Source organism: Helianthus annuus, chromosome 6, assembly GCF_002127325.2.
Source record: "Helianthus annuus cultivar XRQ/B chromosome 6, HanXRQr2.0-SUNRISE, whole genome shotgun sequence".
In the NCBI taxonomy this organism is placed as follows: domain Eukaryota; kingdom Viridiplantae; phylum Streptophyta; class Magnoliopsida; order Asterales; family Asteraceae; genus Helianthus; species Helianthus annuus.
The window spans coordinates 2,089,265-2,143,816 of NC_035438.2; the positions used below are offsets into that span (position 1 = coordinate 2,089,265).

The following is a 54,552-nucleotide window of genomic DNA, read 5'->3' on the forward strand; positions in this document are numbered from 1 at the left end:
ATGTAAGAGATATCTCTGAGATCTAGTATATCAAAGTTTGTGTTAACAATGCTTTGACTTATGTAACATCTACTTGTCAAAAGAATATCATCTATATAGACAAGTTTATCTTAGTTGCTCCCACTCATCTTGAGTGTAACAACTCTCACAAAAATCAATATATAAGGAAACCCTAATTGAGACACCCAAGTAATTCTGCATTAATCCTAAAATTTTCAGAACAATCGGAATCAGGATCAGGGCCCCTAAAACTCAGGGGGGGGTTAAACCCTACTTAATATTTATCTTCAATTTACGTTGTAAACTGTTGAATGTCGAATTTAAATGAATCACCAAGGCAATGCCACTGACTAGGCTAGTCTACAAGCTGAAACGCACCCTTTACGGACCGTAAAGCTTAGTCCTTACGGACCGTAAGCCAACCGGCTCCCTTACGAACCGCAAGGGTCCAGTCATACGGTCCGTATGCGAATCGAATTTTGGGCTATAAATAGCCGACCTTGGCAGTCGACTGATGATAATAAAACGTCGACCAAACTCTCTGTGTACGTCGTTATTAGGCCAAATTACTACAAATTAAACATACACTACACACGAGGTGCTGCTACGATGTCGGGTATTAACTCAATCATTGTTCAATTCTTTTCTTTCCGTCAGCTTTTATTTTTGTAAATAATAGCTCGGGATTTTACTCTCTAAATCCCTAAACTCTGCTCGTTATTAAGGTAATAACTCTAATCACTGGTCATTAAAGTTGAATTGAGTTAATATAATAATACGAGTTCTTGTGTCTAGAAATTAGAATTCATAATCAGTAAGCTGTTAAACTAGTATATCAAACTTAGCAGTTAAGTTAACTGAGTAAATTAATTCATTTGTTAATTAAGTTTAGTATGATTAATTAATCAGTTAATCAATATTAATTAAGCTAAGCAAGATTAATTAAGCTAAGTAAGTTATTTAGTTAAATAGTTAAGGAAACTTAATAGTTAAGGAAACTTAATGGTTAAGTAAAACTTAATAGTTAAGCAAACTTAATAGTTAAGATAAAATTAAATAAATAAAAGTAAAACTTAATAACTAAGAAATCTTCCTAGCTAAGTAATAAATCTACCTATAAATAGGAAGCTTAGGATTCATTTTTCTTTGCTCATTTCTTTTCTTCTTCTCTCGATACGTTGGTGTTCTAACCAATAATCACTTGATCGCTATTACGATTCAGTTTCCGGGATCAATATATCCAAATAATGTCTAAGTGCCGCCCACATTGGGTTATACTTTGTCGTTTGCCGTTAATTCGATAAATGAGTTGAAGTATTATACTTTGTCGTTTGTCGATAATTCGATAAATGAGTTGAAGTATTATACTTTGTCGTTTGTCGATAATTCGATAAATGAGTTGAATTATTATACTTTGTCATTTGTCGATAATTCGATAAATGAGTTGAAGTATTGCACTTTGTCGTTCATTGTGAGAATTTGATCTCGTGAGCTATCGTAAAAGCTGTATTGATCATTAACCCGGTTTTTGTGAAATTCGTTAAGGTTCGAATCTCATGACTAGCGTTAAGGTTTGATTTGGGTTCTACACCGATACGTATTCCATTCTGTTAAACTATGTATTTAACTACCAAGAATACTCCCAACTACACCCTCACAATCAAACAAACTATTAAATCATCAGAAGATCCAGAATAATAAAGTGCATGCCTAATTATCGGAAGAAGTAGAATCAGGAAGTTTGTTAACTCAATCCTGCATGCTGATTTGTGAGTCATTCCTCTTTTATTGTCACACCCCGATTTCCACGTGTCTCACCGGTGGGCCCGGTGGGGGATTACCGTGACGATGTTGGCAACAATATAGTCAAACCACACAATTATATAATGCACAGCGGAAGCTTAATTTAAATATATAATTTCAACCTCTGATTGTAATATCAAAATGTATTACAAAAGTTGAATATCCACAGTGGATCGTAAATACAAATAAAGTATTGTTCCATTAGATACTGCAATCAAGCTTGCGAGGCTTATCCCGACGCTAGGGAGCTAATACCAGCCAATTACGTTTAGGTACCTGCACTTAATCTTTTTGGGGAAAATACGTCAGTTTACACTGGTAAATACATTCAACTGACACATTTGAAAATGTTTATTAAAATTGATTTGAATGCACAAGGCACAAACTCTTTCATAACTTGGGAAAATTCATAATGATCTTGTGAACGTTTTACATGTTCTTTTATGCGTTCAGTAGCCCGGGTCGTGCCGGGTTAAAGATTTATAGACACACCACGTTTGCGTAAAACCGTAGTACAGAAACCAACGGCTACGTCTTTTAGTTTTAGTGTCGACACTTTATACCGGGTGTACGCCTACACCGGGATGTCGATGGTCGTGGCCATTTCGTAAAATGATGCCGAGGATATCCGGGACAACGGTCATTAAACCCCCCCAAAGGCTTATAAGCAACAAAACTGTTTAAATGAGCCAATCATATTTAATCAATTAACCACCTAAGCGATGGAATTATATAATGCTCAATCAAGCGGTATTAATATACCGTAACCCAAGCCCATATAGGGGAAATAAGTTAAAGTATTTACCTTTGCAAGTATTAATCCTTAATTTAGATCAAGTCACCGATAGCTTTTACTGGGGCTCCTAATCTGGAACGAAGGTTTTAATTAACCTCTTAGAATCCTAACGGTCCTTGTATTAGCCGTAGCTTAAACCGGTTGATTCCGATATATAGATATGGTTAATTCGCACGGAAAGGCGAAAACCGAGAATGGAGTATGATTTGGACCCAACAAGTTCAGTGACTTGTTTTATATGGGTTTATAGTTCATACTCTGGATTTTGGGGTTCAAATAATATAATTTGACCCGTATCGGCTATTGCACGAAAACTAGTTCCGTGAGCCGTACCGTGTGCGCAAATAGGCGAAACGGTTAACCATAAGTGTCGTACGCTTATTTCCTAAGTCAATATGCCTTAAAAGTATTTTGGTATCAGTAGGATACCTTCCGTAATGCCCGTAACGAGTTTAAGTCAATATTATGCCCCGTAGGGGCTTTTCGGTCATTTTAAAGACTTTATAAGGGATTTTCGAGTTCTACAGGAAATCTGAGTTTCCCGAACAGCTTATAAAGCTTAAAATACTTTATTTATTATTTAAAACCAGTGGCAATTGGAATCGGGTCAAAAGACCTTGTAGAACTCTCGTTTTGGCCAAAAAGGGCATATTCGGTATTTACCGAACCGTAGCCATAACCGCAGGTTATGAGCAAGGTAAAAATTATTAAAAATCTTTAAAATTCCCAAAATATTATTTTACCACAGTGGGTAAAAGTTTTGGTGACGAAAACTTGGGTTAGATGGGCGTTATGCTAATTGCGCCGTTAATTACAAAACTTTCTTAAAAGTGCGCCTTTTAGCATAACTCTCATTCTAGACCTCGGATTGACGTGAAACTTTAGGGACATGCTTATATTTTAACAAGCAAGGTTTTGGTCCGTTCACGTGTCCGAAATACTTGTTTTAATTTTAAAAGGCCGTTACGGTCAACTTTTAGGCGAATGACGGAAATGCGCTAAAGACTTGGATAACTCATGAACCGACCACAGAGGCGTATACCAACATGTGACCTGGTCCTAAGAGAGTCCTAAGGTATATTCATACCTCACTAAAACGGGTCAGAACTGAAGTCAAAGCAAAAGTCAAACTTTTGCGACATTCGGCTCCGAACCGGTTCTATATAGTAAATGATCGATTCAAACGAGCGCAAACAGGTTTATATACTTATTATCATGGTTTATGATTGTCAAAACAGGTTCCATAACATATACATTACAGATTATGCTTAAATCGCTAAAATAGCTTTCTGTTGACTTTTTAACCGCACGTTTGACTCGATAATTGACATAGTTAGAGTGGTGATCAGGGGGAACCATTTTAGAGGTTTAATACCCACATAAATACCAACTCATAACCATTTTTGATTCGTCATAAGACTGAACCATTTGCAAGATATTGCAATGACAACCGTTAGTTACGACGGTTGCGTTTATGAGCTATAACTATGGAAATGCAAGACCAAATTGATTGTGAACGACTTACAGAAGTGTGTTCTTGTTTATGGAGCAGAAGAGAATGCTTGGGAGCACTTAGAATGATCAGTAGTTGTGTGTTTTGATGTTGTGAATGATATGAGCCAATGTAGCTTATTTATAGTGCTTAAGAGCCTTCAAGATCATTACACAACAAGCTACAATTGATCATGGATCATGGGCAGGTGTCCCTAAGTGGTATGGGTCGTGTAGGGGGCACCCATGCTCAATTAAATGGTTGTTTGATCGTTCAAAAGCTCCAAAAGCCAAGTAGTTACAACCATTCTGCATCTGGGCACTTTACGCGGCCCGCATGGGAGTTCCCATGCATTTTAATGCGGGTCGCCTAAAGGTTAAGAAATCAGGCGAATTAGTGAGGAGGCTCGCGGCCCGCCTCAACTAATCCTTAACCTTCACGCGGGTCGCCTAAGGTTAAGATTTCAGGATTTTTAAATCTTTTTGTAATGATTGCAGAATCCGACCATTAATAACGAGATCTTTCGTAATGATTTACCTGACCTTTCGGGTTTGAAGGGGTAACTTTGCGGTTTGGCCCTCGGTTATTGACCGATAGGGGCCTCATGTTAATTACCCGCATTATTAAGTCCCCGGTTTATTTATTAATTATATTGGAAAGCCTTAACTTTCACTGTTGACGCTTTTAACCCTTCTTCTACGAATTCGATCGTAACTTTCTCGTTTCATATCGAAACTTCGCGAAATTCATATATATTATTTTAGTGAGGGTATAATACCGTTACAAAGTCTTTGGAACGTTAAAGGGTCACTCAGAGGTATTATTAAACATGTTGACACAGTTAACCCCTGTAGTTTGTAATCTCTCACTTTCTTCCGCGTTTTGTTTTTGTACGATCTATAATTTTATTCGTTTGAAGGTTTAAGCATTATTTAGGGATACTATACAGTATATTTACCCTTGTTGACATTTATAACCCTCGAATTTATATACTTTCAAGGTTTGTCAAAATTAGTCCTTTATTTATTATAGATGCCACGTGTAAACAAGTGACACGTGTTAACACATCATTGGACACAAAATTTCGAGGTGTTACATTTATAAACTCTTTTCTCACAGATTGTGAGTCATTCTCTTTTTATCAACTGTTTTACAATACTCCAAATTATTTTCCAAAAGTTATAATTACAGTGATTAAGTTTATGTAATCACCAAATTACAGCCGGTATGTGGGGTATTGTGCACAGTATTATTATTATTGTTTCCTTCACATTAGGTGGGAGAGCCTAAATGTGACATACGTCACTCATTGGGACAGCCAATGGTGATATGACCACAGTCACAGAGCTGGTCTGTGACAAATACCTATTCTTGAATGTTGGTTGATAATAAACATATGTAAAAACCCTTAATACTGTAAATTATAACAAAGGTGTCGTTTTCAGTAAAATGAATGAACTCACTCAGTATTTCCCGCTGACAAAACCTTTTTAAAACGCGTTTCAGGTAATTACAGTAGATTGGAGTAAGGATTGGATCCGGCACTAAAAGACTTCAAGAAGTGGCTTATTTTATTAAATCAAATTAAGAAATATTGTTTTTATTAAAAGCTACCTTTGTAAAACATGGAATTTATTCCATCTATTTAAATAAAATCCGGTGTTTCTAAACTCTGATATTTTCCTAACTCACGGTCCTGATGAAATTTCCGCTGCAGTGTTTTTCAAATTAATCACCGGTACCACTGGACTGCTCACGGCACCAATTCCGGCCAGATGGGGTCGGGGGTTGTGACATTGAGGTAGGTACATTATTCCACTTAGTTGTTGATGAAAATAATTACGTTAAGATTTCATCACATTATGATGTTTGCATTAACCCATACATGGATTTTATTGACTTATAGACAAACTGTTCTTTAACCTTAAGTTTAGAACTTTCAGGTTGTTTTATGAACATGTAAATATGTCAGCCAGTTGTAAGGAAAAACTGTTTTGATGTTCATCTAATATAGCTCAAAACTATTATAAGCTACTAGAACAGTGATGATCTAAAAGAAATCTTTTGTTAGATATGTAAACGATTCTTTAATAATTTATCTCTTCCTGAGTACAGCCTTTGATAATCAATCATGCTTCTTTGTGTCTTAACGTTTATATCAGGATTTGGTTTAGTTATGAACACTCTTATGTAATTCAATCAAATCCCAAACGTTATGCGAACACATAAAATCAGTTTTACTAGAAAACTGTTTTATTCCATTCAGAAGATTGATTGACACTAATGGCTTAATTAGAAGAGATAGGATCAGTAAACTTTTCCAAAATCCATTTCAACTCCAAATTAGGGAGGTTATGTAATCATCAAAGTTAGTAGGTTTTTAAACCTAGATGACCTCCTGAGTTGATTATTGGGTTTGTTAGAAGTTTCAGTTTTATGGATTAGCTCTTGATTAGGTTTCTATCATTTTCAGGATTCTAAGTTTGTAAGAGTTGGTGCAGTATGATGTACAAGAGGTGTAATCGGAGTTAAATTTGGAGTGAAATTTAATGACACTCTTCCCCCCGCCTCTTGTATTCCTTGCAAGTCATTATAAGGACTTTGACTGCTCCCACTGACCTTAGAAAACTTTAGGAACTCAGCATGCTTAGGGTCAATATTTAATGACCAACAAATTCTAATAGAGAAACACAAATTAATGACGTTAATCGTTGTAGTTTCTCTTGTTGAGGATTATGTTAGTTTAGATGAGAAATCTAAGTGTGCCCACAATTAAGCAACAATGAAACTTTTGTAAAGGTAGCTTTAGATTTTAAGGAGACAAGTTTTGATAGAACAGTGTCAAGATGGAGCAGTGTCTTGTACAAGAGGTGTGTAAATTGAAGTAATATAAAGTTTTCACTCCCCACCTCTTGCAACTATTGCAAGTTATTATTAAAACACTTAATGCTCCCACTGATCTTTAATATCTCTAGAATGCTACAAGAGAAGTTTCAATGAGCTACGTGACGTGGGAACCTATCACATATACGTTAGACTTTATTTGATTCCTTTAATGTCCAGATATCATGAGAAACTTTAGGGACATATTTAATAGAAATCTTATTAAGTACATATATGAATAGATTTCTTTTAAAAAACTGTGGGCCATATACGACAAATTTAGATACAAGTAGATAGTCTTTAAATGATAAATGAATTATGTCTGAATGTTCCATTTGGAATAAGTTCCACGAATGTCAATAAATGACTTATGATGGACCCATACTTATTCCTTGACCCAAGTGATATTTAGGGCTATAACGTCATGATTTAAAAACACTTAGAATGAGATTAGATAAGAAATCATCCTCATTAACCATGTCCTGATTTCTCATGAATTTTGGTTATAATGGATGAAATTTGTAAGTCTCATTTTCCTTCTGTCAAATTTTTCATTTGCATGATGACAAAAGTTGTGAAAGTGTAAGGTATCATCTAGTTTTATCTTAATAATGTTTCAATCCAGGTATTTAGAACAAATAAGATGAGAGTTTAAGATAAGTGTGACTTTATGTTGACTATGCAAACCTCACAACCTTCATAACATTGTTTAATTATGATACTATATTTTGATTAATACTCAGAATATATGTACGGTATCGAAAAACGTTGTTAGAAGATTGCTTATTATTGTTCTTATAGCCTCAACATCTAATCATGTCACTAACTCTCATGTTAGTTATTTGTTAACTTCTGGTAAGGAAACGTTTAAAACTAGAGTGAAGTAATCATGTGTTAATAGGAATATTATAATTAGTAGACTTAAATATATTTAATAAGTGACTATCTAATTAATTCATCCAACTGTTCTTTAGAATAATGGATAGTCTCGTTGCTTATGTTTAGTCTAATGACATAATTATGCAGTGAGATTTTCCTTTGAAGAAACTTGGAGTTGGGATTTTGTACTTGTATTTTGTCAATGGATCTTAGAACAATCATCTTTTAAAGTTTAAGTGGTTGTAGGGTGAGTAACAATTTATTTTCCAGCTTCAAACATTTATTTCTCTGTACATATGTTGCTTATCAACACACTCATTATACTTTAGTATTGTTGAGTATTATAGTTGATTTATAAGGCATCAAATTGTACAAGTGAAAAACTTAATATGGAATGTACTGGAAAATGTACTTATTTCCATGCGTAAGCCCTTAACTTTATGGGTCATGGTATTGTACATTATTATGTATTCACATATACCACTTAACTTTATAGTTTAGAATTTTAAAAGAAGGCATGCATCTTAGGAGTTCTAGTGATTATTCCATATATAAGAGATTAGCCTTAGGAAAATCTTAATCTGAAATAACTTTAGTGATAGCATTATGTTAGAGAGTTCTTGATTATCATAAGAGACATCATGTTCGATTTGTCCTGATCATCATGCTCTAATTTTCTTCTTTATAATCTTTATCAGAAGAGAGCAATAGGATTATCGTGTCTTAAGAAATAATCAAGGATTTAATTTAAGAGCTAATTCCAATAGAAACTTTAAATAAAGCAAACATTTTGGGTTTAGGAATTAGAGTGGATGAGATATATGTAGAAGTAAATTATAGTGAGTAAAATTATGGGTACTTAAAATAAGGCAGACGAAATGATCATAAAATTAAGTAAGGATCATTAATATAAGGATCATTATGTGAAGAGATTGTGATATGCCTATTACTAACATCAAAATAATAGACTTAGTAAAGTCCTACTTAAACAAAGACAAATCAGCTTTGGCCAGAAGTGTAATCATTTAAGTATGTGTGCAAAGTAATCATGACAAATCAGCTTTGGCCAGAAATGAGACAATCACTTTAGTTATGCACTTGTCAAGCATGCTAAACATAAATGAATTAAATCAGCTTTGGCCAGAATTAAGACATTTCACGTTTGTAATGCATACTTAACATAGGTTTTATAATACTTGAACAATAAATAGATGCATCAAATCAGCTTTGGCCAGAAGTGATACATCAGAAGCTCATTCAAGTTAAGCCATTTTGGTTTTGTAAAAGATTATTTGATCCTTACACTACTAGAAAAAACACCTTTCTTGACATGCATTGCGTGTCATAAAAGGGTCTTTATGACACACAAATGCGAGTCGTTGATTGAGGAGTCATAAAAATAACATGACATGCATTTGTGTGTCATGTTTTTATGACACACATTTAATGACACGCATTCATGACACTCATTTTATGACACACATTCATGACACTCATTTTATGACAGTTTTTAATGACACACGTTCATGACAAACATTTATGACACATACGTATGACATTCATTTATGTGTGTCATGCTTTTAATTGTATATTTTTTTATAAAATTACTAATCTGCCCTGGATACATGTATAATAACAAAAAACAATAAATCTTTTTCATAAAACAAATACACGCAAACATATATATATATATATATATATATATATATATATATATATATATATATATATATATATATATATATATATACCAAAACTATCTATTACATAATCATTTGTCAAGTATACTACAAATATTTTTACGTTAACAAAAAAATAAGAATTGTTTGTCAATACATCATCAACACCTAAAATACTATTTGTCACTTAAAAACAGAGGTAACCGCATAAGTCGACCAATCTTCGCGAATGTCATCCATATCCACAGCTGAGAATTCCTCTACTCCTTTCCCAACCTAAGACAACAATTAAATAAAATAAATCTTAAAAATCAGAATTCAATCCTAATATATGAATTTAAGCATTTGTTTGGATATATAAGTACATATTTTTCTAATATACAGACTAAAATATGCCTAAACCTATATTATCATTGTCAAGTATTTCAACTCCTTTATAAGTTATCTCCTTCATGAACTTCATTACATAGGAGCCGCATTCAGTACTCCTGGCTGACGTGGACACTACACAATTAAAAATATCAAGAAATGTGAAACTATTGCGATTTAAGTTTAAACTAAAGGGTTTCAATATTTACAATATCATTACAACCACAATTTAAATAAGGGATTAAGTGCTTACCCTAGCGTTAATCCAGATGAGTTTAACCCTTATGTTGACACCACTTCGTGAAGCATACACGACCATTGGCCTATAAAAAATCAAAATTATATCAAAGTATATTCTAACTCTTTTATCATCCATTATGATAATTTGTATTACTTATGTATCAACAATCTGCCTCAACTGCTCATCGACACTTCTAGGTCGTAAGGAATCAAGATAATAGCAAGTAGTTGTTTTCAAGTTTAGTACTGCCAACACCCAGTGGTTTCTTCAAAATCCAAAATTCAATCAAAATAAATTAAGATAATAGGTCTTTAAGAATACTTATTTAAAAGGAAAATCAAACCCGAGATTGTAGGGTAATAGGATGATGTCATTGCTCTTTCTTTTATACAATCGATCTGCAACCTCTCTACTTGCATCCTCGATGTGTTTGATTTGGTTTTGCGTTGATCAGCCCGCGAAATTGTAGGCTGGTTCATAAAACATATTCCATGATCTTGTATTTACTCTTTCTTAACTTCCTCATACAAGAACCTACAGTAAACATACATAAACCGAATCCATAAAATAAATGTTGTTTTACGAACGGTAATTTATACTAAATATAGGCACTTACATTATATAAGAAATGAGGACTGCGCCGGTCAGCTCGGTGAATGTAAAAACCGCTTCAAAATCATCAGAATTTAAGTACATGTAACTATCATGCCCAAATAGATCGTACTCACACTCTAGTCTTCTAGAATCCCTATCGACTATTATTTATTAATTTAACTGTTTTTTACAAATTTTATATATAGCATAATATATGTGTGTATGTATATATTCTTTTATTATTTAACTATTTTACAAAATTTTGTAAAATAAATGTGAAATAAATGATAGGCTCATTAACTAAACAAGCTTTTTTTAAGCTCGGGCTAAAGCTCGGCTCGTTCAAGCTTTTTTTTTGAGCCGATATCAAGTAGCTTGGCTCGTTTCAATACCTGACTAATGTAGAAACACTTTCCAAGTTACATGAAGAAAACATCAAAACTAGCATCAAATAATCAAGTCCCTGTCTAAACTAAAACATATTTCATTATGTCATTATTTCAAATACCGAAATGGCATGTAAAATAGCAAGAAAACATAAAAGAAAGAACCAAAATGAATCATAGTGTAAAATAGAAACAGTTAAGCATTACAATCACCAATCAATTGTTTATGGTAAGATCATGCAATGGTTAAGTTTGTTCAAAGATTAAGTTAATCCACATATACAATCACGAACTAATGTTTACCAATTAGCTTTCAAAAAGCTCGACACAACAAAAATTAAGAAACATCATATAATTATTCCAACTCTTTATATAAGACTAAATAGAAACTTCATTCCACTTTAATATATGGTCTATAATCATAATACAACATATGTGTCTGCAACATTTTCAAAGCAAGAACAGTTGATGTTCACAACAATAATTTCAATCAACAAAAGGTATTAACATCAAGTAAAAAAGGATATCTCAAAATGACTAAAATATCTTGTTCAAGTTGCACAACTTAGTCAAGTAGGCCAGACCATAAAGAAAAAACATAACTGTTGTATATTATATCTATTACTGACCTCAAATAGACCTGGCAAACGGTCGGGTTGGGTCGGGTCGGGTCATGAGTCAAAACGGGTACGGGTCAAAACGGGTCAATTATAAAAAAGGTTGTTTTGGTTCGGGTCGAAGTGGGTTCGGGTCGGAACGGGTCCGGGTCAGGTCGAGTTTTTTTACACAAAATTGGATACATTAAATGAAATAAAAGCATCATGTTAGGTACCAAGAAACCTCTTTATCCATATCAACACATCGGTTCACTAAAGGTACATTAAATGATACAAAGATTCACAGTCAACCTCTGTAAGCGAGTAAGCAACTCGTAATATTTTGCGCAAAATAAACAACTAATATGAACTTAACGAGCTACCGTACATTTGTACCACATGTCTTAAGAAACACCAGCTAAACTACCAAAGTATATCTTTTATAAAAACATTTAATTTGCTTTAACTAAAGAAAAACACAGAAAACTCCACACAGTAAAAGAAATAGACATGAACCTCAAGAATCTTTGAATAAAACCAACTTAAAGGAAAGATTTCAGTAAAACTGTAAAAGATAAGGAAGCTATACCTCCTCTGCTCACTAAAACAATTATCTGATGCTCATAAGACTCAATTCCATCACAGAAGTCAAAGCTGAACTATCATTCATACATAACCTAATAATGCTTAGTACAAACAATGAAAATTCCCAATAGGAAATTAAATGAAATCAGAATCCGATTAATAACACATATGTGCTACCAAAACTTAAAAGGGTAGGCACAGGTTCTGCCTTGAAATTGCAGGCATGACTGACAAAACAACAAATTCACAAATATTCAGAATGCTCGTTTCGTTAACAACACATATGCGCTACTATATATTAATTTTTTAAGTTGGTTGTTCGAATTGAGTTTAGCTGCTAAACTAATCTAGATTTAAACTAACTTACAGTTAATTCACCATAATTGAACTGAACATTGCGTTGTTGATGATAATACATTAACTTGTGATGGGAGTTGTCTCCATCAGAATACACAATAATCAACATGAGGCACACATAATAACAACCAAATGCACCGTAAATTCAACAGAATTTAAGCCAAATTTGCTGCACCGAAAACCCGAAGTTACGAGAATAATCAAAACAGAAGTTGAGAGAGTACCAACGAATTAACAGTTGCAATAATTGGCGATCGAAGAATGAAAACCCTAGACAATGATAATCAATTTTGTTGTTGTATGAGCAGTTGATAATCAATCGGTCGTTACATATGACAGAGGGTTGAGGGGGTTTGTGGCGGAGGGGACGACAGAGACGGCGGAGACGGTGGAAATTGGGGCGTCGATGATGATGTTCAGTCTTCATCTTCAGAGAGTTCAGACGTTCATGACTTCATGTTCTTCAAAGATGGAGATACGTACACAAGGGGTAGAATTGTTTAGTGGGAAGTGCCAAAAGTTCAAAAATTTAGTGGGTGATAGTGGAGGGCACGTCGAATGGAGCTAAACAAAATTTTAAAAAGAGGTAGAGGGAAAACATTTTTGGGATGGAGTCCAATTTAAAAAACAAAAAATTTGGGGAAAGATAAAAAGAATAATTATATAAATTAGAGTTAACTTTCGTTTTACTCTCTGGGATTTGGCCGTTTTAACAGTTTTGTCCTAATCGTTTAAAAATAGTTATTTTCCTCCCTAATGTTTTGATTTTGTCTCCAATTTGCTTCAAGGCTCTAACTCAGTTAAAACATTCGGTTGAAAGTAGGAGTATTTTGGTAATTTTATATATGAGTATTTAATTACTTATTACTAATTACTAATTCCTAATTCCTAAAAAGTAAACTTTTGTATAATAAAAATAAAAAAATAAAAACATTATTATTACTAATTACTAATTCCTTTGCGAGTTTTTTTTTTTTTTTGTTCATATCTGCAATTAGAGAGGGATGAATGGGTTGTATAGATCTGTTGCTGCTATACATGAAATTGTGGTTCGGACGGGGAACAGTCTAGGTCAGAGTTTCAATTTTCACGGTATTGGTGATTTATAAGGTAGGTGGTGGTTGATGGTGATTGGGGTGGTGATGTCGGGTGGTGGTGAATGGTGGTGGTGATGTCGGGTGAGTTGGTGAATGGTGGTGGTGATGTCGGGTGGTGGGTGGCGGGCCTGGCGATGATGTCAGGTGGTGGGTGGTGGTCTAGAAGAGAGAAGGAGATCTTGTAAAGAGAGATAGCAGAGACTCGATATTTGTTATGTGTATATATGTATTATATTAAAATAATAATAACTTACACTTAAATATATATGTTAATAGTTTTCACTTATATATAAATTATCAAAGTACCCTTATTATATATTTGAAATTACAAAAATATCCTTCCAGTTAATATACAATACGGATGAAGTTAAGGCCGTGGAGCAAACCAAAGACAAAATCAAAACATCAGGGAGGAAATGGCTATTTTGTTAAATAATTAGGGGTAAAACCGTTAAAATGATCAAACCACAGGGAGCAAAACCAAAGATTACTCTATAAATTAATTACCAAATTTAATAGTAAAAATATAAAAAGAAAAATAGTATATACAAATATCCACAATTTTGAAATATGTGTGGTACGAAACAAACTTTACGACTAGTGAATAATACCTTTTAATTAATTTTTATTTTTGGTAGGCTCGAGCTCGGTTCATTTAACTTTGAAAGAGATTTGTTCGAGTTTGGCTCGTTTGGAGTTTTATTTTTAACGCTCGAGCTTGGCGCGTAAGTAATTTATCGAGCTCGGGCTCAGCTCATTTATTATTTAACTATTTTTATATTTTTGTATAGTTATAATGTTTATATAAGATATAATATATTTTATTTATTATTTGATCATAATTTTGTATATAATTATAATTATTATATAAATATTTATCTAATGTATTAAATAACAATATATAAATCAAAAGCTCATGTAGGTTTACAAGCCGACTCAAGCTCGGTATGTGAAACTCGAGCCAAGGCACATTACTAATTGAGCCTTGATATAAGCTCGAGCTCATACTCATTTACTCCAGACCCCATTTAAGATTTCGACGAGTTAGTCTCGAGTAACTCACGAACAGCTCCTCTTGTTTACACGCTTTAGGTTTAACAATGTGTGACTAAAATTTATTTATTTAATATATATTAAAAGGTGATTATATAAGAACTGCATGTTCGTACGAAGGGAACATAGCAGGTTCGTACGAACCAACACATGTGGGTTAGTAGATAGTATTGTCCGTTCTTAACTTGCCGGTTCCTACGAAGGGAGTCGGTTCGTATGAACCGAGCCCATTCGTAATTAGCCTTCTACAAACCCACTATGCCTATATATAGTTGTTGAGTCTTGTTCATTTGGTAACTTTGCTGATTTAGAGGAGAAACTCTGTCAGTTTGATTGTGTGGTTTTGTAACGTTCTACAATCAATAGAAATCATAGTTTAATTACATATTTGTGTTCAATCTACACACGTACTTGAATTCCGCACAAAACACGTGTTCTTCGCATTCAATGGTTAAGTAATCGACCCTCAGGGCGAATCCACATTATATGTGTATATGAATATATAAATATATTATAACTAATTATATATATACACATATCATCCATTCACACGCACATACATTTAAATCGATCATGCATACATACATATTATATACACACATATCATACAAAATATTCATAAAAACATAAACATTCATATTTATATATTAATAAAATAAAATATATATACAAACTCATATCACACATACATATATATTATCCACAAATTATTAATTATATACACATAACAAAATAACCAAATAAATATAAAAAAAATCAACAATAAAATGGTCATATCAAGAGATGCGGTCCTAGAACCGCATCTTTTTGGCTTTTCAAAACACCCATAAGATGAAGTTGCCCTGCATCGCAGTTGGCAATCTTCATCCTGATGAGGGCTTTGGCCCGGGCTCAAACCCGGGTTCGAGTCTGAGGGACACTGGTGCCCAGCTTCGGCTGGGTAATTTCGTCGTCAGGCAGTGATCTGGTAAGCTAGCTTGGGAAGGGGGATCCCCTCCGCGGTCAGGGGTACCGTGCACCTACCCTTTTTTTTCAAAACACCCATAAGATGCGGTTACATAAGCACCTCATCTTTTGGCCTATATTTTTTTTCTAAACAAACATACGATACGGTTTATAGAGGAGAACCAGATCTTTTGAAAATACCATAGCATCTTTTGATCATTTATGTATTAGTGATAATTAATATAATTTTTAATTAATTTATTAGATATATATCACTTTTCATAAGTCCGTACAATTTTTTCTCTTTAACAGTTTTCAAGTTTTTTTCCCATGATTTGCTATTGGAAATTAACCATGATGTCCATATTACATAAATAATAATTGCTATTGGAAATTAACCCTTATGTTTATGTAACGTTTTTTATGACGCTAAAAAGATTCCACACAAAAACAGTTTTATAAATTTATTAAATTTTGTACAATCATGACATTTTTTTCTTGACACGCATTTAAATGTCATAAAATAAGCGTGTGTCATTATTCGCGTGTCAAGAAAGATCTTGTTTTTTATGACGCTAAAAGGATGACATGCAAAAAAGTGTGTCATAAATATATTGAATTTTGTAAAACCATGACATTTTTTTTCTTGACAGACACTTTCGAATGTCATAAAGTGAGTGTGTGTCATTGTTTGCGTGTCAAGATAAATCTTGTTTTTTTATGACGCTAAAAATATGACACACAAAAAAGAATGTCATAGATTTATTAAATTTTGTAAACCATGACATTTGTTTCTTGACATACGTATTCGAATGTCATAAAATATGCTCATGTCATTGTTCGCGTGTCAAGAAGAGTGTATTTTCTAGTAGTGTTATTAATTAACTAAGTATTTACAAAACCAATTATTAATTAGCTAAGTCTTAGTTCACATTAAAAAGCCTAAAATAATGAGGTTTCGAGTGAGATCTCGACTCAGTTATGAGGTCTTGAGTGAGATTTCGAGTCAAGTCTCGACTCATCTGTAACATTATGAGGTCTCGACTCATTAAGGTCTCGAGTCGCAACCTCAGTGTCTCGAGTCGTAATCATGGTCTCGACTACTGTGTTTTATGAGATCTCGACTCAATGATGAGGTCTCGAGTCACAACCACGGTCTCGAGTAGTGAAGATTGAAGCCCTTAGTCGGAACCTTAGTGGTCTTGAGTCGAAACCTTATGGTCTTGAGTCGAAATCGTTGTCTCGAGTTATAAAGGTTTGAGAACACTTATGATTTCGAGTCGTGACCTTGTGGTCTCGACTCGTTAAAATTTATCTCGAAACTTCTGTTACAGCTGATTAGTGTGATAAGTTTGAATCAGCTAATTTTAAGGGATTTTGATTATAATTTCAAAATATCTCTATTTATCCAATTTAATTATTCGATTAAAAATAATATATTATTCGAAACTTGGATTAAATATTGATGAAGTGTAATTCGTAAAACAATTCAATGAATTAATTTTGATTTCGAATTTCAAAATCAACATATCAGTGGGAATTATTACCGAAAAAGTTTAACTGCTTTCGATTATTTTCATAAAACAACTTAGCAATCATCAAAGATAAAATAATTTTGATTGATTTTAATTTCCAAATCGATTCATTGAATTCCTTGGTTGAATTGATACAATCAACATCTGCTCTGATACCACATGTTGATTATATCATAAAGAACATGGGTAAAACATAAACCCTAATGATGTAAATTCAATCATGAACAATAAAATAAGAGGTGTGTACCTGATTAGCAGTCACCACACCAGAGAGGGAAGTAGACGTCATGTTCGTCAGATTGGTCTGGTTCCCCTTTAGGATGTATCTTCTTGATGGTAGTACCGAGTTCTTTAGGGTTGAAGAACTCGTGGTAATGGAGAGAGAGAGGAGGTGATTTTTGGTGATGATGTTATGAATGTCTAACCCTAATCCCTCTCTAGTAATCTCCTTATATACACCCAAGGGGAAACCCAGTTAGTTAATTAGTGTAATCTGGCCATCAACAATTACCAACTAATTTATTATAGGTTTTAATATATTTTGATCTGTATTATATAAATGATAATGATGGCTAGTAGATTAAATATAAATAAATAAATATATAATCTTACAGTAAACCCTTGCCCCCCCCCCCCCCCCCGGGTCAGGTTCGAACCCGGAATTAAAGCCCAGATTCGTCCCTTCACCCATATGTCCGTCGAAAATGACTCAAGTGGGAATCGAACTTACGTCTTCACTAGAGGAGGGTAGGCCTCTTACTAGTACCACTAAACCAAATTCTAAGGAAATTAAGGACATTAAAGAAATTAAGGTCAGAAAAAAGTAAAACAAAGAATAAGTAGATCTAGATAATCTTGATAAACATTATTATTACGTTAGGGAAGGGTTGATTTTTTCCAGAAGACCTTATAGACCTAACCATCAAATCATGTCATCTTATAGAATAGATGTTGCTAAACGTACCTAAAAGCTATTATCAAATAAGTTAAAACGATTCCACATTATTCTTTCTTCACCTAATAGTTTTCTTTCTTTGCTACCTTCCATTTTCAATCAATAGTCAACAATCAAATCACGAAATGTAAATCAACTAGTTGCATGTTGTGTATATACTTTTGTACTAGCGGTGATCGTTAAAACAGGAGCTTAGGGATATATAGGATAGCAAAATCATTAGTTTAAGTGGTTCGGTGATAGATGATTTTAACCCTATGCTTTATGAAAAATGCCTTATAAATTATTTGTATAAGAAATTCGTCATAAATTTTGTAACAAAAATTAAGGCAGTTTATGGCAATTTATTTAAAATTTGAATTATAATTGCCAAGAGGCAGTGATCTGCAAATAAATCCCTAAATTCGCATACAGTTTTTGGTCGCTCTCTCTGGTTCAATCACAAATTCATAATTCACAAATTCAATCAGAGTTGTATCCGATTGAATTATTCGGTAGAACCACCGAAATAATTTGATCTAAGAGTGACTACACGTCTCTCTGATATTTTCCGTGGTATACAAATTCCCCAACACTTCCAAGCCAATTATCAAGGCCGGCCCTAAGATTTCGTGTACCCTGTTCGAGCTTGAAAAAATGTGCCCTTACGCCTTAACGAAATTGGATATTGGGCTCACTAAAGGGTCTAAACCTAGTGCCAATGGGCTAATAACTAATCTAAACCGTAAGAATAGTTTTGTAAGTGGGCCTATGTTGGTGTTTGTATGGGTATACCCTATGAAAAAATATATTTTAAATATACATATCGGGTTTTTTCATAAAATAAAGTGCCCTTCGAAATATCGGGCCCTGACCGGTGGTCCTCCCGGCCCACCCCCAGGGCCGGCCATGCCAATTATACTGCATCTTCGAAAACCTTATAGTGTTGTCCCTCAGACTAATTCACGTCTTTAAGTCTACGGAGTCTAATCTTTTAGTGAAAATTAGTTCTCCCTCTATGTATCATAGGTTGAGAAAGCTTTTATGATGTCACCTTTGAGGTAGTTTCCTTTGATCTAGACTATGCAAGCTGCGTTATCTTCTTAGATAATCATTGGATCCTAACTCTTGCTTTCTTTTGAACCTCATGATACTTGTGTGTGTATGTGTTGGGTCATTAACATATTTACCACACACATTCTTGATAGACATGTTATAAATTCGGCATGATTTGAGAGTGTTGTTGTCGTGGTTTCTTTGCTCGTCCTCCGAGAAATCATTGTGTCGTCATATGTGAACACGTATCATGAATCAGATTATGTGTTATGTGGATCCGACAAATATTCAGCAGTAGCATACCAACTAGTTGGGATTTATCTTTTCATTTGTAGAAAAGACCCATGTCTCATGTCAAATATACCGGAGTATATGTTTTATTTTGTTCTGTTATTTTTGTGTTAACTTCGAACTGTATCTCAGTGGCACTTGTACGGATAATGGAATCATCTCTCGTATTATTTGCAAGTAACATGGGTGCACAAATCGCGCTCAAGTAGTATTTTTGGATCAGGTACTTCTCACCCTCTAATTAGGTTTTTTTTCGTTTGGAGGAGGGGGGATTCTTATGTATATTTTAGCGATTGAACAACCGTAGGTGGCTTAGCAAATTACCTTGTCCATATTGAAACGAGTTAACATCCTCTCAATATAATTTGACTCGTGGACAAATATAACATTACATAGAACTTGAATTGTAAGTTGATACATAACTTCATCATGCCATGGACTTTTATTCCAAAGTCTATCTTTAGTAGTTCGACAACTTTTCTATATATATTAATAAAGGAGATGATTTGGGCTATTTGTCCTTTAATGGTGAAGCCAATATGATGATGTGGCATCAATTGGTTGTGCATAGGGTGATTTTGGGAGGGAAACCATCTAATTCTTTATAAACAAACAAAATTTCACAAAACACAAACCAAAATCGATATGGACGCGGGATCCGGCTGAAGATTCGGGTCACCCAATATTAAGAAACGGATCCCTTATATTTTTTGAACGCTTTCTTCCTTCCTTGACACAGTTCCATCTTCTTTTCCAAAACCCTAGAGAGCCCTTTGTCTCCATTTCCATTCTCCAACTCCATTCGGGTTCAAAGCATTTCCATTCTCCACTTCCTGGTATGTTCTTTGTATGATTTTGCATATAGTCAGATTCTTTTGGTTGTTTATGAGGTTTCTTACATGATTATGATTTAGGGTTTTTTTTAAGTTTTTTTTTACTGGATTCGTAGGTGGATGATTGGGGGTTTACATTCTACATAGAGATTCTTTCCTCCTCAAATGTTAGTACCTTTCTTCTTCATCGGCAGCTCACACAGATACATAGAAGGAAGATTAGGTTCTGAAAAGAAACACTGATTGCGTTTACTTTCTTGCTTCACCCTTAACTTGCAAAAAGGTAACTTCTTTTTATTTAATTTCATGATATTGGTGGGCAGATTGTGTTTTTTTTGGTCGTTTTATTAGATCTTTGATGTTTTTGATTTGGGATCTTGAAATTAGGTTTATTAATTTGTGGTTTGTGTTAGACTTCATGTATTATGCATGTTTGATAGGGCTCATAGGCTATTTTGACAAATGATTTAGAAGTAAGTTTGAATAAAGATTATAGTTTTATTAGTCTTTTAGCAATGGATGACTGAGAACTAATAAGTAGGAGGAAATCATCAATCTTTTATATGGTTTGATTGTTCAATTTGTTCCAAGTTTTAATCTTTTAAAGTGACAAATTTCACAAAAACTTGATTGTGGTCCCGTTTGGTTAATAGAGTGATTATATTTTAAAGGATTAAACATATTCTTCCAAATGTGACTACAGGCTCCTAGCCTTATCAAGCAGATTCATTTCAAGAGGTTACAAGTTTCCTGATATCAACTCGAATAAACAGCTTGGTGGCATAGTCTTTCAGATGTTCACATTCATGGTGCCTTATAGTAGCGATTACGACGATGGTAAGTGTTATTTGTTTCTGCAAGTTTCAATCCTCATTTAGAGAGGTTACATCTTTTTGTTTCGATTGAAATTTAGTCATTTTGTTGTGAATTCAAGACTGTACCGATTGCTGGTTTGTATTTGTAATGTAAGAAATTAATTCGATTCAAAGAGGATAATCCATGTAAAGTAGTTGTTTTCAACAATAATATCACTGACAAGATGAATGGCACTTTTACCCTTGATTATAGGTGTTCGTCTTATGCATTGCCACTTCAAGTGCATACGACCAGGGAGCTTAAAATGGCATTTTTTAGTCGAGAATGGATACAAATGCATCAACTTCTTGAGATTGGGGTTGGAGTTGGTCTTCATGTTCGGACATACCAATCAACCACCCAAACTTTTGAAGATGGTTTTAGTAATTTCGCTTTTCCTTCTTTTATCATTTTGCCTTTAGATCATATGTTATAAAGGATGTAGAAAATAACCTATCTTTTCATAAGTTTTATAATACCTATTACCAAATTAACACATGATGCTGTGATTTTCACCTGAATGTATGGCATTAGGGTGGGGAAAAATAGGAAAATTGATACTTTGATAGCAAAAGGGGGAGCTGGTGATGATACACCGATATTGCTACTGTAAAACTTGACACTAATTAGGAATCAGGCACTTGCTTATTGAAATGAACCCTAATTTTTTCTACTGGGTGTTTTTTCTTGCTTATTGAATTCAGGTACTTCCTGTGGGTACGTAAATATCATTGAAAACTACGCGTTTAATCAAGCATTAGAATCCGAAAAATGGCTACATTCTCAACTTCTCATCAATGGCTTAGCTCTTGCCACCCACATTACGTCAAAGCTCATAGATTTCTACAACAAATGTTGTCAAATACTTGATGCACGCAAGGTGTTCGATGAAATTCCACAAAGAAACACTCCTGGTTTGTTTACCACCTTATTACTAAATCGTGTACCTGCTTTCCCTTCTCATCCTCCAAAGCCCTAATGGTGATCTTAACAATACCTTCCTCAATAAATCAACATTACCTATGACAACTGAGAGACACGAGGTGAGCCATTTATCACTTTACATCCTTCTGATCATAATTCTTGCATGTTTTGTTTCTATTTAGATCTACAAGTAACGACTAACTTGTTTCTATTTGTAATGTAAGAAATTAATTCGATTCAAAGAGGATAATCCATGTAAAGTAGTTGTTTTCAACAATAATATCACTGACAAGATGAATGGCACTTTTACCCTTGATTATAGGTGTTCGTCTTATGCATTGCCACTTCAAGTGCATACGACCAGGGAGCTTAAAATGGCATTTTTTAGTCGAGAATGGATACAAATGCATCAACTTCTTGAGATTGGGGTTGGAGTTGGTCTTCATGTTCGGACATACCAATCAACCACCCAAACTTTTGAAGATGGTTTTAGTAATTTCGCTTTTCCTTCTTTTATCATTTTGCCTTTAGATCATATGTTATAAAGGATGTAGAAAATAACCTATCTTTTCATAAGTTTTATAATACCTATTACCAAATTAACACATGATGCTGTGATTTTCACCTGAATGTATGGCATTAGGGTGGGGAAAAATAGGAAAATTGATACTTTGATAGCAAAAGGGGGAGCTGGTGATGATACACCGATATTGCTACTGTAAAACTTGACACTAATTAGGAATCAGGCACTTGCTTATTGAAATGAACCCTAATTTTTTCTACTGGGTGTTTTTTCTTGCTTATTGAATTCAGGTACTTCCTGTGGGTACGTAAATATCATTGAAAACTACGCGTTTAATCAAGCATTAGAATCCGAAAAATGGCTACATTCTCAACTTCTCATCAATGGCTTAGCTCTTGCCACCCACATTACGTCAAAGCTCATAGATTTCTACAACAAATGTTGTCAAATACTTGATGCACGCAAGGTGTTCGATGAAATTCCACAAAGAAACACTCCTGGTTTGTTTACCACCTTATTACTAAATCGTGTACCTGCTTTCCCTTCTCATCCTCCAAAGCCCTAATGGTGATCTTAACAATACCTTCCTCAATAAATCAACATTACCTATGACAACTGAGAGACACGAGGTGAGCCATTTATCACTTTACATCCTTCTGATCATAATTCTTGCATGTTTTGTTTCTATTTAGATCTACAAGTAACGACTAACTTCTATTGGATTGGAATTTGATACGATGGTTCTTCTGAATTCTTTCAACCTTTGGATTTCGAATGGGTTTGTGATAAGATGTTGAGCGGCGAATGACGGTGGATGGTTTAAATTGTACATCAGGGGCTGTTATAGATCGTTTCATTTCATGGCCAAACTCATTCAATACGAACAGATCAAAACTCTGAGCACATGAATGGTATTTAGACATTCTCGACAACTTGATTACTTAATTAGATTGTTTATGTTAATTTTAAATTAAATTGCATTTGTTTTTCAGCTTTGGAATGGAATTCACGGGTGCCTCAACTAAGTCTTGCCCAAGTAGTTCAGCTCAGAGTGGTCAGTGGCCCAGTTTCGTTTGGTTGAAGGTTCACAATACATTGTTGCGTTTGGCCACCAGAAGAATACAGTTGTTATTCTTGACATGCATGGAAGGTGAGTTACTACTTCTGTATTATTTCACTCCCTGTCTAAAACAAACAAGAAATTACATATTAAAAAAAACGGTAATTTTGCATTTATCTCAGTTTATATTCCAATTCAAACCAAACACATGACTGATCAAAATTTCATAATATCATATTTATCTTTTAAAAACACAAAAAAATATCATGCTTAGTCGTTCCATTGTAAAGAAAATATGATCAATAGTAAAGAAAATATAAGATTATTATGAACTTTAGAGCATATGCATGTAATTGCGTCTAAAAATGGTAAAAGAGCATTATTATTGGATATCTTGAATTGATACAATCTTTATTTATTTTTTGTTGAGATGCAGTTTTTATAGATGCCAATTTGATCCTACAACTGGTGGGGAGATGACGCAACTGGAATATCGTAATTTTGTGAAGCCTGAAGACTCTCTCTAAGCACTTGAAAAAACATGAACAGAAGTATGTTATATATTCATGGGCTGCCTGCATAAATGGTAAATAATTTTGTAAATATTTACTTAACTGTTGTGAACTTATATGCTGCTTTCTGACTTTAAAAATGTGCAGTGCTTCCTTAAAGGTTCAAAATCTCATTGGTGTTTGTTTTCTTTGAGTGGAGAAGCTGCACGCGGGCTATTATATCTACTAACAAAGGGCAGCCCTTTGTTGATAATTGGTACAAAAAACTTTTATGGTAACTTTTGTGTTCATGCAAAATTATTTTTTTGCAGAGGACAACATCAGCGAGACAAAGAGGTTTCGATACCCGAATTAAGATAATCGGCAAAAAAGAAACTCTTTCTGATCACAACAAGCATACATCAGTTGTTCATATTTGTATTTACCCTCATATTGATGTTTTTTTGTTCTTACTAATCTTATTTTGATTTTATTGGTGTCTTTTGCTTATATTAGGATTCTGGCGAACTGATTCGAGGTGTGTATGTTATCTCAGTAGATCAACATTACCTATGACAACTGAGAGACACGAGGTGAGCCATGGTCCCGTGGATTTCCTTCCAAGAAGTGTGCTGCTCACCACAGAGAAAAAGGTACACATTTTTTATATTTTTATTGAGATTTGGTAAATAATTGCCTGCATTGTGTTCTTTTTTGATGAATTTTTAAACAATTCTTTATTGCTAAAGTTTGCTACCGATTAGGGTTTTATTTTCTGATTATAAATGTCCGGTGAATCCAATGTGCTCCGATTTTGCTGTTGAATTTGTAGTATTGATTTTTAGGCTATGTTCTTCATCGGTTATTGTTTTTTAATAGCGCAATCAGAGCATAGGTATGGATTTTTAGGTTATGTTCTTCATCAAGTGGTAATAAAATAGCGTAATCAGCGCGTAGGTTTATTTGAATTTTAATCTTTAGCATGTCAAATGGTTTTGTTAAATGCTTTATCTTTATCTGTAGATGCATTTCAATATCATTAACAAGTCTCAGCATAGCGTTTAAAGTTTAAATAAATTAATGTTTTGCAGTACTCAGTTTTTGGTTCCATTTTGACAATTGGAGCAATGGTAGGAGCATTCGTGCATGGTAAAATAGTAGATCAACTTGGGCGGAGAATGGTAGATGCTACTTAATACTTTTACCATGTTTTCATTTGGTTATCTCTCTCACTGTTTGATTGATGATATACATACAAACTATGGGACTTTCTGAAAAGTTTTGTATTTTAGGGTGGTTAGAAATTATATATTCATGTGCAATTCTTCTCCTCACTCATCTCTTTTTAAGACTGCTTTTCCAAATTTCATTCATCTTATTGCAGGTTTCTTGGTTGCTTGATGTTGGACCACTATTGATTGGATATGGAATTGAGGTTCTCTCTTATGTGGCACTTGGAAATTCTTCTTCATTCTGTTACTGTTACACCAAACTTTCTGATTCTTTGGCTCTGATTAATAAAACAGGTACCAGTTTACATAGCAGAACACCTCAAAACCTTCGCGGAGCTTTGACCATTGTTAATCAGGTATATAGCATTTTTTTCATGTGGTTCATTCTTATAGGCCAGATCAAGTGTTGACTAATGCGTTGAGCACCGCTACAGCTGATGATATGTGTTGGAGTATCTGTAATGTGGTTTATTGGAACATTCATTCCTTGGCGCACCCTAGCTCTAATTGGTAAAGTTGTTCAAATTTCTACCAATCTTGAAGATATACCAATTTCATAATTTGTGGAGTTGGCAAAGTGGGCGGGCTACAGGTAATTGTTATGTCTAAATATTATTACATTATTTCAGTAATATGCATTAAAAATAGACTTTCCGTTTTAGGTAACTATATATTGTATGAATATCTACAGGTCATTTGGGAGTGGATATTGGATATTGATCGATAAACTACATTTTCTTCATAGTGAGACAAACATGTATTCTGCTCTTTTAGTTTTGCTTGAATCATTTGATAATTGAGGTAAGTCATTTCATTATTTTATTTCAGTCGTTTGGATGCAAGATAACACATGTTTTGGTAAGGAGATATTATTCAGGGATGAGCTCGGTACCAACTGGTACAGGTACCAAAAATACTCGGTACGGTACGGTTCGGTACCGGCACAGACCAGTATTTGATGGTCAAAATCGGTAAATACCTGTATCAAACTGGTACCGAAAACGCCCATTGTCAGTACCGAAAACATTTTGTTTCGGGAAATTCGGTACCAGTAAGAGCAGTTGAAAAGGTTCACTAAAAGCTATGAAGGTTGTTTACTAGAATCTCCTGATTCTTTTGATGCAGGTTAGAAATTGTCACCCTAAGTATTAGTTAATTAGTTATATATAGTTAAATAATTGTTATTAAATCGAATGTTTTTTTTGCTGCCGATTAAAATTCAGAACACGGTGGATGCAACAATGAAGTGTATTCTTAATCAAGCGCAGCAAAAGCTTCTGGTATTTGAGAAATTCGAACAGTTGAGCAACAAAGTGATGGTATAAATTATAAATCCTTTGTCCTTTTTGTTAATTAAATAATTATCTGCATTAGTTTTGTGTATGCTTGACTTATAAGAGTAACCTATAAAACTAATAAAACTACTGTAGGAACATGGTGAATTTAGGAAAAACCATTGTTTTCATCATTCATCAACCAAGCGTAGACATATTTGAAGCTTTTGATGAGGTACAATAACAAAAACACACTTTATTACCATCGATTTAATTATTTATACAACACATCTAACGTATATGATACTTTTCAGTTTTGTATTGTTTTTGATGAAAAGAGGTGGATAAGAGCTATAAGTTGGATCCGTTGAATTAATCAAATACTTCAAGGTATATATAATCATGGATTAAGTTTCAGATTATCAAATGGTTTACAATATTCGCTCGGGTGCCGTTTAGATAAGTTATTGTTTTTTTTATTTTTAGGTTTTCTGAATGATTATCATTACTGATATATTAGAAGGTGTCCTAATGATCTGGTGCACTACAACTTCTAAAGTGTTCTTTTGTATAATCAATACTTCATGGTGGAAACCCAGTCAATTGAATCTTTGGTTTCCCAACACGCAATATCTGGTGACTCGGCCTTTTCTTTCACAAAGGTAATTTTCAAATTAGTTTTTGGTTCTTTCTTATTGTGTGAGATGCAAATAGAAGGCGTAAAGAATGAAGATAACTTCTGGAAGTGGTGCATGCATTGTTATACTTTATAACTCTATAATTAGTACTTAAAAATTGGTTATCTAAAAAAGGATGTTGATGGATATGAGATGCGAATCAGGTTGTAAATTGACACGAATAGTAGATGAGGGAGTTTCATGAATATAGAGGAAGTGATGCCATAGAGGTTGTTGGTAGAACAATATAGCTTTAAGAAGTTGTAAAATTGCCCGAGCCATAGCCTTGAATTGAGTTGCATGAGTATAGAGGAAGTGATGCCATAGAGGTAATATACAAGTATTGATCTTGATATGTTCATGTAACATGTTGCATCACATCTTTTACCAAAACTCCTTTTGACCCGCGCTGACATGTCCAAGAAAAGAGAATACAAAAACTATTTTGCAGCCAACCTGTACACTTTTGAACCATTTTAAATTGACCCGTTTTGACATGCGCTAAATGTGTTCAAGACTAGAGTTACAAAGGTTACTGCCTTGATGTTTACTCAGACCGTACGAGCCTGTACTGATAAGGTTGGTGGAGACTGTTTGACCTTTGACCAGCCTGCCTTGCATGCCCCTCTTGGCCAGAACAAGGTATGCTATCTATTCCTAATTTTTGGATTATATATGTTTGTGTAGGGGTAGTTTGGACCTTATGTGTGAAGGGGCAATTTGGTTATTTATTATGTTTGTTGTTAGGAGGTGTATGTATGATTATTTGTTGTTATGAATTTGCATACCCCATGAAGTTTTTTAAGAGATATAATAGATACAAATTTATACATATAGTAACACTACAAACTTCTAACAACAAAATATAATAAATGACAAAAGTGCCCTTGCACACATAAGGTCCAAACTATCTCTACATGACTGACTAATAAAGAGCAATGACAATTCAACAAACCTCGAAATATTCTAAAATACGTATTGAGTGAACTAACCGGGCAGCCTCCCATCCAAATGCCGAGTTTCAAGCTACATTTTGTAAACCACATGTGTAGTCTGTTTTGAACCTGGATTGCATTTCTTTTAGTTCTCTATATAAACAAATTATCCCTGAATAAAAAAAATATTGATCAAATAGTTTTTGCGGGTGAGACCAATTCGACCCATACTAAAATTGATCAGTTTTTATAAAAATATAAAAACCGGTTTTGACCTGTTACCTAACGTGCGAGAACCGCCCACCCTTCCACAGAACCACCCAGCCTATCACTTGTAGGTAGATATTTATTTTCTTTCCATTAAATATTGTGTTATAAGTATTAACCATGGTGCTATTTTATATTATAGTTTTACTAAAGCAACAAGGCGTTGGGCCGAAAGGAAAAGAGAAAAATACTCCTGTTGCTAAGGAAGTTTTAGCAAATGGAAAATTTGATGTTATAATCACATACTTATACCAATATTTCTTGGATTATCTGTATATTATTTACATTTTTAAACATTTTGGGGTTTAGGTAATGGGATGCTAATATATTAACTAATTGGATTATTAAGGACTTTTTTCTAACTATTTCTTTTGGAGTTGTTTTTACTTTAATTTTGTTTGCCATCATATCGCTCGGTATGTTTTATGCTTCCAATTAAACATCACATGTTTGTATGTACAAAGATGCATCTTGAGATTGCCAAACCCTTCCGACCAAGCCTGGTCCTTGGCCTTTTCGATACCTGGCCTACATGTATGGCCTGGCTATGACCCGTTCGGATCAAGTATTGGTTTAAAACCCAGTTCGGGATCCAGTATGTATTTCATGAAGCAACATGTTTCTCAACTTACGAGGTGCACAAATGCCTGTGTCTATGTTTTTTTTTAAAATTTTCCTTGCATTGATTATCTAAGTATTTTTTATGTTTTGGTCAGTTATCATGGTGTGGTTTTATCAGTTCTTTTGATTTCAGTTCGGTTAGTCAGGTTTTTTCTCACCCCATTTCTGTCATTCACAAATGGTGTTTTGCTGGTTCATTAAAATTGTTTATTTTCATTTTCCTGTAACTTGATTCTCATGTTGATTGGTTATATTTGCAGTTGTTCTTGGAATAATGCGCATATTAATAAAGATCATCATGGTGTGTTAGATATGGCACCAAGCGCTTCCTATAATTTAAACCCTGTAAGTATACTCTATATGAAATAGAAGAGTAATCTATCATATGTATTTTTTTTTTGAACTTATGGTTGTGTCTAATGTTCTAAATTTGATATTTTTTAACCTCTATTACAGAGTTGACTATGATTCTACTCCACCTGTTTCTCCTCTCTCCTCTCGCCACTCCAGTTTTTAGGGGTTTACTTTTGGTTTTTCATTTCAGATTAAGTAAAAAACTGTTTGTTCGTGTAGGGGTGTTCATGGTTCGGTTATGTAGCATCATGGGTGTGTATGAGTCGGTTTTGGGCTTAGCTGAACCAAAATAGAAATTATGGGTTTTTCGATATTGGGCAACCGATATACTTTGGTTTTTGTTTACGGGTCGGTTTTGGACTCAAACTTAACCAAAATTGAAACTTTGGTTTTTTGGCTTATCGGAAAGTGATGTGTTTCGGTATCACATATGCATTTTATTTAATGTAGTGCACATGTTTCGATTTGTATTTAAGTTAGTATTGCAAATTTAAGAGGTAGATGGGGTGTCACATAAATGAGATTAAGTGAAAGTAAGAAAGTGTTGGTGAGTTTAGTTATACGACTATCACAGATGTAGCAACCCGATTACTTTTGAGTTTTAAATGGGTTGATTAGGATGTTAGATCTCTAATGGGACACTTTGATCACCCGTAAAGCAGTTTTGGACCTAAATTAGTAGAAAATAGGAATAATTAAACCCCCTTTTAACAGGATACAAGAACTGGTGACACAAATTTAGGTCTTTGGATGTAGTTTTTAAGTCTTTCTGGTTTTCATTGAAGATAATGTTACAACAGTTTTTTTTTTTCAGTTTTAAGTTTGTGATACTTAAAGATAGATGCTATTGTGGGTGGCTTTCTCATGTTTAAACTTTCCACAACATGACCAAAAATTTTCCACTCAAGTTTAAAAACTAGAAAAGCCACTCCCAATTAATTTAAATTTGGAGTGGATCTTTTTTTTTTCAATTTTTTTACATGTTAATTATTTATATTTATCTGATGATGTGCAGGTGTTGATATTCAAAGTGTGAAAATGAATGTTTGGTTTAAATGTTCATGCTTTCTATCATTCGGATTGTTGCTTTAGGTAATCATTATCATCTTTGCTAAATCATATTTCTTTTGTTAATTGTTCTATTCTATGTTATGTGTTCCTTTGCGATTTTTATTAAAACTGGTTCATAGATTTTTCTTATTTGTTAGAAATCTTAATTTTGTATAATTTGTGGGGTTTCTTTTTGAATTGTGGATGTAGGGTTTCGGTTATATGGATTGATTATAAACAATATTCTTGGGGATTAATATGATTAATATGATGAGATTCAATGAGAATGCAGGCAATGAAGATGCTATAAAAAGATGTTACAAATGTAAAAAGGTTGGGCATCTGGATAAAAATTGACGAGAAGACGCAAATGTAATTGCGCAGCTTAATGAAGCCGAGAGGATCGCAATGGAAGAAGATTATATAAAAGAGATTGGTGAAGATGAGAAAGAGAAATTGAATGATGTGGATTATCTGACAGGGGTTCCTTTACCAAACGACATTCTTTTGTATGCGGTGCATGTTTGTGCTCCTTATGCTGCTGTACAATCATATAAATATCGGGTGAAGATAATCCCTGGAACAACAAAGAAAGGAAAAAGGTAAGTTTCAACAAAGACTATTTGAAATTTGAATTTTCTTTTGTGCTACTTTTTGGAGTATGATGATGATGTTTGGGTTTGTAGCTGCAAAAATGGCGATGAATTATTTTGGTCACGTGCCAGAAAGCAAGCCAATGAGAGAAAGAGTTGATGAAGGCATGTACAGACCTAGAGTTGATGGCTGCGATTATTGGAAACGTCAAGATATCTGCAGCAGGACTGACAGGAAAGTGATGTGTTTTGGTATCACATATGGGTTTTGTTCGGTTCGGTTATGGGTCGGTTTTGGCTCAAGTCGAACCAAAATTGGTTTATCGGTTTTAGTAAAGCGATGTATTTCGCTTTTCAGTTTTACGTATGGGTCGTTTTCGGTTTTGCAACGGGTTTGAAATGTTTAGCCTAAAAGAACTTTGACCCTAAATGATGAAATTAGTCAAAACTATTAGCCAAACCTTTTGATATCCAGTAGTAAAGTAATAACTTTGTTCATAAAACTTTTGGTCCAAAATAATGAATTTGGACCACAATAACAAACATTTAAACAAGAAAGATCGGTTCGGTTTAGTTTGTTTTGATTTGATTTTGGAATGAGCTATAACCGAACTGTCGATTTTTATGTTTGGATTAGTTTTAAGTTTGTGATACTTAAAGATAGATGCTGTTGTGGGTGGTTTTCTCACGTTTATACTTTCCACAACATGACCAAAAATTTTCCTCTAAAGTTTAAAAACTAGAAAAACCACTCCCAATTAATTTAAATTTGGAGTGGATCTTTTCTTTCAATTTTTTACATGTTAATTAATTGTATTTATCTGATAATTTGCAGGTGTTGATATTCAAAGTGTGAAAATAAATGTTTGGTTTAAAAGTCCATACTTTCGAAAACTGCTGGACATTTTAGTCAATTAAAAAATATTACTCACTTTTTACATTTTACCAAATATCGATAATTGTATTTGGGGTGCTCTCATGTCAATATTTTGCGAGACATAGACTTATGCTTTGTGAAGCTTTGTTCGTCACGTGTTATTATTTTCTTTAAAATATATATACAATTGTGTTTGATAAAATTTAAATATCCGACCCGTGAGTAATCACGGGTGATAACCTAGTATATCTATACAAGAGATCCGAGCGTATTCACATCATCACTATCACCTACTATTATAGCACACCTATTAAAGGTGATATTTTAATAAAGACACATGGACGATCCTAGTTACTTCAACCTTTCTTTCAAGTAGGATGTTTGAGATCATATAAAGATCTCTTTACTTTTATAGCACATATATCTTTCATCCTCTTTTATACTGTTTGAACAACATTTAATAACAATAAATATTCTGTACTATCATTCATGTTACTAGAGTGTGAATGTCACTTTAAATAGAAAAAGAGAGTCAAATAGCAGTGCTACAGACACTTATAAAACAAGTTACGTACAAACTACCCACTGTATCTCTCTATCTATGTGGGGAACAAACTACAAAGAGGTCCATTATCATCTACCTAAATAATTAATGTCATCGCCAGCAAGAAACCATCCCAAAATAATTGTTCATGTCTTTGTATTCTACCTACTTAGGGTATCCGGGGCACCCTTCGGTGACCCCTTAGGGGACTCAACTCACCTATTAGGTGTGTGCTGCCAACAATTAGGTAAGTTAGAGAGAGAGTAGAGAGAGAGGGTGAAATAGGTGGGGAGTTGCCGAAGAGAGGGGAGGAGAGAGAGAGAGCTTGACCAATCAATGTTTTTCTTCTTTTTTTTAAAAAAAAAAAAAAAAACCAATTCACCTAAGAGGGGAGTGCCGCCATCAAAAAGGGGTATTAGGGGAGTGTTAGAGGAGAGTTGACGTGGCATTTTATGGTTGGTTATGTGTAAGAGGGGGGACTCACCTAAGAGGCGAGCACCCCTTACACCCTTAAATACCAACCCACCAATATATACTATAGGGGGATAGAGCACGGTCCTCCTAATCGCCGGAGTGATCCCACTCCGGGAGCCGCTATCCGACCAAGCTAGCTCCGCGATGAATTCCCCTTACCGAGTTCTTATCCTGGGCGACATATGTCACTCCCAAGACTCGAACCCGGGACCTCTGGGAAGAGGTGGGTGTCGGTGGCCAACTGGGCTACCCACCAATATATACTATACATAATAATAAACTGATTTCGTCTGTTTTCATGTCTGGCAACTAAAAATGTGGTTTGAATATGCTTCCAAGTGCTAACAACACTGCCCCACCCTCCACATTCTCTCCCTTTAAATCATCATTCCTAAATGATATTGCTAATGGTAATGGTAATTATTTTGCTCTTAAGTAATTAAACTCGAATCGGTTCTATGGTTTTTTAATCAACGTGGTTTCCACATGCATCCGTCGCATAATATATGTTCTCGGCTTTACACATTCTCGTGGAAATTTCAGTTCTTCTAATGTTTAGCACGTTCTCGCTGAAATTTTAAAAGGGGTTATGATTTTGCAAAATATATGTTGGTTTGAAAAAGAAACACATTTTTAAGTATTTAGGGATCTTGTGGATGCTAATTAAATCATGTTAAACTGCCGTACATTTTGTTCTTTTGCAAAAGCCACTCTCAACTCACACAAACCTTTATTGTTGGCATTCTTATTCCAAGCTTTCCAACATGTGGAATAAGTGGAAACTTCTTTTTTTTTTAATATATATCTTCTACAAGAGTAGATTTATGTAGCTAATATTTTAAACACTCATGGCCTCATGCATAAATAAACTAGTTGGGACAACCAGATATAGATTATTACGATATTTTTTAAAATAAATTTTTTATATCTTCTACAAAGTATGTTGAATATAAATGGGGAATTGAACAATCCAAACACCAAAGAATTCAAGATTAAAAGAGATTATGGGCAATCAAATGATTTTGTGATTTATTGTAAGAGAAAGATAAAGACAAGAGTGAACGACTAATCTCTAAACATGATTACAAAGATTGTTTTAACTTCAACTAACCAAAGCATGGTTTAACAATATTCATAGCAAAATATTGAAATACCCTTATTCACCAATTTGACTACTTATGCACTAATTTGACTATTAACACCAATTTGACTTTCAATAGGACAGATGTCTATGGAACAAGTAATACTCAATCTCTAATACCTTCTTAGATAGGGTAAGTCGGATGTCGAACCACAAGAAGTACTGTGGAAAGCGTTATTGTTTAATTGCTTCATTGGTAATTAAGAAACAATACGAAAAGGAAAATTGATTGATAGAGTTATTTAAAATCTAGATTAACGAATTAATTAAGAGAGTTGTAAAAAATTGGGAGGAGAAGTGATTCCTATGGATTTTAGATTCAAACTAAATTTATAAACTTAGTTTAATTGGGAAAATTACATAGACATGATTACCAAGTTGATTAATCGATTGTGATAAAAAAGGACAAATTACTCGGATTACAAAGCAATGAAAGGTTTATCCCTTACTTATCAACTATAATTTACAAAACCAAATCCTTGTCTAATATATTCCAATTATTAGAACTCTCGTGAACTGAAGCTTAAGAACAAGGTTTCAAGTTAAAGATAATCGTTTACAATCAATCAAAACAAACCATTAAGCAAAAGGCATCAAATGCTTAGATTGCATACCCCATATAGGAAAAAACCAAGTTTAATTATTATCTACTTAAAATAATGACCTCTTATGAAAAAATAATTTTAAAGACAAAACCATCAAATGGATCACCTCTTTTTACATTCTACTTGTGTTATACATCTTCCATCCTCTCCTATACTTTACATTCATATTCATAACTATAATATTTAATAATAATAATAATAATAATAATAGTTTTGAGGGGAGGTTAGGAAAAATAGCATGAACAGGATACTTATAAAAAAGTTATGTATAAACTAAGAATCACATCTATGTGGGAACAAAAAATATCCATAAACATCTCTGTATTCTACCTACTTAATACCAACCCACCAATATATACTGTACATAATAAATCATATTCTTCTTATCTCAAGAATATGACTTAATTATCAACCCCCCTAAGTTGGAAAGGTTCCTTCTTAATAAGCTTCCAAGTGCTAACAACACTGCCCCACCCTCAACATTCTCTCCCTTTTCATTATTCCTAAATGCTAATGGCAATTCCTTTACTCTCAAGTAATCTAACCCGATTCTTTGTCGAACCGATTCTATGGTTTTTGAATCAACGTGGTTTCCATGTGCATCCGTCACGTAGAATATGTTCTCCGCTTTACCCATTGTCGTAGATATTTCGGCTCTTGTAACGTTTAACGCGTTCTCTCTGAATGCCCGTGTCACTTCGGCTAATAGTCCTGGTTTATCTTCCTTGCGTAGCTCCAGCCGAACACCCCCGGATGCTCTTCTCTCGATGGCGGATTTTAAGCATAGAGTTACACGTTGCTTTTCGGCTTCTGAACTTATTGCGGTCCCATCCGTATGTCTAATAAAAAATTCCTGTAACATAAAATAGATTAAAACATTAGCAAACTTAACAAAAACCCGTTAAAAATAAATAAAACTTATTTATGAAAATGTACCAAATATGCGCCGTTATCTGTGGTGTCGATCGTGGCATGAAAGACGGTGTATTGCATATCGGATAGAGTGAAAACAACATCGAATAAAAGCTTGGGACGATCTTTGCACTGGATGTTAACAACGGAGTACCCTTTCTCTAAACAGTTTTGAACCGATACAGCCGGAGAGCATTCACCGCTAGTTTTAATAACCGAAGTTCTCTCGTAATCACGGTCTGCAAACATCATCTGGTGAAGCCGTCTCTCTGTGTGAGTGACAGCCATAGAAACCGAGGTTTTTGCACTTCGGATATCGTTATCCCCTTTGAGCACGTTTCTTAATCGAGCCTCGATGCTCTCAAGTTTCTGAGAATCGTTAATCGGGCATCCTGACTCGCAATCTTTTAAGTAAATAAGAGAAGCGATACGCCCGTTGTGAGTCCATACTTTGGACTCCACCACATCACACTTGAGATCAGAGAGGACTGCGAAAACCTCGGATAAGAGACCGACTCTGTCGGTACCCGTTAACTCGATTGCGGTCATTCCGTCTATGGATTTGGATCTTGTGTGGTGAATGGTTCCTAGTGACTGGAAATACATCAAAACAATCATGTAATTAGTCTACAAAATATATAGTTAGTTAGTTAGTTAGTTAATAGAGTAACAGAAGCATCATAGATTAAGAAAGTTACTTGTTGAATGCAGTTAATGATGCTGTCATCAGTCAATTTGTTTCCATCCAAATTCGTCACATGAAACACTGTAAATAAATAATACACAAGATGAAAATCAATTAAACGGTTATAAAAAAAAATAAAAAAATAAAAATAAAAATAAAAAAACTAAAATTACATTAAAAAAAAGGTTAATTACCATCCATGTTCCAACATCCATCAGAGGAGACATAACCTTTTTTAATTAAAAGATTAAGATCTGTAAGAACTTGAACCGCATCTAAAAGTATCCCATCTTTCCTGGCACTATCAATCTACAATATATTTAGAAATAATAATAATTAGCTTAATTATAAAATTAAAAATTTAAATATTATTCAGCTGCTAGAATGTCACGTACCATGACTAGAGTTGCGTTTACACAACCAGCATTATCGATCATCACCCTACCAAAAAAAGTTGATTTAGACTAATCAAACAAAATAAATCAAAACGTAAAGAAAAATTAAAAAAAAAAAAAAAAAAAAAAAAAAAAAAAAAACCTTGGAGTGTTCATTCGAACAAGAAGCTTTTCAAATTCGTCTAAACAAGGTCTCATCTCCATCTCCATCATTTTTCACCTTTTTTTCTTCTTGAGTAAATAAATAATAACCGTTGATTTAACCTCTTGTTGCACCGTGAACGATTTCACCCAAGGTACAGCGGATTACAGCTCACACGTCACCAAAAACCGATGAAATTCTTTACAGTTGTTATCGGTTAATTCACCATGAAAAACAGAGCTGTTACTTTCTCTCTCTACAACTCTTTCTCTCTCTAGAAACTCTGTTTACGCCTGTTCTGTGGTATAATGTCTCCGTTGAAGACGAATTTATATCGACGGTTTTTTTAATAAATTTTTTTTATATTAATTTGAATACAAAAAGAACAAATATTTAAGTCAACGTGGCACGTCTTCTTTTTGTAAAAACATCGTGAAAATGGCCGCTTTTTGGTTTTAAACTTATTGGTGGTATGGAGTATATTAAAAAGAATATTAAAAGCTTGGGTGTTATATCTTTGTAATTAATTTAATAATTAAGTTATATTAATAAAACGGTTCTTTAGTTGGGAGCATGGAAATACCACGCCAAGCGGCATCATAAAGTTACTATTCATAGTCAGTTTAAAATAAAAAAAAATATAGTTAATGTTGTTTATATTGAAAATTTTAAAAGTGGTTAAAGATGAAATATACGTGTGTAACATAGGTTGAAATATACGGGGAAAATCAAGAAAAATATGATGTGACGTTACGGTGACAAAGGGCATGTTTGACTAAGCTTATTATAGTTAAAAAGGATTTTTGGGAAAAGTACTTTTTGAAAAAGAGTTTTTAAAAAAAAAAAAAGTGTTTGGATTAGCTTATTGATGTAAAATGACTAAAATGGGCATTCTTTTAGATATAAGAGGGTAAAGAAGGGGTATATTGGTAATTTGTAGTTTGAAAAGTTAAAAGCTGGCCAAAAAGTCTCAATATTGTATCTTTTTGAAACCTCCTTTTTCTTCTTTGCAAAAAGCCCATTTCTAAAAGGACTTTTGGCATAACCAAACACAAAGACAACATTTTAGCTTTTTGATAAGTTAATAAGCCAATAAATTGTTTTGAGAAACTTAGCCAAACATGCCCAAAATATGAAAGATAAGTAAATACATGGTCTAAAGGGAAATATATCCACAAGGCAACATACATGGAGAAATGATGGTCGAGGGGTCATGCAATTACATGGTATAAAATAGTTGACATGGACATGGTTGTCTAACGAAAGGGTCTAATTTACTCTACGTGTGAGGATAAAGACTTAAAAGAGTGTTCATAATTGGAAGCTTAAGAAATGTTCCTACGTCACCCCAATCACGCTTGTGCGTCACTGGTGACAGCACTCTAATCGTTAGCCATCTCGTTTTTCTGGCGTCGTTTCACCACCAGCGACGCCACTGCTCAACACCCCCACCATTGTCGTGTTTATCAAACGAACAAACAAAGTTTAGATCGAAAAAAATGATCAAAACCCACAACACCCAAAGGGCTTTTCACTTTTCTGGTCTCTATTTTCAATCCAGGTTTTCCGTTTGAGGTGAGATGGGTTTGATTTGCGTGTTTCAGTTAACTAGTTGAACAAGAATTAAAAAAATCTAACAGAGTTAGAGAATTGGATTAAAAAAGTTTAAACTTTAAACATCAAAAACAAAGAATTTTATAAATTAACTAAACCTAATGTTTGAAACAAAATTTAAATTAAGAAAATTGCAATTTAGTTAAAAGAAAAAACAACCAATGTGAATCTTTGCCAATGGATAAAATCTTAAAAGACTGAAAAAAAAGAGGATGTGATTTTCCTATATTTGAGTTTGGCGCCAATAAATAAACTACCGGCCGGTCAAAAAGCAAAACTGAGACCACATATGTCAAAATTTAGGCTCCTCTGAGCTGTCATCCACAATCGGGTTTCATTTCATACACAAATTTTCGCGGGAATTTGTTTTAACCAGCTGGTCTCTACCCTCTTAAAACTGTCAACGTCTATTATCCACCCGACAACTTAAGTTTGGGAAAAAATAATGTTACGTTTATTTTAGATAAATTTTAAAAGTTGGTTGATGGCTATTATCATACTAAATTATGAAGAAGGATTTATTGAAAATGAGATTTTGCCTAACTAGCTTAAAAAGATTATGATAATGTCATGTGACATTTTATATAAGTAGAAAGGAAAGACATTTTGTTCTTTATAAATAGTTATAAATAGGAGTGTGAAAATGACATGTGACACCCTTTTTGTTTTCAAAGAAATACAACAAAAAAATCCAGTACAAAAAATCTAACACAAAAAGTCCAATACAAAAAAATATAGCACAAAAAATACAGTACAAAAAAATATAGCACAGAAAAATCTAGTACAAAAAATATAGCACGAAAAAATGAACACAAAAAAAATATATAGTACAAAAAATCCAGCACAAAAAATTGAGAAAAAAAAAATTAATACAAAAAAATTCAGCACAAAAATATACTACAAAAATCCAGCACAAAAATGTTATACAACATAGAAATACAACACATTTTTGTGGGTTTTTTAGTCATCATATTTTATATAGCAATATGGTACTCAAATTAAAGAAAAAAAACGCTCGATTTTATGGTGAAATTTTTATGAAAAAATAATATCGTATAATAAAAAAGTTATGAACGTTTAAAAAATGAGGGTATAATATGCATGTGCCTTGGATGTGGAGAGAGAAAGTCAATAAATAGGATTTTCCCAAAATACCCTTACGCTTCTCTTTTTTCCTACATTTTCATCTTAAGCATTGATTTGAAAAATGAATGGTTAAAATTACTTCTCATCCTATTTGGACCAAATAATCTTTCAAATGATCTTACCCCTATCATGCTTAACTTTTTCAGTTATTAGTCATGGTAAGGTTATTCTACATGTGCTTTTAAAAATAAAAAATGTACAAAGACACAATAGATTGAAAAATATAACAAAATTGCAAGTAAAACATATAACATAGTGTCAAACAAAAAGACACAATAACGCAAATATAGAAATGACACAATGATATAAACAAAAAGTCTAAAATCTAAAATCTTACATCGTAGAGTTCGATGAGACGGTTCCAATGCCACTTGAATGAGGTTAATCAGAGTTCGTTTGATACCTTTCTTATGGTTTGTTATTTTTAGGAGACTTTGTATTTGATCATAACCCTTATTAGTCGTATCTCGTGTGGCTATTTGATTATATACTAGTGGGGAACCCGCGCGTTGCGGCGGAGTCGATAATAAGGGACGAGAATATAATTCAAACCTTAAAACGACAAAAAACCATAAGGAAAGCCTGGCGATAGGTTTCCAAGGGGAGCTTCTTACCATTCAAAATAGATAAATAATGATAAAGGTTGCTACGATCGAAGTACCGCCACCTGATAAACTGAACGGTGTATGCAACCATGGCGGGCATATGTAGTATGTACTCATATTCCGAGTTGGTTTGGGCTTTTACACGAGAGTGTGTATAGTCATTATTTTCGTAATTATTTTCTCCTCTTTGTATGTTTATTTTATAATGAATATATACAAGAAGATGTGAGACGTATTTATACATAAGCGGATCAAAACTCAAAATTGACATCAGTAGTAATTATCAAAAGCCACATGGGTCAAAACACTAAACCAGTTTGTAATTTGTGCAGTTCAGGATGAGGGCGGAAACCAAACGGGAATGATATAATCCGGGTTGAACCATTTAACCATGCGGACAAAGGGCCATCTGAAGCTTATATTGTTGAACTACTGTTGTTGCTCAACCATTTGACAAATAAAATGAAATTATGCGGTGCATTTGGTATTTAATACCAACATACGAAAATGCTAAGCTGCAGAATGATGAGGAAGGAGGCGAGAGGGACGATTTCGTCAATACACTTTACATGTATCGGTCACTCACTCGATGGGCCATGACTAGATGCACCACAATTTATCAAGATTCTATGAATTTTAAAGAAATTATGCTGTGTAGTTCGTACTTAATACCGACATATGAAAATGCTAGGCTGCAGAAAGAAGAAGCTAGGAAAATAACAGTTTTAATGGCTTCCTTTATATTTTCTCTAGAAAAAAGCTTTAAATTGCTTCCCAGCCACGTGTTGCTACCTCTAAACTTTAATGAAGTTACCATACACTTCCTGTCGTTGTTGCCACGCCACGCTCTTCGCTTTTGCATATGCCGTCTCATTAGATTGTCAAAACTTACAATAATTAAGAGCATGTGAAAATCATATCGGTTAGAGAGTTAAAATTATGTCATGTAATTTTCGCTGAAACATATGAAGTTAGGTTGTTTTGGAAAAGATAAGTTTCTTTTGGAAGAGATAAGTTGTTGGTGCACTACATCTGTCGACTTCGTCTTGGATCGAGTCATACATTGTATTGTATAGATTAGGGCGCGTTTTACGAGAAAACTGGAGATTGTATGTGTTTAGTAGAGAGGTTTCGCTCATATGGTCTTAAGTAGTAGTTTCGCTTATTTGTCATATGTGTCCATATAAGCGAAACCATTGGGCCTATATGAAGCAGTCATTTGAGCGAAACCATATAGAACGATTGTCTTGTATTCCACGCCGAAGTGCTGCCGGTGTGAAGAACTGCGTGTAATCAAGTATTAATCAATACAATTAGCAGTTTTAGTGAAGATTCAGCTGTTTCTAACTTCGTTTCTTGTAATTCCGCACCTGAAACGTAGTTGAACGCCTCTGAACGACTCAATTGGGTCAGAACACGATCCTACATAAGTTTCTTTTAACCTGATGAAACCTTATACACAAAATTAAATATTAATTCCAACAAAAATATTCCCTAACAATTTAAGTATAAGGATAGATCGAACACGTTGATTCTCAGTCGATAAAATTTTCTATTAGTAGAGGTATATGTTTATGGGTCAACCCGACCCACTCGTTTTGTCCTGCACACTAATGAAATAAAAAGATTTCGAGTAAAGATGAAGATACCTGTCTTATACCACCACCAAGGCTTCCTCCGGTTAAAAGCATACCAAGGAGAGACGTGACAGCACCGCCGCCCATATCACTTTCGTTATTGAGTATGGTGGTTCTCATAGATCTCAACATATCACCATACGTAGTTGCATGTCCTCGTTCAATTGCTTGTATGAATGAAAATGTCATTGCCCCGGTTGAAGTCACTTTCGACAGAGCCTACCCATATGCATTAGTTTATTACATTAGAAAATTTCATATTTAATTGTTAATGAAGGAAATAGGTTTAGCAACATATTACCGCTGTATCTGCAGAAGATTGATCATCATCACAACCACTAAAGGAGATAACTTCAGCTCCATTAGTTCCCTTAAAAATTCCCGATTGAGGACGATGGTCCTCCATTAACACAACATTTATTTTTTCACCAATCAGTTGTATAAAAGTGGACAATACAACATCAACAGGTCAACATTTACCATACCTGTCCATTCTACAAAGAAACGGTAAATCAAGCATGGTGCCAAACGGATGTTATGTTTTGTTGGAATCTGGTAACGATCTGTTTCTTCTTCTGAAATATCAGTTAAAAGGATGTTAGCTTGAAATAGGTATCAAACTAAAAGGATTTAGCTTAAAGATGAACGGGTCAAATGGGCCAAACTGACTGAATAATTATGTTGAAATTTTAACGCACACAGCCAGCTTAATTTTTATTATTAATTTAAATATTTAGGTTATTATTTTAATTAAATACAATTTTTGTTATCATATCTAAAGTACACTATTTGTTAACATAAAATTATAAGAATGGGGAAAAAATGTTAACAAGTCAACCAAACCAAGCCTGGCCCGATTTGCAGGGGCGGTTCAGAGGGTGGGCGGGGAGGACCACCGGCTAGGGCCCGATGAACTATCCATTGTGCATCAACAACTCCTATCTTTTCGCAAAAATAAATAATAAAAAATAGAAATTGAATACACCGATCAACTTCATGATTTGTCAATGAAAAATGGTGAAATTATACTAAACAAGAGGTGGTTAGTTACCTCAAGACCATGAACATGCAGGCCTCTATACCCGCTAAACATCCCTGCACACATTCATTACTAACTACTGGCCTGTTTTTTCTTTGCCTAAACAAATGTTTAAATCCCCAAATAAGTAAGTAATTACTTATAATTAAAAACAAAAGGCAAGATTACCTTTTACAAAGTGGCACTAATCCGTTCTTCAAATAAAAATCAACACTAGGTTCTTCAATCATAAGGTTGAACTCAGAAACACCTTTAAAATATTCGTAAAAATGCTAAATGGCACATGATGCCAACAGTTACTAATATATGCTCCATCCATGAAAATATAGATAATATTAGTAATCACTAAGTTGGTATATACAAGATATACATGTAATAAACATGCTAAGAAGCCAAAGTAAAGCTAGGGGTAGCATTTTTTTATCAAGTCCCGAAACCCGACACGAATTGAAGTAGTCCGAACACAATAAGAGCAATCCCGGCAGTACCCAAACCCAACTAAAAACTACCTGTACCCGAAGTGTTATAAACGGTTCCCCAATCCCCATATAACCCAAACAACTCGATTATTGTTTGCATGCGAACCCCAACATTTTTGTAAACTTCAGATTCAATGTGACCGTCCAATTCCTTAGATGGAAACCACCAGCGACCTTAAGTAAACCCTATTGTCTTAGAGTTCGTTACAACTTGTCTACAGAACCCATCCAACATTTGCAAATCTTCTATGATTCCTCCAGATCACATCTGGTACTTCATCACTTATAAATTATAAAAACTATCTACTATCTCTAGCAATCATCAAACTAAAAAAATCGAATGTTTCATCAACTGAAATTATTCTCAGCAAAGAAACCGAATAGAACATATAAAAGGCAAAAAACATATAGATAAGATTGATTAACCTATGCGCTAGATGAAACCCTAAACCTGCATAGCTCGGTCCAGAATGCAGTCAAACAACAAAGAAAAGGTTCGATTGATGATATTAGAGTGTTCCGACATCGACGGAGAATGATTAAAACTCATTGACCATATCGGAGCCAGAGAAATCGGAGGCCCCCGGGTGTCGCCAAAAGCCTACCAGAATTCCAGAAACCACCAGCCAATCGACCTCTCTTTAATGGGAAGGTCTTTAATGGGAAGGGCAAACGGGAACGATTGCGATTCGTCGGTTGGGGGATTGGGAACGTCTACTGGAATTCTGCATTCAAATGGCAGATTAATGATATTAATGGATGAAGATAGGGGTTGTGTAATTGACTGTGATGTTTAAGGGAGAGGAGGGTAAAAAGGGAAAAGAATTGTCAAAACTTATGGGTTTTAACTTGGCTTTTGATATCCCATCTTAAAATTATTAAGAAAATTACTTTTTTGTACATGAGAGATCTATTATATAGTTATTATAAATACTAATTCATAAATTCCAATGAATAATGTCTATTTTGTCTTTTATTATTTTTTTGTAGTTTTGTTTTTCTTTTCTTTTTTGGGTTTTGTTATTTTTTACATCATTTATAGCCTTTGAGCATTTCAAAAACTTTGTCAAATGTCATATTTAATCAATGGAGTTTTACAAGCTTTCTTTTATATATGATACAAGTTGGTTTACGTTTTGACGTAGATTTTTTCCTGAGTTTCGTTGAGTCAAATATAATATATTTTCATTCTTATTTTTATGAATGTCTTCAATTGATCACTTGGTGTTATAAATTCGTGTATTTGTTTTATGTTTTTCTCCAGTTTGGGTCGTCGTTCGGTTAGCACAGTTTTACGCCCTTGCCCCACAATGCAGGGGCTTATGACTAGTTATTATATATTTACTGATTAATTAATATTGAGAATTATTCGTTAGTGAGGATTAAAATGGAATAGTTAGACTGGAGGGTATGGGGGCTGGCCTTGGCCCGACGAGGCCCGACGCCGCACCCCCACACCGCCTCCTGATGCTTGTCCCGGCTTCACTGTTGCCCAGAAGACGTGCTCACCGGCCCTCTCCTTCACACACATACCTATACATACATATATATAGAAAAAGTATATCGTACATTACGACTTAACGTACTTCACGTACAACAACGTGCGTGATTTGTTCTATAACATGCGTGATTAATGTTTTCAATATGCGTGATTATTGTGTTTCAACATGCGTGATTTTGGATTTTTGAGTTATAACGTGCGTGATTTTGGATTTTTGAGTTATAACGTGCGTGATTTTAAAATGAACGTGCGTAATTACCTGTCGTACGTGATGTACGTTAAGCCGTAATGTACGTTAACCTTCCCCTCTTTCTCTCTCTCTCTCTCTCTCTCTCTCTCTATATATATATATATATATATATATATATATATATATATATATATATAGGGGAGGGTTTAAATGAGAACGCTAAATATTTGTGAGAACCGTGAGAACAAATGAAAAAACCATGAGAACTTGGTCAAAAACAATTCAAATTCAAAATTTTTTTTTACACTTATCATTATTATTCGAATACAATGTTAGAAATTCAATTTACACGTTTAAATTTACGTGAATTCATAAATAAAGAAAATTTACACATGTGTAAGTTTGCCATTTACACATGTGTAAATCTACTATATTTACACATGTGTAAAAAATCTAAAAAGAATGATTTTGAAATGAGAAATGAATTATGTGATGTTATAAATTCTTGTTTTGATGTTGTATCTTAATTAAAATGAGGTTTGTATAAAAAAAATTGGTTTTGATTGGTTTTTTCATTCGTTCTCACGGTTCTCGCAATATTTAGCGTTCTCAAGATAACCCTCCCCTATATATATATATATATATATATATATATATATATATTTAGCCCCATCCTCCACCCCTTGGTCCATCCTCTTTAGACTTATCCTCACTCCCGGTGACGTGTAGAATACAACATTTAGAGTAATAACGAAATAATTAATCTAATAAATCACAATACTCCTAAAAACATGTTGTCACCATATACAACATGAATTAAAGTAATGTAAGAGCTTACTTGTGGCTCAAGGTGCTCCGATCTCCGTCGATTTTTCGGTCGTAGTGTTAACTTCTCTGAAAAAAAAAATATTTTGTAGTGTAGAATATTGGATTTTTAAAAGTCCAACCCCTACCGACTTTGATTTTGAGAATCCGATCCCTATTGAGTTTACGTTCAAGCTCTGCCACTGAATGCAAGGTCCACTGACGGAAACATACACACAACTTTACGATTATGCAATATGTCGGGGAGGGTCTTCAATGGCTAGACCATTCAAGCCGGGAGTCAAATTAACTAATTAAATTCGCACACGTATTACTTTACTTGACCTTTTCATTAACCACCATGGTATTATCAAATTGCATTAACAACAAAAGCTTCTAAGGAGTTCTAATAAGAGTATAAAGACCAATACCTAATACCCTGGAATTTAGTACTTATACACATTTGTCCTTAATATTTATGATATGTCACCAAGGGTGTGTCTTGATGTGTGTTGAAAATGACTCTTCTTAGCTTGAAACAAAAAACCAATTAAACGCACCTTCAACGTGCTAAATAAAGTTGTAAGCTTATATCGCTGCTAGTCGCCACATTTGTTTAAATAATTGGTTATAATTGGTCGGTTTTTAGTGTGGCTTGAAAATTAAAACACATGCCGATATACTTTTCTAGATCCCAACTCCGTCATTTTGCCCAACTCCCTCATTTTGCCGAATTCTGCTTAAAACTACAATGGACTTCACAACCGTCCTCAATCAATTTATACCCGATATACTTTTTTTAGATTTTCTTCTTGCTATACCTATAGATGGGTTAGGCCTGCATATGTCGCTGGTGTAGTACCGTACTATCCTTAAGTATCGCCTTATGAATCCTTTTATTTCTAGCTGATGAGATATGACATGTTTGTCAAAAGGCGTGTTTGGATTCTTTTGGGGAGCACGCAGTTCATTGTAGAGAGCTCTCGAGGTTCAAGTACCGGCATGATTTGGTTAGGGATGTCCTTTTTGACATATTCAGGCGCGCTGGTATTTCTGCTAAGAAAGAAACACCCATTAATTTTTTAACTGACCCATTGGAAGGGAGATCTACCCTCAGACCTGCCGACGTTTTGGTCTTTGGATGGGTGTGAGGAAAACAAGCATGTGTGGATCTAACATGGTTTCCCCGCTTGTAGGCTTAGGGGGTAGGGCTTTCACAGTGGGTCAGGCTGTTTTAAAGGATGCTTCGGGCAAAATGACCAAACACGAGAAAACATGTCTTGACAATCAACACGTTTTTAACCCATTTGCTTTTGATACTTTTTGTTTCCTAGCGCTAGAGGCTGTGGACCTACTTAGTCGAGTTCAAAGGGTCATGCGTAGTAATGTTATGACCCCGAGATCTATAGACGTAGTTTTTAAAAGACTTAGTTTTGATATCAAAAATAGATAGCGACGCAGTTTGTTGCCCATTTAGCATCTATCTCGATATAAATAAAGGTTGTTATCTCATAAAGTTAAATTACCATAGTTTCTTATGCTTTAATGAATGATCGTAAAATATGATAAAAAAATTAAAACCTTTTATGATGTACATAATATTATAACAAATAATCAATACTTTAAAATCAAAGAAATAATAGGATTTATATGCAATACTTTAGATTCATCTTCATCCTTGGATTTGGTGGCCGATCGCAGTGGATCGTGAAGAAGTTTAGCCGATCCTCCTCCCTTGTTTCCTGCAAAAAACAATCTGCAATTTAGCACACAAACAACGATCTCAATTGGCGTAATTATTACAAAGAGTGCAAAAACTAATCACCAAAAACAGACGGCCAGATAAGTGCAATGCTCTAGCAATACATCCTCTCTCAACTGACAAGATTTGTAGGAGTTGGTTTGGTGATAATGATCCCTAAAATAAGGAGATAATCATCAGATAAGTGGAGATCATGACATAAAATTGTGAAGTAAAACCACCAGCTGAGAAATTGCAAATAATTGCCATGAACTGCCAACACAGAAGTTATTTTTGTGAGTTTAAGTGGCTAAGATTTAATCTCAGCTAAATCCAATGGTGGAGATTGAATTAAGAATTGGTTAGAATTTATATATATATAAGTTTGATTTATTAATTTCACTTTTGACTTGTAATTTGTTAATCTGTATGAACTTTGGACAGTGATAGAACGCAAATATTATAGCCATGATTGACGGTTAAGTTCACTTTTGACTTGTAAATTATAGTTAACGTTCGCCACAATTTGACATTATTCCAAATCAAACGCTTGATCATGGTAATCCTACAAAATTTCAAATTTCCAAAATAAATAAAGTCGAAAGCAAATAAGTGAAATCATACCTATGTAGCCGAAATCCATTACGAAGACGAAACAATATTAACATACGAGAACTAACATGAGATCAATGCGATGACAATGTAGTTAACAGACAAGTGTCTTATTTACAATCGTTATTATAAAAAAGTTGTCTCACATCAAACAAAAAATAAAGTCGAATTTTACATAAGTTGAAAAGTATACAAACGAATATCAATAACAGTAGTATTATGTATGTACGTTTTGTATAGAGTTTTTTAGGTATATACGTTTTCAACCCCCCAGTTTTATAAAAAGAAACATTTACTTGTATAGAATTTTAGGTCCGGTGACTTCCGACCCCCCGCGGGAGAGGGGGGACCCCGAACTTTTCGCTCAGTAGTATTATGTATGTACGTTTCGTATTGAATTTTTTAGATATATACGTTTTCGACCCCCCGGTTTTATAAAAAGAAATTTTTACTTATATAGTTATATGTTAGGCCCGGTGACTTCCCCCGGTGAAAATTTTCAAGCTTCGCCACTTTTCACCAATGAAACTTATTAGGGAAAAATCAAATTTGGTAGAATATTAAATAAGTTAAAAATATATATTATATATAGTATAAGAAGTTAAATTAAAAAAAAAAATGATGTGTGACTCTTTTTAACAGTGGCTATGAGAAACACCACCGACATCATTTGTATAGATATAATTGACATAAGAGTATAAATTTACCACAATAAACTTAATACCAAAGACTTACGCAAGGAGTTTAACTTAGAAAAAAAATAACAAGTAATTTCATTACGTAAGATAATTAAACCTAACATGCTGTCATGTTCAACTTTATAATGCACTAAAAGTGTTTAGCCACTCTTGAACGTGTTCTCAACTTGACATGATATTTAATACCTTTTGTTAAGACAATATAAGAAATGAATTATACTATAATTAAAAATAATATATGGAGAAATCGTGGTACGGTTGTATTGACAAAGTTGTTGTATGATGAAGTGAAGGGGGTTGTATGCCACGTCAAAGTATTAATAATATTTGGGGTGGAACGTGTGGGATGGCACGTGATGGAGCACACCAACCAGAATAGACAGGGGACCCACAAGACGTGTATACAAAGGCTGGCATTCGTAGGTTTGGTGACAATATTAAAGAGAAGAAGACATGCCTCACCCTTGCCTTTTTTTCTTTTTGGTCACGTCACGTGGGTATTCATCTTATCGTATCCACATTTTATTTTAAATATTTCGGTACTCGGTGTGAAGGAGGCAAGTCCATGGAGAATGCGCTTTCAAGGATGGATCAAGGGAAATAAGGGATAAGCCTAAATATATGTATATGTGTGTTATATGTATATGTGTGTGTGAGAAGGGGGAGACACGCCAACAACGTCTTGGCCAAGCCGCTGAAGACGACCACCGACCCCTGGAAAAGGTGTTGGGGACCGGCGCCGAGGCTTGACGGGCCAGGGCCGTCCTCCACACCGACTAGCCTTAAATTACATCCTTAATCCATAATTAAGAGTTCTTTGGCAACTTCTGAATAGTAAGTGCTGAACCAGTAAGGGGTTCATTCCCATTTCTTGGTTAACTTGTTAAATCTTGCCACTAAAACGCTTAATTTTGCTTCAAATGTTAAACTTGGTAAATCTTGCCACTAAAACGCTTAATTTTGCTTCAAAGATATGAACTTCATTGCTGCAAGTGCCTCCTCCATATTTCTAACGTCCTCGAGTCTGATAAATCCCAAATAGTTTCCCCTTGCATCTCTGTTCTTGATGACATACGCGTCCTCCCGACAGATTTGTGACAAAGAATGTAGTTACTGGTAACTCCCTCCTCTCACCTCTCCTAGACCTCCGGTATGAAACATCCGTACACTCGTATCCCTCCCCCTCTCATGGTTTTCTAATGAGCATACATACTACGTTATTCAATCCAATGTTTGTAAAGTTGTGAGAATTTTTATTGCGAAGCTTGCTTTTACCATATATATGTCATCTTTTTTAAAAGCAAGTAATACATATCATACGTAATATGACATCACAAATCAATGAAATTTATTGCCATTGAAATTGTGGCACAATTGACGATTAATTTCTTTTTAAGTCAAAACATGAACCTATGAGCTATTTTAAAGCATCAACCATTAATAGAAATTTCCAGAAGTTAAAAAATTTATCTTTTTCATTTATAATATTTTTTTACTTACTACAAATCCTTTTAAGAATATAAAAGGCTAGAGGATTTAAAGAAAAATGATTGGGCTTTTTTTAGCCTTTTTATCATGTTAATTTAGATTGAGTTGATTTGAAAATTGTACCAAATCACTAGCATATAAAACTGGTTGATAATATTTGCGTGTTTATATCATTAGTATTTCTTTTAATTATATTAATCTCGATACTTGATTCTCCACACCACTACTTAAATTCCAAAACAAAATGTTATAAAATCCATTAATACTATAAAAATATAATTATACGAGACTCTAATGCAAAGGATATGGAAATGGGAATTATCTCAACGGATTTCCCTTTTCGTGTTTATTCTACAAATTTTTACTTTAAAAATTCTCTTTTTTACAAACAAATTTATAAATCGATATTCCTTACAAAGAACATATTATTCTAACATCAATTTGTTATGTCTTGTTTAGATCTCTTATTTTAGTAATTATGTTGATATTTCGAGTATGAAGAATACGCATAAAATCTTTTACAATATATTACCCATATATGCCATATTCTTTTAATCATGGATACATATCGAAAATTTGCCAAAAAACACATCGAAAAAGTAGGCTTTATCACGGGTCATTTTGGTAGGATTAAACGCTAAAAGTCAGAAATCAAACCTATAACCACTGTTTCAAATTTTTGGTCTTTATAACCTTTTTTAGGATACAGACCAGACTATGTTGTCTTACCTGGACTCACGCTGTATTCTTTTAACGGAACAATGAATTATTATAAATAGGAAAAAAATTAGCACGAAGCTAAATTACAAGAGAGAACATACAAATGTAAGAAAAAAAATGCACGACACCAATACTACGGCTAGTAATGGTTCGTTTAGTTCGAAAACGTCTGACTTTGGAAGTGAGTTGATTTAAACAAACTTTAATTAACAAAATCCAAATTATACGTTGGTTAAGTAACATACATGCAATTATTTTTATCTTAAAATAGAATAAGTGTAATAATATAAAGTGAAATTCAGTTGATTAAGTGATATAAACACACACAAAAAGTATAACCAAATCATAGAAAAAATTATAGAAAAATCAAAATCGAGTTATCGGATTCTAAATTATATTGAACGTTTTTATCTAGTAGAAAAGTAGACTAAACCGGTGAAATTAGTCAATCAAAAAGCCAATTGTGGCGGTGTTTGTTATACATGGACTGTGGTGCCTTGTTGCTGTCATTATTTCGGTCGGCAATTCCCCTTCATTGTTATTTGAAACTTTTTTATTTCGGTCGGCAATTCCCCTTCATTGTTTCTTTTAACGGTGTACGGTTAAGATATAGCTAATCGGGTTAGTAATTAGACCATGTGTAGTGGTAGAACCTTATAATGCCCCCACCATGGGGCATTATACGACACGTGGCGTCCTAGTCAGCAAGGGGGCATTATAGCAAAAGTGGTGTAGTGGGGCATTAGGGTGAAGGGGGTGTTCACCTAATAGGTGAGTCCCCTCTCTTACGCCAAACCAATCCTCGTGTGCCACGTCAACTCCCCTCTTAAACTCCCCTAACACCCTAAATTGATGGCGGCACTCCCCTCTTAGGTGAATTGGTTTTTTTTTTTTTTTAAAAAAAAAACAAAAGCATTGATTGGTCCCCTCTCCCTCTCTCCTCTCTCTCTCCTCCCCCTCTCTTCGGTGCCTCCACCCCCATTTGCTTCCCCGATTTCATCCCCCGCCTTAATGGCGGTACCCCCCTAATCGGCAAAATCCCTCCCCGCTTGAAGTCCCCGAAGACGCCCCGAACCCCCTTATGCCATAACCCCCATTCAATCATTTTACAATCATTTCCTAATTATTTTTTTTAATTTAAAACATAAAAAAACTTCATTAATTTAAAAATAAAATTACATTACTTGAAAAAAAAATAAAAAAAATACTGAAAAAAAAAACCGAAAATAAAAAAAAACAGAAAAAAAGCTGAAAAAAATAAAAAAAAACAGAAAATAAAAAAAAATACAATACTAGAAAAAAAAAACATCCGATTAAATTAAAAAAAAAACTAGTTTTCGTCTTCGCTTTCTTCACCCTCGCCAACTTCGTCTTCCTCGTCCTCCGTTTCTTCCTCTCCCTCAGGTGGTACGTACCGAACCGACCATGCGTGGTGTACCAAATCAACCATTAACTGGGAATGGTACGGTTCGTAACGCAACTCTCGCGCATTATTCACTCTTTCTTCCATTGACGCCTGCGGATGCTCCTGGTGAACGGCTTCTGGCACATAATTCTGGCATATCGTCTTTCCTTCGTCTTCCAAAATCATGTTGTGCATGATTATACAAGCGTACATAGCATCTCTCATTTTTTGCTTGCTCCATGCACGACAAGGATTTCTCAAGTATTGCCAGCGTTGTTTAAGAACCCCAAAGCATCTCTCAATGTCTTTTCGTGAAGACTCTTGAACCTTTTTAAAGTATGCTCTTTTGTCATCAATAGGATCACTAGACGTCTTCACGAAAATCGAATACCTAGGATAAATTCCGTCGCTCAAATAATATCCATGGGGGTAGTAGTTTCCATTTGCATAAAACGACGCTTTTGGAGCTTTGCCAGAAATCCACTCCTCTAACAACGGCGATTGTTCAAAAACATTGATATCATTGCATGACCCGACCACGCCAAAGTAAGCCGACCAAACCCAAAGGTCCTGTGAAGCAACCGCCTGAAGAATAATAGTGGGTCCTTTTTGGTCACCACGTGTGTGTTGGCCTCGCCATGCAGTCGGGCAGTTATCCCAACGCCAATGCATGCAATCTATGCTCCCGATCATACCAGACAAACCATGCTCGGCATTATGTACCTCGTAGATCTTTTGAAGGTCCTCCCATGTAGGCGTTCTAAGATAATGCGCACCGTACACATCAATTATACCTTTATAAAAAAAATATAGACAAACATAAGATTAAAAAAAAAAAATTCTAAGCATACTCGTCGTTTAAAAAAAAATAAAAGTAAAGTATAAGAATTGTACCGCGACAAAAATGTTCCAAGCTATCTCGTGTTGTTTTCTCCGCCATTTTTAGATACTCGTCGTTGATGTCGGTAGTGTTACCATAAGCAAGGATTCGTAATGTCGACGTACACTTTTGGATACCGGTAAATCCAAGTGCCCCTATCGCATCCGGTTTTTGTTTAAAATAATCGTAGTTGGCTTCCAAGTCGTTGACTATGCGTAGAAACAACCGCTTACTCATTCGGAAACGACGCCTAAAAAAATCGTTTGAAAATGTCGGCGCCTCGTCAAAATAGTCTTTCATCAAACGATCGTGTGCCGCGCGTCGGTCTCGTTCAACATAGCCTCTTTTATTTTTTTGTGCTTGGGGCTGACGAGAATGCTTGACATATCGCACCGCTAGTTGACATGCACTCGTAACCGCCTCTTGCTCAAGCTCCTCATCGGTCGAACCATCGCCATCCGCAAAATACTCGTTGTAGTAAAAATTTATCATGGATGAAGAACTAGGAGAATCCATCAAGTTTTTTTTAAAAATGGTGGGATTTTTTAGAGAGGTTTTGAGATTGTTTTTGTTGAAAAAGGATGAGTTTTGGTGGTTTATATATATATATATATATATATATATATATATATATATATATACTTAATAGGTTTAAAAAAAAAATTAAATCAACTAGCCGTTGGGAGAACTAGCCGTTGATTGGGTGATTCAAGTGTTGAGGAGCGTTTTAATTTAAACGCCGGGAGGAATTTTTTTCAAAAATCACGCCCTATAACGCCTACCGTAATGGTAGGCGGGGCGTTATAGGGCGTTATAAAGCAAAAATTTAAAAAAAAAACGCCCATTACGCTTGGTCTTAGTATGTTAGTATTACCAAGTTAGTATTAAAACTCTCTTGCCTGGACTTAACCCCAGACCTCAAAGAGAAACAAAGATTCCCACCCCCCTTTAACTACTA

General features: G+C 34.3%; 1 protein-coding gene and 2 long non-coding RNA genes across 52 annotated transcripts; 1 reads left to right on the forward strand and 2 right to left on the reverse strand.

The window, feature by feature from the left end:
- Positions 1–9,607: 9,607 nt before the first annotated feature.
- Positions 9,608–13,220, reverse strand: LOC110864343. Its single transcript, XR_002549800.2, has 6 exons — positions 12,885–13,220; positions 10,759–10,810; positions 10,486–10,676; positions 10,155–10,224; positions 9,935–10,036; positions 9,608–9,808 (listed from the first exon to the last, which is right to left on the reverse strand). It is a non-coding gene; the product is annotated as an uncharacterized LOC110864343 (long non-coding RNA).
- A 7,044-nt stretch (positions 13,221–20,264) lies between these two features.
- On the forward strand, positions 20,265–32,300 carry LOC110864342. 50 transcript variants are annotated; one of them, XR_004859871.1, is made up of 28 exons: positions 20,265–20,407; positions 20,521–20,687; positions 21,108–21,241; positions 21,473–21,642; positions 21,964–22,302; positions 22,506–22,675; positions 22,997–23,617; positions 23,699–23,856; positions 24,203–24,352; positions 24,426–24,910; positions 25,349–25,438; positions 25,642–25,692; positions 25,784–25,845; positions 25,924–26,081; positions 26,181–26,233; positions 26,318–26,614; positions 26,713–26,808; positions 26,920–26,998; positions 27,078–27,153; positions 27,250–27,425; positions 27,605–27,769; positions 27,996–28,082; positions 29,107–29,277; positions 29,359–29,409; positions 29,524–29,608; positions 30,633–30,709; positions 30,960–31,269; positions 31,354–32,297. It is a non-coding gene; the product is annotated as an uncharacterized LOC110864342 (long non-coding RNA). The 50 variants fall into 50 exon arrangements; XR_004859859.1 differs by having other exon boundaries at positions 26,181–26,614; positions 27,250–27,769; positions 28,785–29,277; positions 31,354–32,298; XR_004859846.1 differs by having other exon boundaries at positions 26,181–26,246; positions 27,605–29,277; positions 31,354–32,298.
- Positions 32,301–35,152: 2,852 nt separating this feature from the next.
- Positions 35,153–37,340, reverse strand: LOC110864341 (ACT domain-containing protein ACR8). Its single transcript, XM_022113388.2, has 6 exons — positions 37,036–37,340; positions 36,894–36,939; positions 36,693–36,807; positions 36,512–36,579; positions 35,838–36,407; positions 35,153–35,754 (listed from the first exon to the last, which is right to left on the reverse strand). The coding sequence occupies exons 1-6, from the start codon at positions 37,104–37,106 to the stop codon at positions 35,290–35,292; spliced, it is 1,335 nt and encodes a 444-aa protein (XP_021969080.1). The 5' UTR covers positions 37,107–37,340; the 3' UTR covers positions 35,153–35,289.
- Between the last annotated feature and the right edge of the window lie 17,212 nt (positions 37,341–54,552).

Excerpts from the sequence above, each read along its gene's own strand:
- LOC110864341 (XM_022113388.2), bottom strand. The coding sequence starts at position 37,106 with ATGATGGAGATGGAGATGAGACCTTGTTTAGACGAATTTGAAAAGCTT. Across the intron at positions 36,580-36,692 it reads TGGATGTTGGAACATGGATG|TGTTTCATGTGACGAATTTG; the intron begins GTAATTAACCTT and ends ATTTATTTACAG. Across the intron at positions 35,755-35,837 it reads CAGATAACGGCGCATATTTG|GAATTTTTTATTAGACATAC; the intron begins GTACATTTTCAT and ends TTTATGTTACAG.